General features: G+C 52.0%; 2 protein-coding genes across 9 annotated transcripts; one reads left to right on the top strand and one right to left on the bottom strand.

Moving 5' to 3' along the window:
- The first annotated feature begins 10061 nt into the window (after positions 1 to 10061).
- On the top strand, positions 10062 to 33069 carry LOC143824802 (multidrug and toxin extrusion protein 2-like). 2 transcript variants are annotated; one of them, XM_077312509.1, is made up of 17 exons: positions 10062 to 10357; positions 11491 to 11592; positions 13590 to 13658; positions 15362 to 15510; positions 16868 to 16910; positions 17529 to 17573; positions 18588 to 18685; positions 19838 to 19935; positions 21735 to 21848; positions 22516 to 22583; positions 24569 to 24677; positions 25794 to 25869; positions 27687 to 27756; positions 29084 to 29216; positions 30683 to 30777; positions 31624 to 31708; positions 32498 to 33069. In XM_077312509.1, the coding sequence occupies exons 1-17, from the start codon at positions 10199 to 10201 to the stop codon at positions 32716 to 32718; spliced, it is 1734 nt and encodes a 577-aa protein (XP_077168624.1). In that variant the 5' UTR covers positions 10062 to 10198; the 3' UTR covers positions 32719 to 33069. The 2 variants fall into 2 exon arrangements, with proteins under 2 accessions (XP_077168624.1, XP_077168623.1); XM_077312508.1 differs by lacking the exon at positions 21735 to 21848 and adding an exon at positions 21572 to 21685 and having other exon boundaries at positions 10063 to 10357.
- Positions 33070 to 33071: 2 nt separating this feature from the next.
- LOC143824803 (aldehyde dehydrogenase, dimeric NADP-preferring-like) lies at positions 33072 to 57634 on the bottom strand. 7 transcript variants are annotated; one of them, XM_077312510.1, is made up of 12 exons: positions 57473 to 57634; positions 56723 to 56767; positions 55441 to 55672; positions 54659 to 54744; positions 51019 to 51227; positions 46289 to 46406; positions 45169 to 45310; positions 40984 to 41150; positions 39140 to 39239; positions 37976 to 38211; positions 37642 to 37727; positions 33072 to 34314 (listed from the first exon to the last, which is right to left on the bottom strand). In XM_077312510.1, the coding sequence occupies exons 1-11, from the start codon at positions 57632 to 57634 to the stop codon at positions 37677 to 37679; spliced, it is 1548 nt and encodes a 515-aa protein (XP_077168625.1). In that variant the 3' UTR covers positions 33072 to 34314; positions 37642 to 37676. The 7 variants fall into 7 exon arrangements, with proteins under 7 accessions (XP_077168625.1, XP_077168626.1, XP_077168630.1 ...); XM_077312511.1 differs by having other exon boundaries at positions 37647 to 37727; XM_077312515.1 differs by lacking the exon at positions 37642 to 37727 and adding an exon at positions 36183 to 36302.
- Between the last annotated feature and the right edge of the window lie 1045 nt (positions 57635 to 58679).

The following is a 58679-nucleotide window of genomic DNA, read 5'->3' as shown; positions in this document are numbered from 1 at the left end:
AGTTAGTAAACTGCATCGTGAAGGCATCCAGCCAAGATGCAGAGCCGGCTCAAGAGCCCTACTAGAATAACCAGCGGAGTTTATAAGGGTGGCAGCCTTTTGGGTTCAACTCCGGCTTGCAAAACATAGTAGAGGAGATAAAAATGTCCAGATTCGCAATTTATGGCCAAAGCATTCCCTATTGTAGAACAATTTTAAAAGACCTCTTCCTTGCCTTTAGGTTGTCCGAAGAAGTGTGCATGCACACGAAATCTCACCCCTTGAATAAAACTCTGTTGGTCTTAAAGGTGCCGTTGGATTCAAACTTTGTTCTGCTATTTCAGACCAACATGGCCACCCACCTGAATCACAGCATCTCAAACAGCGTTAGATTCAAGTGGCATTCCACAATGAATGATACGTCTGCCCATAACTCTTGAGAAATCCTGACTTGGAGGTTGGCAACCCTACTCCTGGGGTCGAGTAACTAAGGATGGACTAATAAAATGTGAGAAGGAGATGGGTGTGGAATGCGCCCTGATCCATCGCAAGGGTCTCAGTTTATGGAGTAGAAGAACTGCAATCTGCGGGCAGCAGGAAAGCTCATGGCAAAGGTCAGGGCTGCCAATTGGGGTTTTCCCCCCTTGGGAGCTGTCATTTCCAAATCAGTTGCAAATATTTGCGCATGGGATTGTGCAGCAGATTCAGAACAGATCTTTTCCCCCCTCCCCATACACTTCTGTCTTCCCTCCAAAGGAAGTTTTGCAATTCACATAATGTGTAGTTGTTCCCAGGATGACCTTTTAATCCCATCCTAATTTTTATTCACTATAAGCAAAACAAAATCTCTCAAATCTTTAAAGCAGCATGTCATAATCATACGCAGCTGTTATGGCACAGGCTTGCTTGCCTTGTACTTTCGTCTCACAACACCCCTATGAGGTAGGTTCCATTAGTTTTGGCCAGAACCAAAAGTGACAATATCAGAGAGAGAGAGAGAGAGAGAGATTTCTACCGTTTTCAAAATGCTGACATTCAGACTCAACCAAATGAGCAGATCGGAAGGAGGTTCAAGCATTTTGTTATTTATACTACTAATGTTCCTATAGATTATTAAGATGATTGTTTGAAATAATGAGGTATTGAACTGTTATAATGTTTTGAAAGTTGTTCATATATTCCATGTAAAGTTAGATAATGTTCCAGTGTAAACTGCCCAGAGCTGCAAAGAATGGGCGGTATAAAAATCCAAATAAATAATAAATAATAATAATAAATAATGAAAGGAAAAGAAACACATCTTCACGCAATGAACATGCAGAACTCACTGCCACCAAAGCTGGCCAGAGACATGGAGGATAAGGCTATCTCCAGCTTAGTTATTTATCTATTTAACATACTTATATCCCACTTTTTCCCCCAAAGCAGTTTACAGCACACTCTTCTCCATTGTATCCTTCCATAGAACCTCCACATTCAGAAGTATTCATGGGAATATCAGCCGTTTGCAACAGTGGCCTACAGATACAGTTAGCAGATGGACTTGCACTTATGCCTATAGAGCAGGGGTAGTCAACCTGTGGTCCTCCAGATATTCATGGACTACAAGCCCCATGATCCCCTGCCAGCATTTGCTGGCAGGGGCTCATGGGAATTGTAGTCCATGAACATCTGGAGGACCACAGGTTGACTACCCCTGCTATAGAGCCAAAGGGGTCTCAGCGTGGAAACAAACAAAATTGTTTCAAAAGGAAACCAAATTAAGGTAGGGGTGTGTGTGTGTGTGTGTGTGCTAGAACAACCAATGTGTGAACGAAATAGCGGGCAAAAAATTTTAAGGCACTAAAGTCCTGCCTAGAGATTTTGCAGGGCGGTGGGCTGTCAAATCACAGCCAACAGAAGGCAACCTTGTAAGTGTTTCAAGGCATGAGACATTCAGAGGTGGATTTCGTTGCCGGCCTCTGCATAGCCACCCTGGACTTCCTTTGTGGTCTCCCATCCAAGTACTGACCAAGATTGACTCTCTTCAGTCAGCCTGGGCCATTCAGGTCGGGGCAGAGATGCCTTCCAAAAAGTGAAACGATAGAACAGGGATGGTCAACTGCAGCTCTCCAGACATTCCTGGACGATCCCTGCCAGCAGCACGGACTCATGGGAATTGTAGTCCATGGACATCTGCAGAACCATAGCTTGACCACCCTCGTGCTAGAGATAAAAGAGTTGGCAGCTACCTAAACGTTCACCGTGCAGAGATTTCTGCCAGGGCATGAAAACATTCCTGCAAAGTTCTCCTATGTGTATTTGTTAACGAGACCCTTCCAAATAAAGGATTTGCCGCAAACAGTATTTTGGCCTGCAGAAACGTTATGGACAATTAATCCACATGCCAATTACCACAGGGCTTGACGAATCCAAGTGCCAGGGTGGTGCCGTGCAGATTTATTGCAGCATTTAGTTCTTTCAACACTCGTTTTATTGGAGCATCTCTCAGCCATTCCTAGTGGAATTGAAAAGGACTGGCTCGAACCAGTTTTCCTGCTGGTGGGAAGGGAAGGAGGAGGTCTCCTTTGACCCCAACAAGGCTGTGTTTGGGTTCACGGGAGCTGTGTGGCCCAAAGCCATGTGGAACAGGGAGCTGTAGCAAGGAGGCCAGAAAAGCGGCCTCCATCTATCCTGAAGATTGATTTCTCATTTCACACGAGACCCGCATTCTGCACATATTAGATAATGCACTTTCAATACACTTTAGAAGTAGATGTTCCTGTTCCACACAGGAAAATCCAGCTGTAAAAGCAAACTGAAAATGCATTATCTAACACAGGGGTAGTCAAACTGCGGCCCTCCAGGGGCTGCTGGGAATTGTAGTCCATGGACATCTGGAGGGCCGCAGTTTGACTACCCCTGATCTAACATGTGGCGAACAAACTGGTGAGTCCTAGAGGAGATCAGCCCTGACTGCCCCTTAGAAGGCCAGATCCTGAAGATGAAGCTCAAATACTGTGGCCACCTCATGAGAAGGAAGGACTCCTTGGAGAAGAGCCTAAAGTTGGGAGCAATTGAGGGCAAAAGAAGAAGGGGACGACAGAGAATGAGGTGGCTGGATGGAGTCACTGAAGCAGTCGGTGCAAACTTAGATGGACTCCGGGGAATGATAGAGGACAGGAAGGCCTGGAGGATCATTGTCCATGGGGTCACGATAGGTCAGACACGACTTTGCAACTAACAACAACAACAACAACAACCTTGTGTAGAATGGGGTCTTTATTCTGTAGAATCAGCTCTTTATTCTGACCCCAGCACAATGGCACAAGCAGCAAGAGAAAATAGAACTAGAAAATACCTCCAAGATCCCCAACCTATATACAGTACAACACAACAGATCTTCCCACCAGTCTGTGCTCTTGGTCTGTTTCAGTTTAAATTGACAGGATCCAGCAGTTGGGATCTAGCAGAGCGTTGGCTGATTATGGCGCAGGATTGCGACCCTGCCTTGGACCTCAAGCTCGGTCCTCAGCAGATCTACAGACAGCACAGAGTCAAGGGAAGGTGGGAATTAGGGAATTGTCACAGCAGCCATGTTCTCTCAGAAAACCCAATGTCCAGCATCTGGAGAGCAGTTATATTTTGGGAGGGCTCCAAGCCCCACCTGGAGGCTGGTAGGGTTGTTGCAGCTCTGCATTGGGAAATACCTGGAGATTTTAGGGGTGGCCTTAGGAGTGGGAGAGATTTGGAGCTGAGAGGGACCTCAGTGGAGTAGAATGCTATCAAGTCCACCTTCCACGGCAGCTATTTTTCCCAGGGGGACTTACCTCCGTCACCTGGAGATAAGCTGTAAAACCGGGGGAAGCCCCAAGTCCCACGTGGGACGGGCATCCCTAGTGAAACAGAGAGAGCTCCCAGAGAACTGTGACTGGCCCAAGGTCATCCAGCTGGCTGCATGCAGAGGACAGGAACCCAAAAGTTGACCTGCAAAACAATATTTTTAAACATCAATACAAATATTTATTAAACTAAGTGCACCAATAATATATTAAAAACAAAGTGAAAACAACACGTATCTAACTGCACGTGACAGAACAGACCAAACGCGTTTTGACCCCCAGGGGTCTTCCTCGGTGGTCAACATATTGTGCAAAATGCTCACTTGTATAAGAACAAAATCTAAAGGCTTGCTCGGTGGCAAAGAAAAATCTGTTTGGTGTAGCTTCATCGAGTGTTTCTACAGTATCTGGTTTGGAGCCCACCTTCTAAAATTTGTATGATCTGAAGCCACTGCTCGTAGCTTTTGCCTAATTCTACATCAAGAGGGCATTTCCATGTGTGCCAGAAAAAGCTTTCAACTTTTGGGTTCCTGACTTCTGTTCGGGTTGGGTTTCGGTTCCCTGTTTGGTTTTGCATTGCATGTGGAGGAGGAGTGGGGAATCGAACCCAGTTCTCCAGATTAGAACCCAGTTCTCTGCACTTACCCACTACAGCAAGCTGGACGACTACAACAGGGTATAATCCACCTTTCAAAGGGGCCATTTTGTCCAGGTGAATTGATCTCTGTCGATCAGGTGTAATCCCAGGAGATCTCTAGGCTGGAGACTGGCAACCCTACCACCAACTGAAGGCCCAGAGAAAGGTGTCACCCCCAGAAAGGTGCATTCAAAGGTATACTGCCTCTGAACATGAGGTTCCAGTTAGCCGCCATGGTTAATATCTACCAAGGGCTTTCTCCTTTTTCTTATCTGTCTAATTTCCTTTTAAAGCAACCAAGATAGCAGCTACCGCATCCTGCGGCAGGGAGTTCCCAAAGTAATTTATGAATTAGGTAATTAAAAGTTTGCTTCCATACCACAGGCTTCATTATCATGGGGCTATGGATGCCAGTCCCCAGGTAGGACCTGGAGATCCCCAGGAATTACAGCTCATCTCCAGGCAAAAAAGATCAATTCCCCTGGAGAAAAGGGCTACTCTGGAGGGTGGACTCCATAGCATTATACGGCGAGGTCTCTCCCTGCCCCAAATTGCACACCCTCCTGGCTCTCTACATATCCCCCCCTCCCCCCCCCAGTCCCATAAATCCTGCTTGGGGTGCTTGGAATTATATCTGAGAGACCTGCAGAATGCAAATCTCCCAATGCAAATCCATTTGTTTTGGTTTATTATTTGGTTTCATGACCCCAATTATTGGGTCACGAGACCAGTTATTTGGTTTCGTGACCCCAAGTCCATTTATTTATTATTTATCATACTTCTATATACTTCTATATTTAGACACATTCTTTCAAAAAGGAGAAGCCAAATGCTTCTGGGAAGACGTGCAAGAAGGCAAACGCTACCCCTTTTATCGCCCTACCCATTTATTTTCTTTATTGTGTTTTATTTACTGCAATGAGCCTCTTGTGGAATGAGCCTCTTGTGGCGCAGAGTGGTAAGGCAGCCGTCTGACAGCTTTGCCCATGAGGCTGGGAGTTCAATCCCAGCAGCCGGCTCAAGGTTGACTCAGCCTTCCATCCTTCCGAGGTCGGTAAAATGAGTACCCAGCTTGCTGGGGGGTAAATGGTAATGACTGGGGAAGGCACTGGCAAACCACCCTGTATTGAGTCTGCCAAGAAAACGCTAGAGGGCGTCACCCCAAGGGTCAGACATGACTCGGTGCTTGCACAGGGGATACCTTTACCTTTACCTTTTTATTTACTGCATTCTTACATGGGGATGGCAGCCTCCAGATGAGACCTGGAAAGCCCCCGTAATTGCAGCTCCTCTCCAGGCAACAGAGATCAGTTCCCCTGGAGAAAATGGCCAAGGGGAACTGCATGGCATTATATCCCACAGATGGTCCCTCACCTCCCCAAATCCTGCCCTTGCAGGCTCCACCCCCAAAGTCTCCAGGTTTCCCCCAACCTGGAACTGTCAACCATATATGTACCCTACCTAACTCCTCAATGGGGACCCAAATCGGCTTACATCATTCTCCTCTCCTCCATTTTATCCTCACAACAATCCAGAGAGGTAGGATAAACTGAGATTTTGATCCTGGATGCTTCAGGCTGATCCTGCATTGAGCAGGGGGCTGGACTAGATGGCCTGGATGACCCCTTCCATCTCTATCATGATCCTGTCACTGGCCCAAGGTCACCCAGCGAGCTTCCATGGCAGTTGGGATTCGAACTCGGGTCTCCCACATTAGAGGGAGACAGTAAAAGCACTATACCACACTGGCTTACCATCTGCCGCTTACTTCCTCCGACCATGAAGATTTAATTAACTTTCAGGGCTAACCCAATAGTTAATAAGCGATTTATTTTTAGAGTCCCCACCCCTTCCAGAAACTCACACCAGCTGCCTCCTGGGGCCGGCCACAGTCACGGTGTTGTCCCTTGCGGAGCGGCCTGTGGATGACGTCAATCAGTTGAAAGTTAATGAGGGGGGGACAGGGACGGCAGTGAAAACGTTGGACCAGATTCAGTTATTCAATGGAAGAGCCAGAAGGAGCAATTCCTGGGGAAGGACATTAGTAAAACCAGAACTGAGCAGGCAACCATTGTGCTGAGACGATGCAGCCGGGACGGCAATCTGGAAGGGGGTGGACCAGCGCATTGGTGCTTCAACACCAGTTTAAGGGGAGGAAAAGGACTCCAAGTGCCAGAAGCATCACCTTTGGATGCTATTAAGTGGCCATTCATTAACACATGTGGGTGAAAAGCAAATTAAAGCCAAGCTCGGGCCAATTTCTGTGTCCTGCCGCAACTCCCTCGTCTATCTTCCAGGACGGGGGATCCTTCCCTGCTGTGCTTTAAGCCCAAATTCAAACTTAAAATACCTTCAGTGGTGTTATAAAAACAAGTTGAAGGGCGTGATTCCCCATAAGGCAAATATGATTAATCCATTTTGCAAGAGTAGAAAGCTTTACGTATAAAACCAGCGACAGCGGATGAACCATCCAGCAGATAGCGAAGCTAGCTCATGCCAGGAAGAGAGAGGCATTGGTCTCTGCTAAGAGACAGATGCCATCCTCCAGGCAGGACCTGGGATTTCAGCACCTCTCCACTCTACAGAGTTCCCTTGGTGAAGAGGGGTGCTTTGGAGGGGGTCTTTAGGATATTGTTCCTCCTGGGGTTCCCTGTCCTCCCCAGGCTCCATCTCTAAATCTCCTTTGCGCAGTGTTTTTTCAAAGTCCCTGAGAAGTTGGGAGTCTGAGCTGGAGCCTGGCAAGGGTTTGTAGAAGGCGGGTGAAGCCAGATATGGCTTTGGCTAAACAGGCCTTCTCATGTCAGGGTCCTGCTGTATACCGCATTGGTCAGACTGCCCCTGGAGGACTGTGTGCAGTTCTGGAGGCCTCCCTTCAAAAAGGACGTGGACAGAAACAGAGAGAATTCAGAGGAGAGCAGCGAGGATGATCCGGGGCCTGGGGACCAAGCCCTGTGAGGAAAGGCTGAGGGACTTGGGAATGTTTGGCCTGAGAAGAGGAGGTGGAGAGGGGACAGGAGGGCTCTCTTGAAGTATTTGGAAGGTGGTCACTTGGAGGAGGGCACGGAGCGGTTCCTGCTGTTAGCAGAGGACCCACAGTTATGGGGTCTAAATGTGCAGAATGGTACCGGCAAGATATCTAGAAATATTTTTCACAGTCCAAGTGGTTGAGCAGTAGAATGGGCTGCTGAAGGAGATGGTGAGCTCCCCGTCACTGGCAGTCGTTGAGCAGCAGCTGGACAGAGACGTCTCCTGGGTGCTTGAGGCTGATCCTGCATTGAGTGGGACTAGAGGGCCTGTATGGCTCCTTCCAGCTCCATGATTCTATGATTTTATTGGCCATTGGAGATTTGATTGACTGCACAGATTTTTTAAATGTTGCTTTGGCAGTAATAGTCACCATTGAAGGTGAAGAAGAAGAAGAAGAAGAAGAAGAAGAAGAAGAAGAAGAAGAAGAAGAAGAAGAAGAAGAAGAAGAAGAAGAGTTGGTTCTTATATGCCGCTTTTCTCTAAGCGACTTACAATCGCCTTCCCTTTCCTCTCCCCACAACAGACACCCTGTGGGGTGGGTGAGGCTGGGAGAGCGCTGATATCACTGCTTGGTCAGGACAGCTTTATCATTGCCATGGCGAGCCCAAGGTCACCCAACTGACTGCATGTGGGGGAGAGCAGAATTGAACCGGCTCGCCAGATCAGAAGTCCACACTCCTAACCACTACACCAAACTGAGACTGAAGGTAAGCTGCAGCAGCCATTTGGTGTCTGGCTCCGCCTTCTGAGGCAGCCATTTTGTGTCAGAATTCCAAAGGTGTCCGTCTCATCCATCTGCTCCAATGACCACTCCTGTAACTATGCGCTGGAGCAGATGGAATTCTGACACAAAAATGGCTGCCTCGGAAGGCGGAGCCAGCCACAAAATGGCTGCTGTGGATTATCTATGTTTTGATAGTAGCGCTCCCCCATCATTTTCAGGAAACATGGATATGAACATTGAAAGCTACTGTAGAGAGATGGCCCATCGGTTCAGTTTTCCGCCTCCACCAAGACTGTGGGCCTGCCCTCCCGCCTGAAATTAGGCGTATTCGAACAAGCCGTTTTTCATTTTGCGTGTTGTTGGCTCGAGCCCCGTTTCTCTTGCCAACGTTCCCAATTCTTTTGTTTCTTTTAGGCCGTTGACGCACAAGCAGGCGTGGATCTTTGCAGCAATGTTTCTATCAAATTTCATTAGCCCGCTCATTAAAAAAAAGGTGACCATAGTTTAACCCCAAGCAAGGGCAACCCTGGGAGACTGTGCTTCGCGAATCAAAACAATGTGTCTGTAAAATTCGGTAGCATCCAAGAGATCGTTTTGAGACCGGGAATGAAGTTCTGACTTTCCATGCATGAATTTAACTGAAATAAGGTCTTAGATCATATTTTAGAATTGGATGTGATTATTAATACGTTGTGATCTGCCTTAGTCAGCTGAGACAGGGTGGAATAAAAGGCTGAAGAATCCATAAATCAATCTTGTGCTCTTCCTTTAAGCACTGGTTCTTCGCTGGATGGATTATCAATAAATCAGAATCTGGAAGAATTTGCTTGGGAAATCCGAATCTGCATGAAGGAGCCCTCCTCGTATAGGCTTTGGAATCCTGTTTCCAGAACGTATTTTCTGTCTCTGGTGTGGGATCTCCAGCAGGTAGATCTCCAACCACAACGGAGACAGGTGAGAAAATTGGCGACCATCTAATTTTCCAAGCCCAGCATTCAGGCTTTGGCCAGGGTGTGATCAGTGAAGGGTAGCCAGCTTGCAGGTGGTGGGCAGGGATCTCCCGGGATTACATCTGATCTCCAGCCACAGAGATCAGTCCTCCTTGGAGGAAAAGGTCACTTTGAAAGGTGGGCCCTATTGTTATTATTATACCCCACTTAATTCCCACCTCCAAATGTCCAGGAATTTCCCAGCAGCCTTAGGGATGCCAACCTCCATGTGGGACCTGGGGATCCCCTGAAACTGCAGCTCATTTTGAGATTCCAGTGATCAGTTCCCCTGGGGGGGGGAAAGGATGCTTTGGAGGGTGGATTCCTGTGGAATTGTACCCCACTGGAGTCCCCATCCTTCCCAGGCTCCATCCCCAAATATCCAGCAGCTTCCTGGCCTGAATATGGCCACCCAACCCCCCCCAACCACCGCTAAGACAAACCTATTAACCAGCATTCAAGATTCCACTAAAAAGCTCCCTTGGAAAGAACTCCCTCCAGTTATTCCAGCTGGAAACACCCCAAAGGAATGTTTGGGGAGCAGAGGGGACCAGGGGTGCTTTATTTATTTGGGGGAAACGCACTTATTACAAGGGAACGCAGAGCCTCGAATCATGCCCAGAATTCCTCTCCCAAAACCTCGTCTCCCTGGGCGGAACGGACCGTCAGCCTGGCTCAGCAGGGGACGGTTTCTTCTATCGGGTTCCAACCCCCGCTTGTGTTTTCGGTACCGCTGAGATCTCTCGATCCCGTGACCGTTGGCTGGGATACCTCCCAGGTCTTCTGGGCCAGGTTCCCGCAGCCTCGCTCCGTAACCTTAGACCCTCCAAAGCAGCAGCTCCTCCTCCGGCCTCCGCAGACTTTAACCCCTGCCCTCTTGCCGACATTCGAGGGGCATCATCCGGCCCAGGAGGGGAGGATCAGACGAAGCAGGCTGAAGTCCGTCTCACACCTCTCTGGAGTCCAGGCCGATGAACTTGACCATCTGAGCGCAAAGAAAACCAGGGCCCCTTTGCGCTCGATGGAGCTTGGGCCCCCCGTCCAAGAGAAGCCTCCCTCCAGCGCGGGAGCCGTCGGCCAAGAGGATACGGAGCTCAGCAACTGCAGGAAAAGATGCCTGTGGATTCCGCCCAACTTCTGGGGGGAGGTGAAGAAGATCCTGGTGCTGGCGGGACCCTTGGTAAGAGCCACCGTTTGCCACTCATAGGCCGGGGTGGGTGGGTGGGGGGAACTCCTGGTGGGAAGGACGGTGCAAGGAACCGGGTCTGAACGGCTCTCTGGGTTCCCTCTGGAACCAGTTTTGTTGTTCTTGTTTTACTGCCGGTTTCGTTACTGGTTTTCGAAGCATGCTTCATGCCCGTTCTGCTGAGATAGCACAAAACCTTAATTAAGACCTTTTCCTTCCCCAACCATCAAGCTGGCAGATGGTGGCCCTGCAGGGTTGCCATGGCAAGAGATGTCCAGAGGTGGCTTGCCATTGCTTGCTTCGGCATCACGGCCCTTGTGTGCCTTGGAGGCCTCCCATCCAAATACTAGGTAGGGTCAACCCTGCTGAGGGGCCATTGTTGGACAACATCAGGCTAGCCTGGTCTGCCCAGTGGAGCTATGGATGGGCGCATTTCCTCCCCTCTAAAAGGATGTGCTTTCTGTGAGCAGGATGAAAACAGGAGGCAGCTAGCTTGGCATTGACTAAAGAGGAGGGGGTTGCTGTTGACTGCTAAGCCGTGTTCTGTGTTCGGGTGCCATGACTTGAGGAAGCCCTGCTTGCCCCTGGAGCGTCCAAATTAAGATGCTGGTTGGACCACAATTCCAAACTAGGGTTTGGTGAAGGTTTTGTGCCTTGTTGCGATGACTGACTCCACAAACTACGTCTTGTTGAGCAGCAGGCAAACACATCTCTCTGCAACCCACCAGGCCACTTGGGGCTGCCAACCTCCAGGTGGGGACTTGAGACTTTTTAGTGGAACCCTCTTCCAAATGAGATCAGGCCCCGTGGGACTTTAAGCGGTCCTGCAGGACCCATAAGACAGAGCTGTTTTGCCAGGGCTCTGGTTGGGACCAACAAATGCCATCAAAATTCAGGCCTCCCTATGCAGAGCACCCAACCTACAGGTTAATGTCTATTGCCAATGATGTGGAAATATTTTATGTGCCACTCTCTCTAAAGAGAAAGAGGCAGCTTGTCTGAAATTGGGAGACTTGCTTTGAATGTTAATTGTTTAGACAGGCGACGAGACAGGCTGGGATGGGAGAGGCTGCTTTTTCAGGGGGCGAGAAGTCCTCTGTCTGCTCTGACTCTTCCCTCCTCCCCAGACGATCATCCAGCTCTTGGTGTTTATGATCCATGTCGTCAGCTCCATCTTCTGCGGCCACCTTGGCAAGGTGGAATTGGCTTCTGTCACGCTTGCCATCGCGGTGAGTATCCTGGTTGTCGCTGGGCTTTCGAATCCCCCGTGCAAGGCCTCTTGGGAGGTCACGGGAGGCCAGTGGGTTGCCAACCTCCAGGTGAGGATGACAAGAAGAGTGATTGGTTTTTATACCCTGATTTTTACTACCTGAAGGAGTCTCAAAATGGGTTATGGTCGATCGCCTTCCCTTCCTCTCCCCGTGACAGACACCCTGGGAGGTAGGTGGGAGACTGTGCTTCCCGAATGAAAACAACGTGTCTATGAGATTCGGTAGCGTCCGAGAGATCGTTTTGAGAGCTCTGAGAGAACTGTTCTGTTAGAACAGCTCTGAAAGAACTGTGACTGGCCCAAGTTCACTGTTAAATCCGTGGGTTCAGAGGCCAGGACGTGGGTTGTTCATTGCAGTGCTTTATTGACCCAAGTTAAACACACTGAACTAAGTTCCCCAACCTTACTGAAATCCTGAACAAAAGGATCTCTCCTCCCCATCACCTCATTGGTCCTAAGCGGAGATCTCTCGTGGGATGTTAACTCTGGTTACAGAACAGCAGCAATCCTTGTTTCCCATTGGCTGTTTTTTTATGACCCTAGCTGGAACATCAAGCTCCCGATTAGGTGCTTTATATGATCCCAGCTTGGATCTCAAGCCCTGGTCCTCTGAGGAACTCCATGCACAACAGTCACCCAGCTGGCTGCCTGTGGAGGAGCGGGGAATCAAACCCAGCTCTCCAGGTCAGAATCCGCTCTATTAACCATGACACCAAGCTGGCCTGTGCTCTCCTGAAATTACAATAGATCTCCATGCTGCAGGGATGAGTTCTCCTGGAGGAAGTGGCAGCTTCAAAGGGTGGACTCTATAGTAACACCCACAGGCCCACCCATGGAGCTGTCTCCCTCTGCAGACTCCCCCATCCGCAGGCAATGCCTCCCCCCCCAATCTCCAGGAAACAACCTCAGGTGAGGGGACGGACCCAAAGAAACCAAGACGTAAAAGATGAACTGAGCAATCTTAAATGGGATGGGGAAGTCATTCTGCAGGGACCATGCCGGGGTGTGAGAGGGCTATCCTTTCCAAGACACAGGCCTACCTTGGAATGCCAGTTGTTGGGGGGCAAGAAAAGAAGAAGAGTTGGTTCTTATATGCCGCTTTTCTCTACTCGAAGGAGTCTCAAAGCAGCTTACAGTCACCTTCCCTTTCCTCTCCCCAAAACAGACACCCTGTGAGGTGGGTGAGGCTGAGAGAGCCCTGAGATTACTGAAGAAGAAGAAGAGTTAGTTCTTAGATGCCGCTTGTATCTACCTGAAGGAGGCTCAAAGTGGCTTACAGTCACCTTCCCTTCCTCTCCCTGCAATAGACACCCTGTGAGGTAGGTGAGGCTGAGTCAGAACAGCTCTATCAGGGCTGTGGCCAGCCCAAGGTCACCCAGCTGGCTGCATGTGGACGGGCAGGGGAATCAAACCCGTCTTGCCAGATTAGAAGCCACTACACCATGCTCGCTCTCTGCAGGAGCAGTTTAAGGGTTTGAGGGGCTTGTAGAATCAGAGCCAGTTTAAGGATTTGCAGAGCTCTAGAAGAGTACAATTTTGGTGGGATCAGCCAGACTGGGGGCAGAGGAACATCTCATAGTGGAAAGTGGTATCACTCTGTGTGTCCTTAAAGACAGAAAAGGAAGGAGAAGAGAGCCTATGGTCCTGATCCATGGGGCAAAGGCACTGTGCAGGGCTGGTCCCAGCTCTCTGGTATCCACTGTGAGAACGAGGATGCTGCACCACACGGGCTAGTGGTCTAATACAGTAAGCCTGTTCCTCTTAAAGAAGTTTTGACTGCTTGAAATCTTTGTCTGAATTCTGATCATGCTGCCTTTTTGCCCGTCCTCTCTTCAAGGCGGCTACATTCAGACTGCAGGTAAACCTTCATCCCGGCCGGTAAACCTTCATTCATATACAACCATTCCATGCCTCCCGAATAATTATTCCTCCTCTTGTTCTCCCCACACTTTCTAGGTGATCAATGTAACCGGGATCTCCGTCGGATTCGGTTTGTCTTCGGCCTGCGATACGTTAATCTCACAGGTGAGCAGTGACTGTGCCCGGCAGCTCGTGTCTGAGCCAGAGTAACTGGAAAGGGCCACGATAGCTCTTATTTTTCGTGATTTATTCCGTCCCTGGGAAGGGACAGAGATTTCTGCAGCCACTGACATTCCGTCTGCAAAATACTAGAAACCTAGTTCTCCCTCTGAGATCTAGAAGCCAATGCAGGGATGCAGCCTTCCAAGCGTACCTTTAAGCCGTTGTAGCTAGAACATTGCTTTGTTTAAAAAAACGAGTCTTGAGAAAAATAAAGCATAATTGTCCCTGTCAGGCATGACATCCAGGAGAAAATCAAAGAAAACTGACGATGGCTAAACAGTTTGTTTCCAAGGCAGTGTAGCAATCAGAGCAGACAGCCAAGACGAGTCCCTAGATGGCGATCTCGTTTTCGAAGAACTACTCCGATGACTTCTAAGAACTGATTGAAATGGGTAGCCGTGTTGGTCTGAAGTAGCACAACAAAATCAGAGTCCAGGGGCACCCTGAAGGCCAACAAAGATTGATTCAAGGCAGTAGCTTTCGAGTGCAAGCACTCTTCATCAGACTATGAACAGTGGGAATATAAAGCAAAAATTAATTCTGTTAAATTAATAAACTGTGTCACACATCTAAATACGGCCATATGATCATTCTTAGCCAAAACAGTCCCCTGGAATTCAGTTGTAGTCCACAAAAACATAAGAGAAAACATAGCTAATGGTGGGATGGGAGCCTTTGATCACTGGCATAGACGTTTTTATTTCTCCTATATTTTTGTGAACTACAACTGAATTCCAGGGGACTGATGGGCTGTTTTGGCTAAGAATTATCTTATGGCTGTGTGACACAGTTTACTGATTTAACATAATTAAGTTTTGCTATATATTCCCACTGTCATGCCGATTTCCATACCCCCTACACACTTTCCGGACGCAACTGGATGTCACAATCCCGCCATTACCACTGGGAAACCAGTCTTGCGTCAGTCTTGTTTCTCTCTCAGACCCAACAAATCAAACCCCATGGGCTTTTCTGCTTTGTATTTTCGGGTTTCTCTACACTAGAATCTCCCATGCTATTACTCATTAATTAATCAATCAGTGGAAAAACCATCCCACAGTTAATATCAAAACATTAAAAGGTTGAGATCCCGTCTTCCATTCGAGTTCTGCTCAGCTGTGTTGTCAGCTCAGTCCTTATTGTTTCTGGCATGCAAACGTAATCGCGGTTTTCAGTGGAGGTTTTCTGTTGGGGCGGTGGTGGTTTTATGTTATCATTGGCCCCGGCCAACAGCTTGGTGGAAGAGCTCCATCTGGCCGGCCCTGCGGAGCTCCACCAGTTTTAACAGGACCCAGACCTCCCCTGGGAGGTCATTCCACCAGGGGTCAGGACTAAAAATGTCCTGGCCCTGGTTGAGGACAAATATACTTCCCTGGGGCCAGGGACCACTAGCCGATTGGTACTGGCTTTTTCCTGCAATAGATTCACTGCCCTCTTTGCTTTGTTACGTCAAGGTGTCCTATAAGAAATCCCATTTAAATGGGGGAAAACGGCACAAAGGAAGCCAAGGAAAGTGATCTAAGCAGGCAGAGTAGAAACGCCTGCTACGATGATGTACAATAAAGTAGCAGAATGGAAAAGGGCCACCTGGGGTAATGCTTTAGGCCCAGGTTTGCTTTCATGCGTGACACGCCTTCTTTTCCCAGACCTATGGTGGTAAGAACATGAAGCGTGTGGGCATCATCCTGCAACGAGGGGTCCTCATTCTCCTGCTTTGCTGCTTCCCCTGCTGGGCGATCTTCATCAACACGGAACAGTTCCTCTTGCTCATCCGACAGGACCCAGAAGTCTCCAGGTGAGGGGAAACCGGGTTTGGTGCAATACAGGAGGAGGTCAGGAATTATGCCCGGTGGGGGGGGGTATTGCTGGATGCGGGGAGAAACAGTCACCCAGGGTTAAATTCTTTGCAGGAATATTCAGGGGTAGATAGCTGCCATTTTGTTTGAGAAGCTTGGAAGAGACTGATTCAAGTGTCACCGTAAGATTATCATAGGAGTCGCGTTGGATCAGGCCAATGGCCCATCTGGCCAAAACCCAGGTGCTACCAGGAGGTCCACCAGCAGGGCCAGAACTCCAGAAACCCTCCCATTGTTACCTCCCAAGCATCAAGAAGACAGAGCATCACAACCCCAGACATAAGAACAAAAGAGAAGCCATGCTGGATCAGGCCAATGGCCCATCCAGTCTGGGTCACACAGTGGCCAATACCCAGGTGCCAGCAGAAATCCTCCCATTGTTGTCCCCCAAGCACCAAGAATACAGAGCATCCCTGCCCCAGACATAGGGACATAAGAGAAGCCAGGCCAATGACCCACCTAATCCAACACTTTGTCACACAGTGGCCAAGAATCAGGTAGGGGAGAGACCGCAGCAGGGTATAATACCACAGACTCACCTCTGTTGCCTGGAGATCAGTTCTAATAGCAGGAGCTCTGCAGCCATCACCTGGAAGTTGGTAACCATGCCCCTCTGGTGGTGGTCGCCTTTGAAAAGGGCACTCTAGCTACCTATATCAGTCCAGGAGGGCCAAAGGTAGAAAATTAATCCAGTGGAAGGATTTATGGAATAGCTGTGACATTTAAAGAGATGAGGCAGAAGATTCTGGAGAAGAATGACCCGCCCAAGCAGAAATAGATACAGATAGAAGGCCCTTTTAGTTCTCCTTGGTACAAAGGATTATGAGATTACTGCTATTTCTTCTCTACCTGCCTGAAGCCTGCTTTCTTGTAGGCACCCCTACAAATGACACTTCTGCAGTGTCAGGAAACAAGCTTCTTAGGAGGCTGCTGTAAAGAAATGCCTTCTTCATTCTGCACACCTTGGATAATGCACTCTGCATGTGTTTTTGCAGCTGGGTTTTCCTGTGCAGAACAGGGCCCATTCTGCACACAGGAAAATCCAGCTACAAAAGGACATTGAAATTAAATGATCCTATGTGTGCAGAATCGGCCCTGGAAAATCTTTTTATAAAGTGCATTATCCAACATGTGCAGAATGGGCCTGCTGGGTGAAACAGGAAAATCTTCTTCTAAAGTGCATTGGAAGTGCATTATCTAAGGTGTGCGGAATGATTGCGCTGCTCACTGGAGTTGGGGGAGAGGCTACACTGTTTGTTTTGATTTCCGATTTCTCTCTCCTCTCTTTCTCTACAGACTCACTCAGGTTTACGTTATGATCTTCATTCCGGCACTTCCTGTAAGTCTCACCCTGCTTTCCCCTCAATATGCTGTGTCCCTCAGCTGCCTGGTTACTCTGTTGCTCCATACTGGTAGCCAGCAAGATTCTATAGCACTTGGCAGCCATGTGGCAGGCAGGCATCCAACAGGCAAAGCCCTTAATAACCATTCCTGTATCTCTGACCAGCCCCACATCATCCAGGACTTCACAGATGTGCACATCCCACTCCTAAATCCAAGGATTACAGCTACAACTCCAGAGGTTTCTCCCCACCCCAAATCATGCTCACTCCCAGCTCCACCCCCAAAGTCTCCAGGCATTTTCCAACCCAGAGCTGGCAACCCTCTCTCATTCCAGTTGTGTATCTTTCTTAAATAATTCCCAGCATTAGTTGATATTCCCAGTGTGTTTCTCTTCTTGAGCAAGGTTTGAGTCCAACAAGACTTCCGGGGTGCAAACTTCAGAGAGTTCATGCTCCCCTCTGGGTTCAAGATGGGATCACACAACTGTCAAAGGGACAGCATCCGTTCATTGAGGAAATTCAGGATGAAGGAGGCAGCTTCTTTTTCGACAGGAAGAGGCTGAGGCCGGAGAACCACCTCTCTGATCTGTTGCTGTTTTCTTCTCATTCTGCAGGCAACCTTTATCTATCAGTTAGAGACCAGGTACTTGCAAAACCAGGTAAGCCGCCTCTTCCTCTTGTTTCTTCCACGTGAGGGAGGTCCACTTTGGGAGGTCCTTCCGGAGCCCATGGCAAAATCAGGAAAACAATTTTCACAGAGTAGTTCAGGTGTGGAATGGGCTTCCTAAGGGAGCTGCCTAAGGGGTGGGGAGCTCCCCCTCACTGGCAGTCTTCAAGCAGCGGCTGGACAGAGACTCATCCTGGATGCTTGAGGCTGATCCTGCACTGAGCAGGGGGCTGGACGAGATGGCTGTATGGCCCCTTCCCACTGTAGGATTCTGTGAGTCTAGTTCAGCAGTGGAACGGGCTGCCTAAAGAGGTGGGGAGCTCCCCCTCACTGGTGGCCTTCAAGTAGCTGCTGGACAGAGACTGATCCTGGATGCTTGAGGCTGATCCTGCATTGAGCAGGGGGCCGACCAGATGGCCTGGATGGCCCCTTCCAACTATAGGATTCTGTTCTATAATTCTATGATTGTTATAGGTTCCTCCTGAATGGGTCATGCATCCTAAGGGATGCCTCAGGGCTGGGAAGAAATGACCCCTCCTGGCTGATGGAGGGAGGGAGTAGAGGCACCTTTGCATGGAAAGAGGGAAGTTTGAAATTCTGGGAGGGATGGGGAGAGGAGCAGGCGGACTGAGCTGTGAGCTGGCTGAAATGCTTCAGGGATGCAGGATCTCTTGCTGGAGATCCAGGGAGGGCTAGGGGGTCTGCCTCTCTGTGCTGTCTTGCTTCCACATCTGCACTACTGGCCAGAGGCCTATGGCAAATTACGCACAGGGTGCAAAAACACCACAAGCCTCAAATGCTCTCTCATCATAGGAACTTCTCAACATGCAAGGAAATGCAGGCAGTTCCTACAATCCAACCAGTTGAAATGAAAAGTAAAAACATGTTAAAGCCACCTCCTCTTCGTAAGCTAAACGTTTCCGAGGTTGGCTAGCGCTTGGACGGGTTTCAACTTCATCGCGCTGCTAGGAAATAATCCCAACGTGTTTCTTCCCCCCTGTTGTAGCGGATCATCTGGCCAGAGGTCTTGTGTGGCACTGCGGGCAACATCGTCAACCTCATTGCCAATTACGTGTTCCTCTACGAGCTGGAGATGGGGGTCAGGTGAGGAGCCCCCCCTCCCCCCGAGATGGTTGGAGGGCATCACACGACAGCCTAGTTTTTCTTGCCTTGCGGCTTGGCTGGAAGTTCACAGCTGAGCCTTTTCATTCAGATGTGGACGGGAGAAGTTGAGCAGGAGGGAACGCCCTGGGATCAGCACGCGCCTTTTTAATTCCACCGTTCCAAGTTCAGTTCTCAAAGGCACAAGCGAACAGCCCCAGGAGGACAGAGGAGAGAAGTTTCGCTCAGAAGCTGAAATTGCATTTGGTTTCGGCATTTGGTTGCAGAAGGGGTGTTGTAGCGTCAGAAGTAATGGTAGAGGACAGGAAGGCCTGGAGCAGGGTTAGTCAAACTGTGGCCCTCCAGATGTCCATGGACTACAGTTCCCATGAGCCCCTGCCAGCAAATGCTGGCAGGGGCTCCTGGGAACTGTAGTCCATGGACATCTGGAGGGCCGCAGTTTGAGTACCCCTGGCCTGGAGGATCATTTTCCATGGGGTCGCAATGGGTCGGACACGATGTTACAACTAACAACAACAATGTCGGAAGGGCATTAAAATGCCATCGAAGAATTCACCCCAAGAACGGACTCGGGAAATTGATATATCAAAGGCTGTCAGAATAAGGGGAAGGGACGAGGACAATCCCTCCTCAAGAGTAAAAAAGCCAACAGCTAATTGGACGTGACTGCTAAGATCAAGGCACACAGCAGCTAGTTTCATTCTTTAAAAAATGTTCTCCAATCATTTTTGTAAAGTCTTCAAGGGGTGTGGCCCTCACCCCCTCCTTGTGTTAGAGAGTTATCAGTCCTGCAGCATCTGAGATCAGACTTCCTTCCCCCTGATCAGACTGACAGCTGATCGGCTTCACTAAGTGCTTCTCCCCCCAAGTCCCCTGAGGTTTAGGTCTTCCTAAACCTGGCGGCTTCAAGAAGGGGTGGGACTTGGGGCAGGGAGGGACCTCAGAAGAGGAGTCTAATGTCCCCCCTCCAAAGCAGCCCTTTTCTCCAGGGGAACTGATCTCTGTTGCCTGGAGAGGAGCTGTATAACCGGGGGAGCCCCAGGTGCCCCCTGGAGGCTGCCATCCCTGGTTAAGCGCCTACCATGTCCTCCTGCCCACGTAACCCTCCTTCTTCCTTCTCTCCGTCTCTTCCAGGGGCTCTGCCTGGGCTAACACCATTGCTCAGTATTCGCAAGCCATCGTCCTCTTCCTGTACATCCGATGGAAAAAGCTTCACGTGGAGACCTGGGGAGGTGGGAACGGATTTCCTCCCCCGCTTCCGATCGATCAGCCCGATAAACCTCAGCACTGGGAAAGGAGGAGACCGGTTTGGGGGAGGCAGCCCCATTCCCATTGAACTCGGCTCCCTTGCGAGGAAAGAACCCGATCTCTCTTCCCTCAGTGCAAAAGCAATGCATTTGCGGCTCATCCGTCTTGCTCCCGGCAGTCATGCAGGCTGGCACTTGGTCTCCTTTGGCCTTGCAGGGTGGGCGTCTCTGGGCCCGGGTTCATATCCTACCCAGCAGCAGTCTAGTGGCTGTCGCAGCGGCAAGACAGCCCTCACAGGCCTGGGCGGTCGGGTTGGCCACTCAGGGTTGGGAAATAGCTGGAGATTTTGGGGGTGGAGCCTGAGGTGGGTGGGGCTTGGGGAGAGGAGGGGCTTCAATGGCGTGTAATGTCAAAGAGTCCGCCTTTCAAAGCAGCCATCTTCCCACCGTGAACGGATCTTGTAATTGGGTATGCCAGTCCCCAGGTGGGAGCTGGGGATCCTTGGCTTTACAGTTCCTCTCCAAGCGATAGAAATCAGTTCCCCTGGGGGAAATGGCTGTTTTGGAGGGGGGACTCTGCAGCAAAAGTCCCTCCCCTCCCCAAACCACGCCTCCTAAGCCTCACCCCCACCCCAAATTTCCAGGTATTTCCTAACCCAGGACTGCCAACTCCACCTGGCGGGGTGGCCTTTGCCACAGCCAGAACATGTTCCGTGGGCCCCTTGGTGGTGCCCTCCTCCTCTCTCGCCCTCCTCCGGCCTCACTCAGCCTTGGCTCCTCAGCCTCATCTCATGCGAGCTCCTAATCCCAAGTGACCGGCCTGTCCACAGCATCAGTTTAGCATCAGTGGCATCAAAAGGGTGGGTGCGTGTCCCCGATGCAAAGATGGCTTCACCGAAATGAGAGCGCCAGCGATAAAGCAGTAGCCCACTCCAAACCAGCAATCAAACCCGGGAGTCCAAGACCACAAACGTCCCATCCGATCGTCCTTCACCCCAGGCAGATTTAAAGGGCCAAAGTAAAAATATCTCAGTGCCTGAGTGGGCCTATCTTACTTTGGAAGCAACTTCGCCCCCAGAAGTGCTGGCCGTGTATCTCTTTTCCTTCTGTTTCCAGTGTGGTGTAGGCCTCTGATCTGGAAAACCAAGTTCTATTCCTCGCTCCTCCTCCATCTGTAGTCAGCTGGGTGACTTTGGGTCAGCTGTAGTTCTCTCAGAGCTCTCTCAACCTCACCTAACCTCACAGGGTGTCTCTTGTGGGGAGACAAAGGGAGGGTGATTGTAAGCCACTTTGAGACACGTGAGGCACTGCCGGGTGACCATAGGCCAGTCCCAGTTCCCTCAGGACTCTTGGTCTCACATACCTCACAGAATTCTTGGCCCCACATATCTCAGGACTCTTGGCCCCACATACCTTAGGCAATCGTAAGCCACGTTGAGGCACATGAGGCCAGCTGGGTGACCTTGGCCCAGTCATAGGTCTCTTAGAGCTCTCTCAACTCACCTATCTTACAGGGTGGTTGTTGTGGGGAGAGGAAGGGAAGCAGCTTTGGGACTCTTTCAGGTAGTAAAAAGCGGGGTACAAGAACTGAGCTCTTATTCTTCTTCTTCCTCCGACGTAGGCTGGTCCACTGAATGCCTCCAGGAATGGGACGTCTTCATGTCCTTAGCCGTCCCCAGCATGCTCATGACCTGCATCGAGTGGTGGACCTTTGAAATCGGGAGCTTTCTGATAGGTCAGTGAGAAGGTTGCAGATTCCTCTTTCTTTGTCTTCTCCATCCTAGGCTGGTCCGTTGGGTGCCTCCAGGAATGGGACGATTTCATGGCCTTAGCGCTCCCCGGCATGTTCATGACCTGCCTTGCATGGTGGATGTTTGAGATTGGAAGTTTCCTGATAGGTCAGTAAAGGGCCCAAGGAGCTGCCCCTGTTTGTCCACCTGGTGGTGGAAGCGTCCCTGTGTACAACCAGGAGGCCCGTCTTCACACCTGGGACTCCTCACTGACACTCTCACGGCAGAGCCCCCAGCCAAAGAGCACAAAACGACAGAAGGAGCAAGTTTAGGGGCTGAAAACCTCACTGGCAAAACCTGGCTTGAAGCCCTCCCATTGTGTAAACCAGTGGTTCTCAACCTTCCTAATGCCACAATCTTTTAATGCAGTTCCTCTTGTTGTGGTGACCCCAACCATATAATTATGCAAGTGATCTTTCACAGAAATTAAACAGAAACTGACCAATGGCATGAACATCCATGGTTCATGATTGTATATATATTGTTTTTTCCCCCCTGGAGTTTCTCAGTTCAGTTCTGCCTCTTGTCCCACCATGCCCATCTCACTCTTTTGCGTTGCTCCAGACACACAAACGCTCTATCTCGATCTACCCCGCAAGGCTGTTGTGTGGATGGTGCCCCCCCTGGCCAAGCTGCTTGCCCTGCTGCAATTATAGCTTTATTATAGCTCATCTGGAGAGGGGTGGGATTCAAAACCCTTTCCCGCGGCCCCCGGAGTTGCTTTGCAAGATTCCCGAATTCCATGTGGCTTTCCTTCCCCTCTCCTTTTTTTCAGGCCTGCTCAGCGTAGTAGAATTGTCAGCTCAATCCATCATTTATGAGGTGTCCACGGTTGTTTTCATGGTAAGATTTTTTCACAAACCCCCCCCCCATACATTGCACGGGGTTTTACCTGGGGTCAAGATATTTTGGAGAGATCGCCCCAAGTAGTAGGACTGTTAACAACCCAGTACCTTTAGCTACGTTGCAAAAGATTCTGGGACAGTTGTATAACGGTGCTGCCTAGGTTTACCAACCTTCAGGGGCCTGAAGATGCCCTCAAATTACAGCCATGAGCGATGCCTCCACATGGCCACCCCAGATGTCTAGGAAGGAACCAACTCAGAGCTGGCAACTCCATGTGGGGGCCAAAACCAAACTCTCCAAAATACGAACCTGAGGGGTGCAACCATAGGATCTGGCCCAGATTCTGTGATTGTGTTGCCACATGTAAAAGGGTGGATTCTGGGAGAGATTGGCAGGTGGGGGAGAGAGGGGGGGGAAAAGGGAGTCATTTTTGCACAGAGAAAACCAAATGCACAAAACTTATTTATTTTACAAAGACAACAGAGGTGCCTTGGTCTCTCTTCCCTACAGCCTCAGCAGCATGGAAATGGATATGCTGCAGCTGAGGTCCCCAAGCTTTTTGAGCAGAGGGGTAGCTTTAAGGATGGCAGCCTCCAGGTGGGGCCTGGGGATCCCCTGGAATTATAGCTCATCTCCAGACTAATGAGATCAGCTCCCCTGGAGAAAAGGGCTGCTTTCAAGGGTGGATTCCCATCGTATTATTTGGTAGACGCAGACTCCAAAGCTCTTCGAAAACACAGCTCTTTTACTGAAGTAACGCCAACCAAGACCAACAATACCCAGCCAGGGAAAAGGGGCAAACCACAAACTTATGTACACTTGAGTTAACCCACCAAGAGCCCCGCCTGGCCCTGAGCCAGATGCTCTGATGGGCCTGTAAAGTCTAAGAGGTTATAGTCTCTGATTGTTTGGTCTTTCAAGCCTTGATTTGCATCGTTTTTTACATTCGCACTATTCAGTCCACATGCCTAACTATTATACTCCACTGAGGTCCCTTCTTGTCCCAAATCCCGCCCACTCCAGGCTCCACCCCCAAAGTCTCCAGGGATTTCCCAAGCCCAGAGCTGGCAACCCCAGGTAGCTTTGGAATGGGTGGGTGGGTGGGTGGGTGGAGCCACAAAATGGCTGCCCTGGGAGCCGGAGCCAGTCACAAAATGGCTGCCGCAGCTTTCTTTCAATTTGGGATGCCAGTCCCCAGACGGGACTTCGCTTGGGGCTCCCCTGGAATTACAGCACATCTCCCAACTACAGAGATTAGTTTCCCTTTGGAGGATGGACTTCTATGGCACTGCATCCCACTGAAGTCCCAGTCCTCCCAGGCTCCATCCCCAAATCTCTAGGAGTTTCCCACCCTACCTTCAGCCGCACCGTGAAGATCCTTCAGCTGTGTTGGCAGCAGCTGCTGAAGAAGAAGAAGAGTTAGATTTTATACCCTGCTTTTCACTGCCCAAAAGGAGAGAGCTCTGAGAGAGCTGAAAGTGGCCCAAGATACCTAACAGGCCTCATGTGTCTCAAAGGGATTGACAACCGCCTTTCCTTCCTCTCCCCTCAATAGACACCCTGTGAGGTAGGAGGGGCTGAGAGAGCTCTGAGAGAACTGGGACTGGCCCAAAGTCGCCCAAGTAGGGCATCTGTTCTGGGGAGAAGGAGGGCAGGTGATTGTGAGCCTGCCTTGAGACACCTGAGGCCTGTTGGGTGGCTTTGGCCCGTCACAGATCTCTCAGAGCTCTCTCAGCCCCTCCTACCTCACAGGGTGTCTCTTGTAGGGAGAGGCAGGGTAGATGGTTGTGAGCCTGCCTAGAGACACCTGAGGCCTGTTGAGTGGCCTTGGGCCAGTTACAGTTCTCTCAGAGCTTTCTCAGCCCCTACTACCTCACAGGGTGCGGAACAGTTTGCGATTATAAGCTGCTTTGGGACTTTTTAGTAGTGAAAAGCGGGGTCCAAAACCCAGCTATTCCTACTCCTTTTATTATTTCTCTCAGATTCCATATGGGATTGGCACAGCTGCCAGTGTCTTGGTGGGCAACGCTTTAGGAGCGGGCAACGAGGAGGAGGCCAAGAGGACCTGTGTGGTCACCTATCTGTGCACAGGTAGGTGCCGCTTTGCAGCGTCCAGAAGTAAAACAGCACAGCGTCGCAAACCAGCCCTGACTCAGACCCTTGGTCCAGCAAGATTAGTCGCCTGCTCTGACTGGCAGCACGGAAAACTTTTCTCCGCCTCAGAAATCCCTCATCCTTTCCTCATCTCTTTGGAACGCTCTCTCCTCCTTCCTCTGTTCTTCAGAAATCTGTTTCCTTTCTCAGCTGCCTCCTTTGGCCTCTTCTTCAGATCCGTTTCCTTGAAGAAAGAGTGAGCTTTGGAGGGAGGCCTGTATGGCATTGTATCCCCTGAGGACTCCCCCCCCAAATCTTGCCCTGCCCAGGCTTCACCCCCATAGAGTTCTCTCAGGTCCACCTACCTCCCAGGGTGAAATTCCTAGAGAGGAATCTCCCAACCCAGCTTTGGCAACCCCACCCCAAACTCTATGGCTCAACCATAAAGCCCGGGGTGAATCCTAGAATGTTGCCCCAATGTGATGCTGTAACTTCTGGTTTTGTGGGGGAAGGGATGCCGTGCATTAGGGGGGACACTGAAGGATCCTCCCCTCTTCTCTTACTGGCCTGTCAAGCAGCAGCTAGGGAGAGCCCTGGCGATCCTAGCTGAAAAGTGGGACAGTAGAGCAACATAGGCAGGGAAAGGTAGAGCTCCCTCATTCTGCAGCAGTGAAGCTTGCAGCATGTAGCTACGCTTTGGAAGACGGCGGTCTGATTTACTAAGAATATATTTGGGGATTCTATGGAAATCTTCCTTCCTTCCTTCCTTCCTTCCTTCCTTCCTTCCTTCCTTCCTTCCTTCCTTCCTTCCTTCCTTCCTTCCTTCCTTCCTTCCTTCCTTCCTTCCTTCCTTCCTTCCTTCCTTCCTTCCTTCCTTCCTTCCTTCCTTCCTTCCTGTTATGTGATTTATATCCTGCCACTCCCATTCAATGGCTCATGGCCTGTCTCGGGCCGGGAATCACCAACAAATCGGTACTCACAGAGCATTTAGCTGCTACAATATCTGGGACCCTGCTGGGACTGAGATTCTGAGTAAAACGTGACCAACCAGAAAATATTGCGTTCTGCGGCAGCAAAATCCTGCACTGATCCTGCCTTTTGCTTTCTCCCCAGTGGGTTTTGCCCTCCTGATGAATGTCGTCTTGATAGCGGCAAAAGACGTCTTGGCCTATGTATTTACCAGCGATGAGTGAGTAACACAATCCGTTCCGCCGAATGATAATGAGGATAATGAGGATAGTCCAAGGGTGGCCAAATAGTGGCTCCATGGACTACGGGCAGGGGCTCATGGTAATTGTAGTCCGTGGACATTGGGTCACCGCTTGGCCACTGTAATGGAACCGGCCCGCTTCTGCCTTGCAGGCCCAGTTCTGCCTTGCCCACCCTGTTCTGGCTGGTTGCCAGAACTCCAGGCAGGTGGCAAAAGGGACTCTCTGGGTAATACACTGCCACCACCTGGTTATAGTACAGGGTCACAGCTGCGAGAATCACACGTGAAGCCTCATCTCTGTGGTCTCCCACAATCCCAGCACGTGAGTTATCACGAGGGTTCACCCCTCTGGGTCTTCCCTTTGCGCTGGGCTAATGTGAGACCACACCTGGAGTACTGTGTGCAGTTCTGGAGGCCTCACTTCAAGAAGGACGTGGATAAAATTGAAAGGGTACAGAGGAGAGCGACGAGGATGATCTGGGGCCAAGGGACCAAGCCCCATGAAGATAGGTTGAGGGACTTGGGAATGTTCAGCCTGGAGAAAAGGAGGTTGAGAGGGGACATGATAGCCCTCTTTAAGTATTTGAAAGGTTGTCACTTGGAGGAGGGCAGGATGCTGTTTTCGTTGGCTGCAGAGGAGAGGATATGCAGTAATGGGTTTAAACTACAAGTACAACGATATAGGCTAGATATCAGGGAAAAAATGTTCACAGTCAGAGTAGTTCAGCAGTGGAATAGGCTGCCTAAGGAGGTGGTGAGCTCCCCCTCACTGGCAGTCTTCAAGCAAAGGTTGGAGACACACTTTTCTTTGATGCTTTAGGATGCTTAGGGCTGATCCTGCGTTGAGCAGGGGGTTGGACTAGATGGCCTGTATGGCCCCTTCCAACTCTAGGATTCTGTGATTCCGAGGCAGGGGAACACTACATGGATCAGAGAACCATGGCCCACTTTCAATTTATAAAGGATGTAGTAAAAAAAACAAGGCTTTAAAAAGCAGGTCTTCAGCACAGCACAGAAGTAAGCAAACGAGGCAAAAGAAACAGGATGAAACTCAATCCTTTTCCCCCTCTGCTAAAATGTACCCTATCTAATGTTCAATTCAGGGCAGGCACCGTCGCTTAATTGGTTCCCTACGTTTTATGGCATTGTCCACGTGGCCAAGATGGCCACTCACCTCTTCCCCCAAGACCAGAGTCCTCCAGGGATGGTCAGCAGGCAGGAGAGCCCTTCTTGTTCTGGTCAGCCGTCCCCTTCCCTAGGAATTCTGGGAAGAAGAAACTCCCCTTCCCACTCCAGGTGCTGCTTCCTGGCCAGGCCAATTAACAACTGAGAGGGAAGGTGAGCAAAGAAGTAGCACCCCCCCCCCCACACACACCCCTCTGCCCTGCACAGATGGGGGGGGGAGGTGCCTTTTTGAAATAGCAAAGGGGGCCTTTCTTCACAGCCTGGTCTAAAAAGCTCCCCCCCCCCATTAAGTAACCAGCAGCAGCTTCAGCCTTTCCTCACAGGAAAAGTGCTCCAACCCTGCCAGGGGTAGTCAAACTGCGGCCCTCCAGATGTCCATGGACTACAATTCCCAGGAGCCCCTGCCAGCTGGAGCTCCTGGGAATTGTAGTCCATGGACATCTGGAGGGCTGCAGTTTGACTACCCCTGTTCTAGGCAGAGAGCTGTGCCTTTGGGCTGGAGGGTGTGGCCTCTTACCTACAATTCAGCAAGAGACAACTCTATAAGAACGCCAGTTTGATCCTGCGGCTGGCGGCCTCTTCTATTCATTCTCCTTCTTTCTCCAAACCAGAGAGATCACGTCGCTTGTGGCCTGGGTCATGCCAGTCTACGTGGCCTTCCACCTGTTTGAAGCCCTTTGCGTAAGTCCCTCATCTGCCCAAGGGGGCTGGGATGGGCGTCTCAATCTCACGGGGGGCTGTGGGCAGGATTCAGTTTGGGCCGCTACCGAACGTCCTAATCCCAGGGTCCCGTTTCGATCTCTTGTGCCAACACCCGCCCCCCCCAAACAATGCACATTGTTATTGTTTTAAAGATTCAGCGTTTGGGTAATAGGAAACGGTGCAAAAAGACTAAAAATGGCCAGGTTTATAAATGTCGGACAAGAAGGCTCTGACTGTCTGCACCTGGGGTCCGTCTGCTCCAGGGTTACCCCCATGGCACCGACAGAATGTCAAGCAGGTGTATTAAACCTTGCTTTGTTTGGCTAGCTACGTTACCCTGGATTTGGGGAGCCAGGCTTAGGCACCCTACTAAGACATGCACCCCCCTCCTTGAACACAAAAATGTTAACCCTGACCACGTCCCCGACAAGGGAGCAGAGAACTGTTAAAGCCCAAGTGCTGGCAACAGAGATTTGAAAGAGATATTTCGCTGCCTCCCTGGACCTTCCTTACACAGGCCTGGGAGAGCATCTCAGGCACTTCCTGGATAGACGCCTGTTTCCTGCCTTTCCTTCAAGTCCACTCCTCAGAAGAAAGGGATGTCTGCCATCCATAACCCTCTCAACAGTAGCATGAGGATCCAGGGTGGTACCGTGGTTAGGAGGGGGTGGCCTCTAATCTGGAGAACTGGATTTGATTTCCCTAGCCCTCTTCCACATGCAGCCAGCTGGTAGGACCTTGGCTCAGTCACAGTTCTCTCAGAGCTCTCTCAGCCTCACCTCTCTCATAGGGTGTCTGTTGTGAGAGGAAGGGAAGGGGATTATAAGGTACTTTGAGACACGTGAGGCCTGCTGGGTGACCTTGGGACAATCACAGTTCTCTTTGAAGTCTCTCAGCCTTACCTGCCTCACAAGGGGCCTGTTGTGGGTCAGGTCAGTGTGGTGTTGTGGTTATGAGCAGTGGACTCTAATCTGGAGAACCGGGTTTGGTTCCCCTCTCCTCCACAGGCAGCCTGCTGTGTGAAAGGCCAGTCACAGTTCTCCTAGAGCTCTCTTAGCCTCACAGGGTGTCTGTTGTGGGGAAAGGAAGGGTAGGTGACTGAAAGCTACTTTGAGACTCCCTTGAGTAGTGAAAAGCAGGGTACAGAAAGCCTAGCTCTTTTTCCTTTCATCCCTGAGGAAAGCAGATGGGTCAAGGATTTGGGGGAGCTTTGCTGGACGGGGAGCCACAGCAGACACCCAGCCAATTGCCCCTTGAGGCGAACCCTGCAAGGAATTACTTGAACCCCTTCCTCTCCTTTCCGCAGAGTTCGGGCAGTGGAATTTTGCGTGGCACGGGCAAGCAGAAGCTGGGGGCCATCTTCAACGCCATCGGCTATTACATGGTGGGCTTGCCGATCGTGGTAGTCCTGCTTTTCGTGGCCAAAATGGGGCTGATAGGTAATGGTCCTGGGAGTGCCGGGGGTGTTTTCACATAGGGCCCTTTGCAAGGCAGCAGAAGACCTCTGGCTTGTTCTCGGGCGAAAGCAAAAGACAGCTTGTTTAGAGCAAAGCCGCCAATCGGTCAGGATGTGGCTCAGAGGTAGAACACCTGCCTGGCATGCGGAAAGTCCCAGGTTCAATTCCCAGCATCTTTGGTTAAGGATTAGGTAGGAGGTGATGGGAAAGATGGCTTTTTATTTATTTAAAACATTTTACATCCAAGAGAAAATAGCTACTCTGGAAGGTGGATTTTTATAGCATTATGCTCAGCTGTGGTTCCTGCCCTACCTAGCACAGACCATCCTAGGCCCCACCCCAAAATCTCCAGGTATTTGTGGACCCAGAGTTGGTAAACGGTACACTGCGTCTTGGGAACGACAACTTTGTGCGTTGGGGGCAGAGGCAAGATCCAAAGCCAGCATGCAGAGCTTAGTCCTTCTGTTTGTGTTTTGCTTTTTAACTGGACAGTTTTGTAACTGGACAAAAACCACACTGCTAACGTTACTGTGTTTTGAGAACAACAGGAAAAGGACCTGAGAGAGGGAGGGAAGGGAAAACGGGGCACCAGCCCAGACTCTGGAGCAGGGCCGGCCAAACTGTGGCTCTCCAGATGTCCATGGGCCACAGTGAAAAGGAGCACGGTGCTGGCAGGGGCTCATGGTCATTGTAGTCCGTGGACATCTGGAGAACCCCAGTTTGTGGCCACCCCTACAGCATGAAGCCTGACACAGAGCTGGCCCAGGGGTGGCATTTAATTCCTCTCCTCCACATTAAATAACAAAATGCATCCCCAGGAAAAGTCCTGAAACAATTAATTCAAAAGAAATTCCATCTGAACATCTGGAAGAAGTTCCTGACAGTCAGATCGGTTCCTCAGTGGAACAGGCTTCCTCGGGAGGTGGTGGGTTCTCCATCTTTGGAGATTTTAAAACAGAGGCTGGAGAGCCATCTGACGGAGAAGCTGATTCTGTGAAAGCTTAAGGGGGTGGCAGGTGACAGTGGATGAGTGATTTGGTTGTGAGCGTCCTGCATAGTCGAGGGGGTTGGACTGGATGACCCATGAGAACCCTTCCAACTCTAGGATTCCATGATTCTAAGCATGGTGGGATGTGAGGAAACGGCCAGTGCTTTGATGAGTTGCAACTCTTTCATTTCCTTTCTGATCAGTTTATTGAGCCAGCCTGGGATGATGGAGGTGCTTCATGGGATGAAGCAGCACCGGCCTTTTTGTTGCATTTAATTTCTCTCTCCCCGCTCTGCAAGGCCAATTCATTCACGGGGCCAACTCCAACCCGGTGAGGTTTTCCTCGTCACTCGCCAGCCCCCAAACAGAAACTGGTCCTGCTGGGGGCAAAACGGAGGTGGAGCAAGGGTCTAGGTGAGCAAGCAGCGTCCCCGGCTGAGCAGGCCTCTCTTCCCTTCAGGGCTTTGGCTGGGCATGTTGATCTGTGCCTTCATCCCCTCCACCTGCTGCATCGTCTATGCCGCCCGGATGGACTGGAGGCAAGCAGCCGAGGAGGTAAGCCCGCGGCCGGAGAGCGCCTCTGGGCCGTTTCAATTCGATTCCAACATCTTTCATGATGAGTTTGCCTCTCTCAACCTGACTCATTTTTCCTTGTCGTTTTCTGCTTCTGCAAAGCAAATTCTCCTCTGCAATCGATCTACATCAGGAGTAGTCAAACTGCGGCCCTCCAGATGTCCGTGGACTACAATTCCCAGGAGCCCCTGCCAGCGAATGCTGGCAGGGGCTCCTGGGAATTGTAGTCCACGGACATCTGGAGGGCCACAGTTTGACTACCCCTGATCTACATGTTAACCTTATATTAGCATCAATGGCATTTACGGTTGATCGTACAGCATGCATAGTGCAGCCAGGATTGTCGGGCAAGCAGGCAAGGGATAGTTGGAGGAAATTTGCCATCGCCTGCCACCGTGTCTTAGCATTCCTTGGAGGAACTACCCCTCCCCCAAATCCTTAGGAGTCCCCCCCTCCCCCAAACCGTGGCCGGGTTCAGTCCTGCTCAGCTTCTGAGATGCGGCAGGATCCGGGCCATCCTGATCAGGGTGGCATCAAGAATGCTATCAAAAAAGGGGAATGCCAGCAACGAGAAAGGGAGAAATGAAAAGGGCCAATGCGGTATTTAAAAAGGAACCAGGAGACAGGCAGATGGGCCTGTCCCTGATGTTTGCATTTGAAGCTGGAGACAGAGATGCCCAAGAGCAGGGAGAAATTGCTTCTAAGGCTGGGATTTTTCACTTGGCGTTGTCATGTGGACGTAGCAGCTGAGTTTGTTGGACAGGTGAATTTAAAAGCTAGGCTGCAACGACGGCTCAACTTAAGTGGATTGTCTGGATCTGTCCCTAGGCTCAGCACCGTGCAGGAGTGACTCAGAAGCACCCACAGGAGTTGGACTCTGCTTCCCTTCCGGCCAAGGCAGCTCCCTTCTCAGGTAGGGAATGGCAATTTTGATCAGCAGCTAAGAATCGCTCTGCCCTGGAGAGAGGCTGCTTCCAACCCTCCAGGTTTTGACCCCTCTCACTGGCCTGGCTCTCCTCCCCTCCCCTCCCCAGAGTGATTTGAGGCATGGTCAGACCCAGACTGGTCACTGAGGGTTGACACTTGCTGGCCATTGCTTCATTCCTGGCCCCAGGGAAGCACATCTGGCCTCAACTACGGCCAGGGCCTTTTCAGTCCTGTCCCCTACCTGCTGGGATGAGCTCCCGGAGGAGCTACGGGCCCTGCGGGAGCTTTCGGCATTCCACAGGGCCTGCAAAACTTTCAGCATTCTGCAGGGCCTCTTCCACTAGGTCTATGGTTGAGAAAGATCTGTTGACCCCCCTCCAGGATAGTGTGTGTATGGCCGCTTGGTTTCACCTGCCCCTTCTTCCCACCCACCCTGTTTGAGTTACTGGGAGAAGGGATTTTTATATTTTTTCTGCCGTTCTTCTCATTTAGATTGTTCATTTGAAATGTGATGTTTTTTTATGTCTGGGGTTTTAATGGGGTTTTATTCAGACTAATGTAACCCGCCATGAGTCACTGGGAATGGCGGGCAAGAAATCAAAGTATAATAATAACAAGCCTAGAAACAGGTGAAGCTGTGCCTCTGGAGCAGTCTAGGTGATGGGAAAACATTGTCTCTCCGAGGTTTTTCTTAAGACGTTTTGGTGCGCTTATGCATTGAGTAGCCACCAGCAAAGCTAAGGGCCCCCTCCCTGTCTGTCTTTTTGGGATGCAGCAAAAACAGATCTCAAGAACGGCGCCGTTCTGCTGAGCATCACCAAGACGGACGGACCGAGCTTTAGCATTCGGAGCCCGGAGGAGACGCCCGGCCGCTCCGCTGTTGGCCGCGTCCTGACCACGAAGCAGCTGATTGTGCGTCGGGGACTGGCGGTGGCAGCTGCCGTGGCCGTTCTGGCTGCGGGAGTCGTGATACGGTTCTTCACCATCGCTGATTAAGCGCCTCGGGTTTTGGCGCAGGGAAGAAAGATGAGAGCCCCACCAACAAAGTGGGAAAGGCAGAGAAGCCAGAGTCGGTGCGTTGTCCTTTAAGCCATCCGATCCTGGGCTGAGACTCCAGAAGAATTTGAATCCTGTGCCAACAAGCCCTCGAAACTGGCACTCCTCAGCATCCCTGGGCACCAGGAGCTGTGTGGGGCGTCCCGTGTGGAGTGAAATACCAGAGACCTTTGGGCCAGGCAGGCTCCTTCAGAGCCAAGAGGCGCTCTGGCGAAATGACAAAGCCGCTGAACAACCTCCGCGGCCGAACCAAAAGCCAATCATGGAGACCAATAAAGAGCTTTCAATTCCTCTGGGTTTCACGATGTTTATTTCCAATGCACGCACAAGAGAGATATGTGACGTACGCAAGCTTAATGAGATATTAAATGTTGGGTGGGCATTATTCTTCAACAGAAAGCCTCCTGCTCATTCTTATCTTTGTCGTTCTCTGTCCTTAAAGATTAAAGTACTTTAATTGGATTCTTCCCCCCAAAAAAAGAGAGACCAGAAGCGCTATAAAAAAAAGGACCTCCAAAAAGTGCATCTGCCCAGGCGGGTCAGAGAGAGTCAGCTGCAAGGCAAGAGAGCAAACACATCTGCAGAAATCTTACTGTAACTTCTCCTCCCCGCTGTTCATTTTGTGGGAGACAGGCATGCACCCCAGATCTTCAGGGAACGGTATCCGTGGCCGTTTTTCGAATCTGCTCTGCTTTACAAGCACAGCGTCGCAGCCCAGGTTATTTAGCAAGAGGGGAGGCGGCCCATGTCTTTGGCGCACCCTGCCCCTTGAAAAGAGAAAGGGCCTCTCGTGTAAAGCGGAAGATGCAGCCCCGAGACTAGCGGATCCTACCTAACAGCCCCTGTGCCAAAAAGCCTTCCTGATGCCGTTGCTTCCCCCCCCACTCCCCTTTCGCCCAGTTTCGGGGAGGGAAATGCCTGTGCATGTGTCAGATCCTGCACCAGTGGGGGTCAGGAGCACCGGCATAGCAGCAAAGAGTCACCAAGAAGCAGAAGACAGGCAGGCTTAAGCGCTAGGCCAAAACGGATGTGAACTGAAGATGATGAAGGAAGAGTGTTGCTTTAAGGCCGTCTGGGTGTTTAGAAAGATCCACGGCTAAACCCGTCCCCTTCTTTTACAGCTCCAGCAAGTGTCAGACCGCCGGGGGCCTCTGAAACATCAAGGCTTGGCTCTTTTAAAAAAAAGGGGGGGATAGACGCAACTTGTTCAGTGCAGGCTGCAGGACAGAGAAACTCTCTCCGAAAATACTTTGGAGAAACCCCACCACCATCTCAAGCAAGGCCTGACGTGCTGGTTACTCTGGACCAAGAGGGTGGGGAGGAGGCCCTCCCTGGTTGCTACACTCGCTTTTCAACAGGAAGAGAATCGCAAGGGGGGGAGAGGAGAGGAGGAGAAGCAGTTGTAACTGTCCACTTGTGAGATTAATGAGTCAGTCAGGAAAAAGTAGCAGGTCTCCGAGTGCTGGACACCCCCTCCCCCCATGAGAGCGTCCCCCATCCCGAAGGGCGGTGGCCTCGGTCTCAGAAAAAGCCGATCTGGAAGACAGAAATTGAAACGTCGTCAATGGTCACATCTAAAAAAGACGCAACTCTGCCTGGGTTAGACATGCACTGCCGTGTATGCAAGAGGCCCCCTTGGATGCATTTTGCAAGACTTAGCTAGAGACCTAACTAGGATCCTTCTGCCTGCCAAACAAGGCCGGGCCGCCAGACTGCTTCCGTCTCGTCTCCCCTGGCTGGCCGTGGCTCTCGGGGGCTTTCCGGAAAGGGAAAGGTTCTTCCCAGCACCAGAGATCCCTTGACTGGAGATGCCAAGACTGACTCCAGGACCTTCTGTATGTCAAGCTGATCCTCTGTCACTGAGCCATGGTTTCTTTCGGTCCACTTTTTTCCCCTTGGCTGACAACGGCCTTCCTCCATCCATTTCTATTTGGAGAAATTCGTGCAGGCCTCTGGTTAGAATCTTACCTGTCCCCAATCGCTGTTTCCTCAGCCTCTGCACCATCGCTTTGCACTGTGGAGCTAATGGCCTACAAGTCGCTCCAGCAAACCGTAGCAACCGTAGGCTTGTTCCTCTTACGGAACTGTGGATTTTTAAGGTTTGGACGGGGGCCCCATTCCTCACAGTGGCACCAAAGTGGGTGAGAAATACCCGAAGGGGAATGACTGAGAGCCAGTTTGGTGTGGTGGTTAGGAATGCGGACTTCTAATCTGGCATGCCAGGTTTGATTCTGCGCTCCCCCACATGCAGCCAGCTGGGTGACCTTGGGCTCGCCACGGCACTGATAAAACTGTTCTGACCGGGCAGTAATATCAGGGCTCTCTCAGCCTCACCCACCTCACAGGGTGTCTGTTGTGGGGAGAGGAAGAGAAGGCGAATGTAAGCCGCTTTGAGCCTCCTTCGGGTAGGGAAAAGCGGCATATAAGAACCAACTCTTCTTCTTCTTTTGTAAGCTATGTTCTGCGCTTGGGACGAAATAACGTTTTCAAACATGTTTGATGCTTGGAGAAAGGTTTGCATTTGGAAACTCTATAAAACAAACACAAACAAAACAACAACAACAACCCCCCCTGAAATTGTGATGAGGTCAAGCCACTGCGTGGGCACCAAGCACAAAAATTCAGCTCAAGACGTCTCGCTTCCACCCAAGTTTCTAGTCCCTGTGACTGCAACAGCAAGCGTGGATGGCAAGCACTCTTTTGAATCCCGAGCCCTCCCTTCTCGCACATTAGCACATAGGGTGCCCACGGGGGGGGGGCATCATGCTCGCGCAGGCAACACCAGCTGAGGAGTCAGAAGCCAGAAGGACAGCCAGCGAAACAGTATCTTGGAGGGGTCAGGATGAAGCCCTCCGCACTGGAAGGACTCTGCCTCCCTGCCTTGGTTGGTGAGGCCAAACTCAACCGCACAGCAAAACTCAGCAGCAATGGCAAAATCCTGCAAAGTAAGATGAACTGTGCTGGAGAATCCAGGGCTTGCCAGGCCAGAGCAACAAGCTCCCAGGACTCTGTGTGTGTTCTTGTGCGGGGGGTGGGGGTGGGGGGTCACCACAACCAAATCTGGTCCTAAGAACAAAGAGGCTAGTTAAGATGGACTCTATTTCCAAGGCTCAGGAACTCCGGTCACTTAGCGACTTCCATGCTTTTCGCTGCTTTGCCCGAGGTGGTCAAAATATCTCTTGAACACACAACATTCCACCTGCAGTCACACACACACACACCCCTTCCTGTAGAACTGGGAAGGAAGAGCAACCCCTGGGAAGGAAGAGCAACCCCTCCCAGGTCCTGCAGACCACACCGACAGAGTCCCCGGGAGAGGAACCACAGGCATCCCTGAGTCGCGTGCAAGGCCTACAGGCACCCCGAAAGCAGCAAAAGCTTAGAAGAGAAAAGGTGGGTCCTACCTCCCCATAAAACAGGCAGGCTTCGAATTAGGAATGGCGACAGCCCCTTTCCAGCCCCCACAGCCTCTGCCTGGCCAGGGCCGCAAGCAGGCACCTAAGCCCTAGCACAGAATGCCGGTTCTGGGGAGAATCACAAGGAAGGTGGAATCGTGACCCTGCTTCAACATCTCAACCCCCCCCAATAGAAAATAAAACGCAAAATTGTACAGAAAAGGACGAGGCTTCTCAGGGGACCATCCCCTTTTCTGACAGCCCCTGCTCTGCTGCCTCAAACGGAAGCTGGATAGCCAGACATTGCGGTTATCTCTGGGCCAGAGGTTTTTTTCCAGGCCAAAGCTGCTGTGAAAAGCAGAGGGGTGGGCCTGGGTTTCCACCTGTGACAATGGGCAGCTGCAGTCTCCATGCACAAAATCTCAAAAGCCAGCAGGAAAGGGACGCAGCTGCTGGAAGATGCAGCACCTTCCGGGAGAATCCCCTGCTCTCTCATGTGGCTGTTTGCAGTTTGACTGCGGAAGACAGCTTCCGAGAGGGTGGACAACAGCTCTCCTTCCGGCCTCGGCTCCACCCCTCCCTCTCCTGCCTCTAACCTTCCTTTCAAAGTCTATGGCACGGCACTCTCCTGAGCCTGGGCACGGTGGCTCACGTGGAAAAACAGGGAACGTCACAATCAGAGGTGGCCGAATGGCGGCCCTCCAGAGGTCCGTGGACTACAATTCCCATGAGCCCTTGCCAGCACGAGCTGGCAAGGGCTCTTGGGAATTGTAGTCCATGGGCCTCTGGAGAGCCACTGTTTGGCCACCCCTATCATTACAGTGACATAAATCATTAGAATTAGAAACCATTTAAATCCCAGCTGGAGCATCACACGTTCAGTAGGCTAAAATGAGCACCCTAAGAGAGGAGTCTGCAGTCTAGAGTCATAAACAATTAGTGAGATCGAACTCTTGAACTAAAAGCCCGGCTGAAGAGAAATGGCTTCGCCTGGTACCTGAGAGGAGAGAGGGGGTCCGGGCAAGCCCTCGGGTGGGTGGGGTGGGCGGAGAATGTTCCACATATGAAGAGCCACCACCAGAAAAGTCCTGCCTCTGGTTGCCACCTGCCTCACCTCTGCAGGTGTGGGCCCAGAGAGCAGAGACAGAGATAAAGCTCCTAACCTGTACCGCCAAGTTCGCCAGAGGTGGCCGCCCTTTGGGCCATGGAAGGGCCTTTAAAGTAAGAACCAGCTCTTTGAATTAGGTCCGGAAACTACAGCTTTCAGCACCAGGCTAAGATGATCCCCAAATCCTTCTCCTAGCCCAGCTGCTGCATGTTGGGCTTGCTGGAGTTTCTGGACCGCTTTCAAAGGCAGCCCCTGTGCAGAGGCAGGAGGAAGGGAGGGAGGCAGAAGAGACCAGTTTGCTTGGATGCTGGAGAGGGTGGAGATGGTTCACCGCAGCCCCAGAGGAATACGTGAGACTACCTTACACTGAGTGGGTCCGTCTAGCTCAGAGGCGCTCACTTGGAGGGGCGGCTGCCCTTGAAGCTCTCGGCAGCCTTTCCCAGCACCTGGAAGTGGAGATGCCAAGGGCTGAATCCGGGACTCCGGCGTGCCTGCGGGGGCTTGCCCACTGCCTAAAACCTGATGGCCCCAGCTGTGGAAGGGCACACAGCCCTGCCCCTCACACCAAGCCTGCCGGGCAGCGCAAGGTCTCCCCTGGCCCCTGCTCTCAGAGATCCTTCACCCGGGACCGGTGGACAGCCAGCTCCTCCAGCCCTGACGGCTCCCCCTGCAGAGCCCCGCCCACGGTGTTCACCTTTATGGCAACAGCCAACAGGACTCCCAGAACGGCGAAGACAACAAGCCCGACCTTGCTTTTGCTGCATCGCTTCAGGATGAAGAACTTGGCCCAGTCCAGCTTTTTCTGGCTGCTGGGCGGGTAGCGGATCTTGTTGACCATCTCCATGTTGAGGGACCGGATGAGGCAGGACCGCTGGTGGGAGAAGGTCTGGAAGCTGAACCGGCCGTGGTAGGCCCCCATCCCACTGTTGCCTGGCAAAGGTCAAGAGCATGCTGGGTCAGCAAAGGGCCGTGTTTGCACAGAAGCCAAAGTCAAGGGAGCTGGGAGTAAGAAGGTGAGAAGGGCCCTGCTGGATCTGAGCAGTGAGGGGCCATCTAGTCCAGCCAACAACAGGGGACGGAGGCCGAGGCCTTCATAAGCACATCAGGAGAGCCCTGCGGGAGCAGACCAGGGGTCCATCTAGTCCAGCCTTCTGTCTCACACAGGGGCCAGCCAGTTCCTCTGGAGGGCCAACAACAGGGCTGAGAGGCCGAGGCCTTCATAAGGACGTCAGAAGGGCCCTGCTGGATCAGACCAGTGACGGTCCATCTAGACCAGTATCCTGCCTCACAAAGTGGCCAACCAGCTGGGCCAACAACAGGTCACAGAGGCGAAAGCCTTCTATTGATGTTGCCTCCTGCTCTGGGATTCGGAGGCTGACTGCCTCGGAATGGGGAGGTTCCTCTCAGTCACCAGGGCTAGCAGCCACAGCTAATCCTGCATAAATCTCTCTCACCCCCTTTCAAAGCTGTTTATTCCTGCGGCCATCAGGACACCCTCTGGCAGCGAATTCCTTTCTTAATCACTCTCTGTGCAAAGCAATACTTCCCTTTGGCCCATCCTGAAATGCACCTCCACTAAGTGACTAGTCCTCAAACTTTTTTGACAGTCTGGGAGGCCACCACGTCATCCGTATTCTGGCCACGGCGGGGGTGTTTTATTCCACACGCACAACCACACCTGGAGAGGGGGCTTCTGAAATGCTTTCTGCTCCCTGAAATATCTCAGAAACAATAGCTGGATGGGCAGCAGGAGCGAATCGAATTCCCACTGCCCCAAATGCAGGGCCTGGGGAGGCTGCAGCTGGGCGGGGTGTGGCCACAGCGGGAGAGGCCCCACCCCCCAAAGGACACAACTCACCGACCCCGCCAAATGGCAAGCTGGGAAGAGTAAAATGCATGAGGACGTCATTGGCGGTCACGCCCCCACTGGAAGTTTCGGCAATCATCCGTTTGATGATCTGGACAAGGGAGGGAAGAAGGCAGAATGAGGCGGGGCTGTGAGCGGCGGTCCGTTCCACCACCCGACATATCCCACCGAATCAGGTTCAAGATTTTGATTCTGACTTGGAAGAAGAAGAGTCGGGTTTTCACCTCACTTTTCACTACCTGAAGGAGTCCCAAAGCGGTTTACGACTGCCTTCCTTTCCTCCCCCCTTTTGAGGTAGGTGAGTCTGAGAGAGCTCTTAGAGAACAGCTCTCAACAGGACTGTGACTAGCCTAAGATCATCCAGCCAGCTGCATGTGGAGGAGCGGGGGATCAAACCCCCACTCTCCAAAGAGTGGCCAAGCTGACTCCCCACCTTTGGGACTGACATTTTAAACCTGCCTGACCAATTCTGACCACTCAGGTTTCTTCTCTGGTATGGTAAAAGTAAAGGTAAAGGTATCCCCTGTGCAAGCACCGGGTCATGTCTGACCCTTGGGGTGATGCCCTCTAGCGTTTTCATGGCAGACTCAATACAGGGTGGTTTGCCAGTGCCTTCCCCAGTCATTACCGTTTACCCCCCAGCAAGCTGGGTCCTCATTTTACCGACCTCAGAAGGATGGAAGGCTGAGTCGACCTTGAGCCAGCTGCTGGGATCGAACTCCCAGCCTCATGGGCAAACAGCTTCAGACTGCATGTCTGCTGCCTTACCACTCTGCGCCACAAGAGGCTCTCTGGTATGGTGCTTTCTGCCAATTCTGAATTTTGTAAATTGTACCTTTTCTCTGTTGTGGCCTGCCCTGAGCCTTTGGGGAAGGACGGGCTAAAAATACAATAATAAACAAACATCCTCAGGGACCAATATTTGCCTCCGATCTGCCGTCTGGCTCCAATAGCTGCAAGCAGGAACGAACCAGCGTCTCCTTTTCTTCTTGGGATGAGGGAGAGGTGCTGGTGACGCTGCTCAAGTTCCTTTGGTTTGGCAAATTGGAATTTTGAGCGTGACCCGCCAGCGAACGAGTCAGAAGGCCCAGGATTTAACACTTTAAAAGCCTCCAAAGGGGAAAAAAACTGAATGCTGCTAATAACCTCTCTGGCTCCCTTGACTTTTCAATAAAGTTCTGCTCAATTGAGAGCTGCTGAAATTTGAGGGAGGACACCATTCCAGAGCCTCATGTCGTTAGGGGGTGGAGGAACCGTGGGGTTCCCTGGAATTTGCTGCCATGAGAGGTTTGGCTTGGCAGTCCAAGGGGGAATACTTGCATATGTATTCATGTGTGTGCTTTTTGGGGAGGAGGCAGAATGGCTCCCAGCAGCCCCGGCTGGAACTAAGACTCCCCTCCCCACCCCTGTTTTACTGGGAAAGCGACTTGACCATGGCCACCAAATGAAGAAGAAGAGTTGGTTCTTATATGCCGCTTTTCCCTACCCGAAGGAGGCTCAAAGCGGCTTACAGTCACCTTCCCTTTCCTCTCCCCACAACTGACACCCTGTGAGGTGGGTGAGGCTGAGAGAGCCCTGATATCACTGCTCCATCAGAACAGTTTTCTCAGTGCCGTGGCGAGCCCAAGGTCACCCAGCTGGCTGCATGTGGGGAGCGCAGAATCGAACCCGGCATGCCAGATTAGAAGTCCGCACTCCTAAACACTCCACCAAACTGGCTCTCTGAGTCAGTGGGACGCAATTTGTGCCAAGAGCCAAAGTGATGCCGGTTGGGAGCTAACGAGATTTGCTCTAGCAACTGGTAGTCGCTGGCCGAGCCAGGCCTGCGAACTCACCTTCTTGTCTTTGGCGAAGACGTACAGAGCCAGCGGCTTGTCCCGTTGGTTGATGAACTGGATGGCCTCGTCGAGGTTCTTGACGGTGACGATGGGGAGGATCGGCCCAAAGATCTCCTCCTGCATCACCTTGGAGTTGGGGTTGACGTCGGTGAGGATGGTGGGCGCTAGAAGGGGAGGTCAAGTGAGGAACAAGCGGAGAAACTGGAACCTTTCTACCAGGCTGGGATGAGCCCCTACGGCGCTTGATATCAACTCTCTAAGCCAGGGGTGGACAAACGGTGGTTCTCCAGAAGTCCGTGGACCGCATGTGCTCGCAGGGGCTCATGGGAATTGTAGTCCGTAGGCATCTGGAGAGCCACTGTTTGGCCACCCCTGATCTAGGGAATATACAGTATAAGTTCTCAGACGGTGACCAATTATTTCCCCACACTGCATGTAAGAGAACGCAAGTCCGAGAAGCAGAACTCGACTCAATTTGACACAGCACCGGAGATCAAGGAAGGATTGTGGGGAGGCATTTATCTCCCCAGCCTTGGCCTATTTACTGAAGAGTCTCCAGACTGCGTGGACACGCTCCGCGTAATCCGTCTGGAGTCCGTGAGAAAGACGGACTAGAAGTAATATCCATCCATGAAATAAATAAACAAGTATTAACATCTTGCACTTCTGGGTAGCGAGAGGTGGCAAAGAAGATTTTATTTACAAGGAGGTGTCCAGGAACAGGGCTCCAGATAGACCAGGGTTAGTCAAACTGTGGCCCTCCAGATGTCCATGGACTATAATTCTCACGAGCCCCTGCCAGCGAATGCTGGCAGGGGCTCGTGGGAATTGTAGTCCATGGACATCTGGAGGGCCACAGTTTGACTACCCCTGAGATAGACGAAAGAAGAAGCAGGAGAAGAAGAGCTGGTGTTTTGTACCCTGCTTTTCACTACCCGGAGGAGTCTCCAATCGGCTTATGATCGCATGCCCTTCCTCTCCCCGCGACAATTGCCTACCCTTCCACTCGCTGTGAGGTAGTTGGGAAGGAGAGAGCTCTGAGAGAACTGGGACTGGCCCAAGGCCATCCAGCAGACTGCCTGTGGAGCAGGAGTCAAACCCAGTGCTCCAGCTGGCTGCATGGGGAGGGTTGGGGGGAGCAGGGAAGCAAACCCGGTGCTTCAGATTAGAGGCCACTGCTCTAATGACCACTAGCCCATGCTGGATTTCCCTGGGGAGGGAAGATACCTGGTGGAGGCACCTGAATTTAGAGAACACTTTCAATGTATTACTTCCATGGAGGGTTTCCTGCAGCCCTGGGGTTTCTCAACAGCCCCAGGAAGGTTTAACTGATTGAGAAGTAGTTATATTGATAATTTTTTCTTTAAAAAAACCAATCAGGTGATATGACTATATATGGTTATGCCTCCCTCCCACAATGGCCAATGATGGGCCTGGAGGGGGCAGAAAGGGGAGGGCATCTGGCTGTACAAATCCGTGCCTGTGGTGGCGACTGGAGTCCAGAGAGGTTTTATTTTAACTTAACTGCGTTGGGGGTGGAGAGTGGCAGGGGGAGACGGAGCAGCAGATCCCCTGCCCCAGCCTGACGTTGGGGGTGGTGGAGCAGGGAGTGCCATAGCATGATTTCACATCCAGTGGGAGTGTCTGGGTGATGTCACCTCTGGGAACATGTGACTTCTGGGGGCGTGGCAAGGATGAAAAGGTTTCCGGCATCAACAGCTTTACTCCAATTAGCCACCTGGTTGGATCCTTGCCCGCACACACACCTGAGGATGCTACCTGTGCCAGCCTGCCCTCTCCCTAGAGTCAGACTCAACGGCACCAGGTCTGCTCGTTGCCAGAGACAACCCTTTGCTCCGTCTGCTCTCCTCCTCAGCCAGACCTGCACTTGACTTGCTTTCCCCAAGGCAGAATTTGGCTCCTGTCGAGCATCCCTCCGACACTCCACCCCCTCCCCCTTCTCAAGGAGACTGAATCATAGAATCATAGAGTTGGAGGGGACCTCCTGGGTCATCTAGTACAACCTCCTGCACTATGCAGGACACTCACATCCCAATCGCTCATCCACTGTAACCTGCCCCCCCTTGAACCATCACAGAAATAGAATTGTAGAATCATAAAGTTGGAAGGGGCCATACAGGCCATCTAGTCCAACCCCCTGCTCAACGCAAGATCAGCCCTAAGTATCCTAAAGAATCAGCCTCTCCGTCAGATGGCTCTCCAGAGTCTGCTTTAAAATTTCCAAAGATGGAGAACCCACCACCTCCTGAGGAAGCCTGTTCCACTGAGGAACCGCTCTGACTGTCAGGAACTTCTTCCGGATGTTGAGACAGAATTTCTTTTGCATGAATGTCATCTCATTGGTTCTAGTCTGTCCCTCCGGGGCAATAGAGAACAACTCTGCTCCATCCTTTATATCAGCGGTCCGCAACCTTTTGCCTGCCGCGAACCGCTGCTCCAAAGTGGGGCGAGAGGGCGGTCCGGGGACCCGCGCACGCGCGGCAGCCCCAGCCCAAACGCGCGTGCGTGGACTGCTGCAAACGTGCATGCGCGTGACAGCTGCCGCGGCTCCCCCTCCCGGCCCCTCCGGGCTGCCGGCTCGGCAAGCTTCTCTCCCCCCCCCCCCCCGAAACAAGAAGCTTGCCGAGCCGCAAGCTTCTTGCTTCGGGGAGGGGGAGGGAAGAAGGAGCCGCGGCCCGGCGCCAAGGCCGGGCCGCGGCCCGCGGGTTGGGGACCACTGCTCTATATGGCAGCCTTTTAAATACTTGAAGATGGTTATCAAATCCCCTCTCCAGTGTGGTGTTGTGAAGAGGCGGCCTCTAATATGGCAAACCAGGTTTGATTCCCTGCTCCCACTCCTCATGCAGCCAGCTGGGGCACCTTGGGCAGTCCCAGTTCTCACCGAGCTCTCTCAGCCCCACCTAACTCCCAGGGAAGGAGATGGTGAGCTGTTTTGAGACTCCTTCGGGTTGTGAAAAGCAGGGTATGAAAACCGACTTCTTCTTCCCATAGGCTTAAGCAAGTGGCTGTTTTCCCCTTCAGGGGCGGGACAGCCTTCTGTCAGTCCCAGCTCTGAGGCTAGTCAGACAGGTTGGGACACCCAAACATCGGAACATGTCTCTGCCTGTCTTCTGCCAGCCAACGATGGCTTTCTTGTTTTACTTGGCGTTCTTTCATTATCTCTTTTTGGCCTTCTCTCTGTGTGGGTTTTTTGTATTTATCTTGGCTTCCGTTCTTTGGCTCCCCAGGAGGGACACAAAAGTGCTGATGCAATTTTTAATTGTTACCCTGTTAAAGGTAAAGGTATCCCCTGTGCAAGCACCGGGTCATGTCTGACCCTGGGGGTGACGCCCTCTAGCGTTTTCATGGCAGACTCAATACGGGGTGGTTTGCCAATGCCTTCCCCAGTCATGACCGTTTACCCCCCCAGCAAGCTGGGTACTCATTTTACCGACCTCGGAAGGATGGAAGGCTGAATCGACCTTGAGCCGGCTGCTGGGATCGAACTCCCAGCCTCATGGGCAGAGATTCAGACTGCATGTCTGCTGCCTTACCACTCTGCGCCACAAGAGGCTCGTAACCCTGTTAAACCGTGTCAAAACATTTGAATTTCTGTAGCGTAATGTTTGTACGTATGCGTGTGTGTGCACAATACAAAATATAATGAATTGTGTTTGGTCTTATAAATTTGCATTTCAAGTGGTTTCTAATGTCTCAGGCTGTGTTCATGCTCACCCCCTTGGGGACTCTGAACCAGGCGGGACGGCAACAAAGAACCGTGTTCAATAAATACAGCAAAATCACTTTTGGGCTCCACTCTCGCCACAGCAGGGCGCCTCTCACCGGATTATTCGCCCGACCCTGAAATCCCGAAAGCCCTTTTCACAGACCAACCGATTGTGGCGCCAGATGTTTCTGCCGTTGCCCTTACAAAAGAGCATCACAAGGCAGATTCCAGAACCGGCTATCTGGCAGATTAGCTGTTTGTTAACTCAGCAGGGTTGAAGTTCACTGACGTTGTCCCTCCCCTACCAAGGCCATTCCTGTCCGCCTCTCTTCCGCTTCTCCTCCCTCCACACACATAAAAAGACTATCCCCACGAACACCCCATTGAGAGAGGCACCCGAGCCGGCTTCTTCCAGCCAGCCGGGATGCCGCTCACGACCCGAGGTCCAGCCCTACCTATAAAGCTGGTGGCCTCATCGGCTTCCCCGCCGTAGGCGATCTTCTGCCCCTCCAGCAGCCCCATTATCCTCTTGAAGTGCCGCTTGTTCACGATCCTTTCGTAGTCCACGGACTTCTTGATGTCCTCGCCGTAATATTCCTGCAACGGATCCAAGCGCATGATGAGCCGAGGTTGACAATGGGGGAGGTGGAGCCTTCACAACAACCCTTTGGAGGGGAGGTCAGGATGAGAAAGAGGGGTTCGCCCCAAGAGGGTACAATGAACACCCCACACCTGGCACTTCAGCCCCGTTGCTAAAGGTTTGCTCTTGCTCTGTGGTTGAGCCCCCTTTAGGGAGGGTTTAGGGAGATCAGCATGAGAGTTGTGCGCTCTGGCACACTCCGGCTGCTTTGGCGAGCACCGAAGCCCGAGGTGGCCAGTGCCGCCTCAGGCTTCGGTGCTTGCCGAAGCGACCGAAGTGCACCAGAATGCGCAATCCTAAATTCAGCAAAAGAGCCTCTTGTGGCACAGAGTGGTAAGACGTGCAGTCTGAAAGCTCTACCCATGAGGCTGGGAGTTCGATCCCAGCAGCCGGCTCAAGGTCGACTCAGCCTTCCATCTTTCTGAGGTCGGTAAAATGAGTACCCAGCTTGCTGCTGGGGGATAAACGGTATTGACTGGGGAAGGCACTGGCAAACCACCCTGCATTGAGTCTGCCATGAAAACGCTGGAGGGCGTCACCCCAAGGGTCAGACATGACCCGGTGCTTGCACAGGGGATACCTTTACCTTTACGTTAAATTCAGCATTGTCTTCTTTGACCAGTAGTGGTTCTTGAAGGTGGGGAGACAGCAAAAACCTCCCAAGGTGGGGAGACAGGAAAAACAGCTTTTCTAACTCCTCTTTCCCTGACAGCTTTTCCCCAGAGATGGGGAGGGTTATCCCAGGGCTGTCTGCAGGACAAGCAGCTGCCCCGCCACTGGCCAGGCCCCCCAACCTCTGTCTCTTTGTGTCCCCCCTCCCCACAAAGGGATTTCATCCAAGTTGTGATATTATGGTCCAGACTCAGCATGGGATCCTCCAGAAGGGCACAGATGCCCGCAGGCCCTGGCAAGCAGCCCCCTGAGCGGACACTCACCACCAGGGACTTCTTTACACCCTCCACCACTCGGCCTTCGACGGACGGGTCGCACAGGACGTAGTCGGGAGCAATGCAGGTTTGGCCACAGTTCATGTACTTCCCCCACGTGACCCGTCTGAAAGGGAACACAAGGAAATAGAGAGAGAGAGACAGGGAAAAAAATCCTGTGAGATCAGGCTGGCTAAGGAGACGGCAGCTTGGCTCTCACAGAAAAACTGGCTGAAAGGAAAGACACGTTAAAATCACACATCTGTGGTTTTGACTCATTTATATTATCCAGCCGTATTCTCTGTGCCTGTACATGCAGCTAGATCTTTTTGTCGTTGTTGTTGTCTTCTTCAATCTCTTTTTCCCCTTTGAATCTCTTTAAAGGAGAAAGTGTTTCAGGGTGATTAATTAATTATTAATTCCCTCAATTTTTCTTTTAAACCATTTCCCCGCCCCCCCACTTAACAAACATCTCCATTTTCGAGCATAGAGCATGTACCTCACGATTTATTTTTTATTTTGGTGCCAGATCTGTGGATGGTTCCTAGCATGTATGAACCTCTATTCTGTTCTCACATGCATGTTACCACCGCTGTTGCAATCCGTTTGGAAAGAATGAACTTTTTACCTGGGAGTGGGTAAAATCCCATCAATCTGCAGCTGGCTTCAGGCAACCTGGGCAAGGGGCATTCAAGACAAGGGAGAAGCCAAGGTGGTTGGCCAAGGCCTTCCTCTGCAGTCTTCCTTGGTGGTCCTTGGTGGACTGACCACACTTAGCTTGCAACTGAAGGCAACCTGAGCAAGGTGCGTTCACGCAAGTAAAGAACCGAGGTGGTTGCCCGGTCTACAGTCTTCCTCGGTGATCTGCGGAACATTCAAGTTGCAGCCAACTTCAGGAGACCTCAGGAAGGGGCTCTCAAGGTAAATGAGAAGCAGAGGTGGTTGGCCATGGCCTTCCTCCGCAGAGTCTTTGCTTGTGGTCTGCTTTCCGAATTCTAACCCTGCTTAGCTTCCCAGATCTGACCACATCTGGCTATATGCCGTGACACCCTCCCTCTATATATTTCAATACTAGCAAGAAAGCCCATTGCAACCAGGAATGAAATGGGCACTAGGACCAAGGGGACACTGGGAGGTGCAGCTCTCTCTCTCTCTCTCTCTCTCTCTCTCTCTTTCTGCTTGTCTCTCCCTGTGCCTTGCAGCAAGAGGCATAGCAGGTAATTAGGGCTCATTCTTAGGAGGGAAACAGGGCTGGTGTGCAGTTTGGGGCAGCTCTGTCTGTCTCTCTCTCCCTCCGTCGCAGGAGGGGCGGCTCTCTCTGTGTGTCTCCCTCTGTGGCAGCAGGCAGCATAGCAGGTAATTAGGGCCCCTTCTTAGGAGGGAAGCAGGGCTGGTCAGCAGCTTGGGGCTGCTCTCTCCATGTCTCTCTCTGCCTCCCTCACAGCAGGAGCGGATAGGGAATGAGGGCTCGTGTTCAGTCTGGCAGGCCTCTGTGTCTCTCTCTCTTTCTCTGGCATGGCTGAACATGACTAGCGTCCAGGGAGGGAGGGCGGGAGCTGTTGGGGCAGGGCCAATCATTGGCCCTATTCCAACTTGGACAGCTGGACACCTTCCACCCCCCAGGCTGTTTCACAAATATACAGAGGAACCATACATAAGGATGAATAAGTGAAAAGAACAGTCCAGCTTGGAGCATTGTGGCCAGCCAACATTGGCCTTTTGGGTCAGCGAGGGAACCTGCTCTGCCCTCTGGCCCATTTGGCAGCTTCTCTTCTGGACAGACTTGTGCCTGGGTGCTGAAACACGCTGCCTCTGGCCAGTCACGATGCCTTGGAACGGTTCCCATCTGACTGGTCCTTTCAAAAGCCAGGAGGCTTTTCTTAAAATGCATTTCATTTGCCTCATTCCCTTCTTCTCAAGTGCATTGAGAGCCAGTGTGGTGTCATGCTTCTGAGCAGCGGCCTCTAACTGGGTGCCCTTGGGCCAGTCCCTGTTCTCTCAGGGCTCTCTCAGGGCAGGTGATAGGAAGCCGCCTTGAGACTTCTTCGGGTAGTGAAAACCGGCTCTTCTTCACCCTTTGGTCAACAGACCTGCCGGTAGTCAGCCGGTGCACCCTGACCCCACCACAAGAACTTCCTGATCAAGCCTAGGCAGATGGTGAGTGGGTGGGCAGAAGGGACTGTGTCGCTGCTTGACTCTTGTGGCCCTTTCTCACAGGCCCAGGGAACTGCCGATCGTCGCTTTGAGAACAGGTGGAAAATTTCTTCCAGGCCAGACTGGCCAGGGATTCTGGTTGTGGGGAGGGCATCATCTGGGCATAGAATTGGGGCCACTGTGGGTGGGTGGGTGGGCGCGCAGTTGTGAATTTTCCTGCAATCGGCAGGGGGTTGGACTAGATGACCCTGGAGGTCCCTTCCAACTCTCTGATTTTAGAATTCTAAGTTCCCTTGCCATGCAGTGTGGCCAGGGGAGCCCATCTACTGAAAACCCTTTTGTGCAAGAGCAGGATCTCATCTCAAAGACTTTGCAGGAGTCGGCCCTTGACATGTGGGCCAAAGAACCCAGGTGCCTTTTAGCACAGCAGCGAGAGGCCTGGATCCTGCCCTCCTGGCAGCCTTGGCAGAGACGAATGCTTGCAATCAGGGGAGGTGTTTTCGGCCTGCTGGTTGTCAACTTTGATCGTGGGCGGGTGTCCTCTCGCTCCAGATAAACCACAGATTATAAGAGCAGCTCAGAAACTTAAAAGGGAAGTGTGTGGATCGTGCCCCAGGCAACCGCAGAAGGCCGACACCCACGCTGCACAGGCCCTATTGTGAAGCTCACCAAGGATCAACAGCAGCGCATACATGCCCTGGAACAGTGGTGTCCAACATGGTGCCCATGAGCACCGTACGGCCCTCTCCCTCCCCCAGCACCTTTCTGGGCAAACTTCAAAGAGTTTTTAGAAAGTGCAGGGCCAGTGGGGCTTTTGCTCAGGAAGGCTTCTGATTGGTCACTGGAGACCTGGTTGGCCTGTGCAGAGGTAGGATGGCCCACTAACAAAGCCAACCCCTCCCCACTTGTGGGAGATGCAGGCTACCTTCCACTGGGCGGTCTGGGGCGTCACTTGCAGAGGGGCTGAGGAGCCAACTCCCTTTGCTCGCCCTCTTCAGATCACGGGAGAAGGGAGCAGGGACTCCCAAAATCTCCTGCCCCGCCACAGATTGGGTTAGTCTTTCAGGTGCTTCCGGACTCCGTCTCGTTCCTCCTGCGGCAGGAAGGCTTGATCCCTTTCCTTTGCTCACCCTCAGGACTGCATCCTGGGATTTTTTCGGGACAGCTGGATGGCCAGAGAAGGACTCCCAAGTTCACTCCACGCCGCAACCTCGCGGCTTTGAACAGAGAGGGGATTTAAAGGGGCCGAGATTCCTTTAAATGCCTTGGGCTCACGGGGCTGAAGAAATTTGGCATTCCAGAATACTCGCTGCATTCCAATACTGAACCAGCACTGAGATTCTGGACTACTGGGCTGGGGTGGGGGGTTGGTTCACTCTGCCCCAACCTGAAAAATACTGCTGGGGGACGGGGGGGGGGGGTGTGGCACACCCCTACTGCTAATGCTAACTCTTGGAAGGAGCTTTCCTTCTGGGGCTACAGCGAGACCCCTCCTCCACTTTGGCTGCACCCAGATGAAAATGGGAACCCCTCCGCAACTCGTCTTAGATGGCTTTTAAAGGGCCGGGCGTGGAGGGTGAGTCTATCAATGGACATCATTAATTGTGGCCAGCCTTGTCCGCCTTTAAGGTACCGCCGAACGTTTGTTTTATGTTAGTGTGTCGTAGACTAATGTGGCTGCCCTGCTGCAACTGCATTTTGTGTAGTCTGAGCCTTTTCCATTTTGAAAAACAGATAACTGACATTGAGAAGGTTACGCTGGCTGGAGAAAAAGGACCCTAATAGAATACCAGCAGAAAAACAACAAACCTACCCAAGGCAATATTCTTGTTCTAACAATATATATAGATTCAGTTTTAACACAATTTTTTATATACATGAAGAATCAACTGTAATGGTTTCTAGACAATTCCCAATTTCAAGATCTTCTTCAGGGGTTCAGTCCTCCAATATAAGATTGTTGGAACAATAGTGAAAGATTAGTGTGGAAAAATCCTACAGTATTTCCTTATATATTAGTGTTTTAATTATATCAATAGGCCATCGGCTCAAAGGTATCGGGGAATGTTTGTTGATTCATCCACTGAAGAAGATATTGAATACTGATAGGAATATCGATAGCCTTGGATAGGTGCCTTGTTTTTCTGTTGGAAAAAGGGACCAGCAAGTTTTCCCTTCTCCTCCTAGAACACTAGGGGTGTGTGTGTGTGTGTGTGTGTGTGTGTGTGTGTTACCATTGAAGCTGATGGGCAATGGATTCAAAAGGCCTTCCTTCTTTGCACAAAACACGAGAACTCACGGCCCCCAGATGCAGCGGTGGCCATGGGCATAGACGGCTTTAAAAGAACATGACACAGATAAGGGGGAGAGCCCCCCTGATCACTGTGGGTGACGAGGGTTAAATGGAACCTCCATGTTCAGAGGCAATCTACCTCCGTGCACCAGTTCCCGAGGAGGACGACAGCTTGGATAGGTCTTCGCCTCGTGGCGCTGCAGGTGGGTTTTCTCAAGCCCGCGGCTGACCGCGGCAGGGAACGGGAAGGGGGCCTCTATCAGTCCAATCGAGCCAGACAGACTCTCCTCACCTGCAAGCCATTTCGATGTCGCAGTCCTTGTCGATGTAGCAGGGGCTCTTCCCGCCCAGCTCGAGGGTGACGGGCGTCAGGTGCTTGGCAGCTGCCTCCATGACGATCTTGCCCACGGGGCTGCTGCCCGTATAGATGATGTGGTCAAACTTCTGCTTCAGCACCTCGGTAGTCTCAGGGACCCCTCCGGTGATAACGGGGTACAAGTCCTTTGGGGGAGGGGAGAAAGAGAACAAAGGTCAATGGGCAGCTCAGACCCAGCGGGGAATTCTTGGGATGGCAAAGGGCCCCAAGAAACACAGGAGCCAACTCTGAGAGCCAGCGTGGTGTCGTGGTTAAGAGCAGCGGCTTCGGATCTGGTTGGCCGCTCTTCCTCCACATGCAGCCAGCTGGCCAACCTTGGGCTCGGCACACCCGATAGTGCTGTCCTGACTGAGCAGTTCTCTCAGAGCTCTCTCAGCCTCACCAACCTCGCAGGGTGTCTGTTGTGGGGAGGGGAAGGGAAGGCGCTTGGAGACTCCTTTGGGCAGGGAAAAGCTGGACCCAAGACGTTTGCAATCAGCCATCGGTGCCAAAGGCCCAGAGATGCCGGCTGGGCTGGGCTGGGCTAAGAAGCCACAAAAGCAGAGAAAGGAATATACAGCAGAGCCACATCACAATGACGTTACAAATCTGTTTCAGCTTCAGCAAGCCTCCCTATCCTGGAGCAGTCTGCCTGTGAATTCTAAGCTGCTGGAAAAGCAGGAAGGGCTGCCGCCGTTCGACTAATCCACCAGCAGCGGCGATCTTTCGGGGGGGGGGGCATGGGCAAGACCTCAGTCGCTGGGTAAATGGATGAGAGAGGGTTAATGTCCTTGGTGGAGAGAGAATGCCAGCGAGGGTCTAGTTGCGGAAGCATGATCAACAGCGTGTCTTTCTGGGCTCAGGCTGCAGTTGTGTCATCTCCGCCGAAGCGCGCTCACGCAATCGCCCGCCCCAGCACCCCAGAGCTTAGCTCTAGCAAGGGTGTCCACCGTCTGCTTGCCAAAAGCCGCTCAACAGGCAGAAGCCGAGCCACTGGAGCAGTTTGGATGCTTTTGCTTCTGAGGCCTGGCTACAGAGTGGGCTTTGCCAAGCAGCCTGTGGGTGCCTTTGCTAGATCCAGACTGGCTCCTCTCTGGTCACGCCTAAGCTGCTTGAGCCAACCAAGGGGCCAGGTGACTGGAACGGGGGAATCGCCAAGGAGCTCAAGGTGTGCTCTGCTCCGTTCCGTTCACCTTGTCTTGAGAAGGAAATTGCATGGCTGCTGGAGGACTGCAAAAAGGCAGCCCAGGCCACGCCAGGGCTGGAGGCCCCTCCTCCACCTGCAAAGGCTGAATGCTCAAGAGCTTCTCAGTCTAGGAGAAAATAAGGCCTAAACTGGTGGGGAGGGCAAGGAGGTCAGATAGACTTCAAAACTGGGCACAAATTGGAAAGAGAAATCTTCCCACTTGTCAGCTTTGTGTAGCGGTTAAGAGCGGTGGTTTCTAATCTGGCGAGCCGGCTTTGAGTCCCTGCTCCTCCACAGGCAGCCAGCTGGGTGACCTTGGGCTAGTCACGATCCTAACAGAGCTGCTGTCACAGAGCAGTTCTCTTACAGTTCTCTCCACCTCCCCAACCTCACAGAACATCTACTGTGGGGAGAGGGAGGGTAGGAGATTGTCAGCCCCTTTGAGACTCCTTCTGGTGGTGAAATGCGGTCTATAAACAACCAACTCTTCTTCTAGCCCAGGGGTAGTCAAACTGCGGCCCTCCAGATGTCCATGGACTACAATTCCCAGGAGCCCCTGCCAGCATTCGCCAGCGAATGCTGGCAAGGGCTCCTGGGAATTGTAGTCCATGGACATCTGGAGGGCCGCAGTTTGACTACCCCTGTTCTAGCCCAAAACACTTAGGGGAGGACTTTCAAGAGAGCCAGTGGGCAGCAGATTCCAAAATGGAGAAAAGAAAATACTTCTTCACAATACATCAGACGAAGGTATTGGGGTACAGCAGCATACCTCGAGAGCCCCTCAGATGGGGGATTTCAAGATGACGGCTGAACGGAACGACAGCCATCACTGCAGTGACACTGCAATTGCACTGCATTGCACCACTGCACCGACAGCCACAGCTACAGCAGTGCTGCTTCTTCCGTCATGACTGGGGTAAGTTGGCCGGTGGGTCTTCTGCAGGGCATCGGGGCTGCTTTGAGTGGGGGGAGGATTTTTATTTCATTTTTCTTTGCCTATAGGGCACTGCAGGCCAAGCACGGTGGGGTAAGGTAAGATAGGAGGCTGTTTTTTATGCTTTTTTGCATATGTTCGATTTTTATTGACCTGTGGGGGCGTGGCAGGGGGCGTGGTCAGCTGGCGTCACTTCCATGGCACCTCGAAACCTGAAAAATACCTTGGGTGTACTTCCATGGTCAAAAGGTTGAAAAAGGCCGGCTTAGGTGGCTCACAGGCCACAAACACGCTGGTGCTGGATTGATTGGGACCGAGGGCTGTTAGTGACGATGGCTGAACGGAACCTCCCTGAACACCAGTTGCCGGAGGCTGCAATGGGCAGGGGGAGGCAGCTTTGTGCTTCTTTTGGGACAACTGGTCAGTTGCCAGGGGAAACGGGATGCTCCGCTGACCCTGTGGTGCGTCCCCAGGGCTCTTCACAGTCATGGGGAGTGATGGAAAGGCGGGGTTTGCTGCCAGAGGATGGCGTGATGGCTGCAGGCACGGGAGGCTTTAAAAGGAGACTAGATGGACTCCTGGAGAAGAGGTCAAGCAGCAGCAACTAGCTGGGGTGGCTACAGGGAACCTCCATATTCAGAGGTAACAAACATCTGCAGGCCAGGTGGGAGCAGGGGAAGGCCTTGGCCTTTATGCCTCGTTGTCGGCAGTCCAGAGGGACTGGCTGGCCACTGTGTGAGACAGGAAGCTGGGCAAGAGGGACTGCAGGTCTGATCCCCGACAAATCCCGATCCTTTGGACTCTAAGCCCAAAAATGCTGGTTTCCGTAAGGGGGGAGGGGGGGGAAGCACCTTCACAGGCAGGGCCTTGACATTACAAGAGTGCCGGGATCCAAGTTGCAATCTGTCCTTTTTTATTATTTGTTCTCATAATAGGGCAAAGTCCTGGTGATTTTGAAGAGGAGCCAGAGAAGTTCAGGGCTAAGTTTTCCAGCTGCTCAGGGTGACGCTCCGACACCCCCTCCCCCCAGAACGCCCTATCCCACCCTCGATGCAAAGCAGCATAAAACAGGCGGTGTAAAACATGCAAATTAGGAGGCCCGCCCACCCAGATCTGTGTCTTCTACATTCATTGTGCTTTTCGGTATGAAATGTGGACTGAGAAAGTAAAAGAAGAGAGTGGTTTCTTTTATGCCCCGCTTTTCACCACCCGAAGGAGTCCCTGAGCCGCTTACAAACAGCTTTCCTTTTCCTCTCCCCGCAACAGGCACCTTTTGGAAAGTCGGTGGAGCCGAGAGAGCTCTGAGAGAACTGCACTGTGAAAACAGTCCTAAGAGAACTGTAATTGGGCCAAGGTCATGCAGTTGGCTGCACACAGAGGAAAGGGGAATCAAACCCGGCACACACCACACTGGCTCTCAGCTCTCTTTGCAACATTCCCCCCCCCCGCATACCCACCTTGTCAAGATACTGGGGGATCAACTCCTCGAGGAGCTTGGCGGTGTGTTCGCTGACCTCGGAGGGCTTCAGCACGACAGCATTGCCTGAAAGAGACAAGCAGGTCTTTCAACGTTCCCTTCCCCTGTCCATCCTGCTCTTCCACCAAGGTGTTTAGGGCACCCCCCCCCCCATGCCTGGGAGGGGCCAGTCAGGAGGAGAGAAAGAGAAACACTCCACAAGCTTGATGGCTTTCACAGGATTTGAACCCTGGTCTGCCGTAACTGGCTCTATCACAGGCAGCCTGAAATAAGTGTGGGGGGGGGGATGGAATTGGAGGGGGGCATGCCCTGCCCTTGGGCTAAAGAGAAGTTCCTCTAAATTGCACGTGGGAACAAAATCGTGGCAGCTGCAGATCCGCATGAAGCTTCAGAAGCTTTCCGAAATGCTCGACACCTTGAAGGGGGTCTCTCCCTGTTCCCCAAGTGGGGCCCTGCACAGTGTCGGGTGCGGATTTCAAACTCTGGAGCGTCTTAGCTGAGGATCGTGTTCCCAGTTCTCATGGAGGCATAGAGGGGTCTGAGAGGACGCAGGCCTGCTCAGATCTCAGAAGCCACAAAGGCTTTCCCAGGGGGTGAGGTTTCGCCCTGACTGCTCAGATAACTTTGCATACGTGAAGGCTGAGAAGTCCCCCGCCCCAGCTTTCCTTAATGATTGTATTAAGAGATTTTTGCACATGCACAAACACACACACCCATGTGCTTGCACAGTACTCCAGAGCTCCAGAGAAGGGGCAGGATTACCTGCCGCGATGGCCCCGACCACAGGGTGCATGATGAGGGCAAAGGGATAGTTCCAGGCCGCGATGGTCAGGACCACGCCCAGGGGCTCGTGGTGGATGTAGGCCTCGTCCGTCAGCAACATTAAGTTCTTCTCCACGTGCTGGGGAGCGGCCCATTGGGGGAGCTTGCAGATTGCCTCCTCGATCTCCAGCTGCACCACCATAATCTCGTAGGTGTAGGAGTTGTAGGAGTTCTGGGGAAGAGCCAAGAGGGCAAAGCATTGGGGGCCGGGAAGAGGGGTGTGCGGGCATGTCTGTGGAGGGGGCGGGCCTGACTGGCGAGGAAAGCAGCTCAGTGGGAACCTGACCAACCGGACCAACCTCCCGGCGACAAGAAGGACATTAAGATCATCCAATACCAACGTGACCTTTTTGGTCCTGGCCCCCGCCTGGTGGAACGAGCTCCCAGAAGAGCTACAAGCCCTTTAGGGGCTTGCTCAGTTCCGAAGGGCTCACGAGGGGGAGCTCTTCTGCCAGGCATCTGTTTGGGGCCAAGGAACGAAAGGGGAACATCGAGCTGCCCCCCCCCCAGAATGGATGAAGCACTGACAACAAAGCTCAAAGATGCGAGTACAGAGGAAATGAAAGGCTTTTAAAACCATTTTAACTGTTTTAATTGGGTAATTGTTATGTATTATATACATTTATGTTTTACACAACCTCGGAGACCACCCCGAGCTAGCCTCCCAGTAGAGGAGGTCATACAAATTCAAATCTACAGTATTTGCTGGCGTATAAGACTACTTTTCCCCCCCTGAAAAACATGCCTCCAAGTGGGGGGGTCGTCCTATACGCCGGGTGCACTTCAGTTGGGATAGACAGAGCTGCCCATAGTGGCCCATAGTACTGTAATGTAATGTAACAAACTCTATATTTTGAGTGGAAATGTTGGGGGGTCGTCTTATACGCCCAGTCGTCTTATACGCCGGCAAATACAGTAAATCTAAATAAGTAAATAAGTGTTGGTGGTCCCCAGGCGGAGGGAAACGTGTCTGGCTTCAACCAGGGACAGGGCCTTTTCGGCTGTAGCCCCAGCCTGGTGGAATGTCTTGACAGGACTATCTAAGTTTGGCAGGGCCTGTGAAACGGCGCTCTTCCGCCAGGCGTTTGGTTGAGGCCGGAACAAGCTAGCCGCCAATGAAATGTACGGCGTTCCCTCCACGCATCTGCCATTGTCTCCAAACTAGAACAGTAACGCCCAGATTGACAGTGAAGCAGATTAAGAAATGGGCCGATGGAACTACCAGCAGGTAGGACGGAATGCTGAACTGTTTGGACCAGTATTTTAACTGTGGTTTCATAACGTGGGATGAATTCATGAAGGGGCGGTATATAAAACAAGCCAGCAAGCAAACAAACACACAGAGAAACAAACAAACAGACAGGCAAATAAGAGGCCGGCCAGCGACGCAATGCTTAGCAGCATTCACATGCTCTCCCGTCTCTGTGCTCTTTGACATGCTCTGTCTTCTCTGAGCAACAGACTTGCTTCCCAGGAGGCAGAAGCCCCCTCCTTCCAACCTCCCCCACCCCCCAAATCGTCAATGGTCATTGCTGGCAGGGGGGCGGGGCTTCCCAGAAGCCATTGCAGGGAGTGGGTGATGCCTTCAGGGTTGGGGTCCCCAACCTTTCTGGAGCCTGTGGGTGCTTCGGAGATTCCGACGCGGCTGCTGCAAAATGGTCGCTCCAGGAGGCGGAGCCAGCTGAGGAACGGCGATCGCCGCAGCTTCCCTTCAGTGATGCAGGGCGGAGCCTTGGGTGGCAGCTGCCCTCAAGGCAAAGTTTTTAAAAATCCGACCCACCAAGAGACAACAGGAAGCCTGGCTAGACAAGCGGCCAACTTGGCCCCAACCACTACCTAAAACACTCGGAGGGTGCCTGAAAGGGTGCTCCAGGTTATCATGCCAGGGGACCCTGCCTTAGGGTGGGCTGAGTCCCATTCAGCAGGAGGCAGCCCAGAAATGGGGGGTGGGTGGAGGAAGGGGGCCACCAACCTTCCTGAGATCTGCATGGAGGGCATCGGTGATGTCCCTCTCTCTCTCTTTCATCATCCTCTCTATGGCCTTCAGCTGCTGGATTCGGAACTCCAAGGGGCGCGTTTTGCCGCTATTGAAGGCGCTCCTCGCCCGCTCCACCGTCTGCTTGATCTTCTCCATGGTTTCCCGAAGGCTGCTGGGAAAGAAACACATCGATTCAAGATCACCATGAGAAAGAAAAAAAGACCCAAGAAGCAACAATGCTAAAATCAGTTCAGCTGCGTAATCGCCTTCCCGCCACACATCAGGGAAGTGACATCACCCACTCACACCTTTTCCTCTCCTTTAGCTCCTCCCCCCCGTCTTTACTACTATTACTACGGTAGCTCTGCCTCATGTTTATTATTCATTTATTTAGATTTTTATACCGCCCTTCCCTACTGCTCTGGACGGTTTACATAAAGTATTTTGGAACATTTACCTAGAACAATATCAATATCAATCTAACAATAACAAACCAAGTAGAACAACATTTCGACAGCAATAACTTTGACGCTCTGTCAGGAGGTTCCACCCCTCAGCCGGGGGGGGGGGGACCTGTAGCTGCTTTGGGTCAGTCGACCTCAAGCAAATGTTGGCTTGAAAGAATGGCGGGAGCTGAGAAGGTAACCCAACCAAATCCTCCTCCCCTTTGATTTTTACACCCACAGCGAACCCTCTGAGAAGAGGCTGCCAGTTCCCTAGTCGTCCATTAAGGGAGGAGGAGAAGAACAGCCTTGGAGACCCTCAGGAGCTCCCACAGACCCCCAAGGATCCACACACCCTGGTTGGAAATCCCTGCTCTACACACTCAAGGGATGGTCCCAGCGCACAGAAGAACAAGACCAGCAAGTCGACAAAAGGCAGAAAGAAAAACACACTTCCCAAAGGGGCCGGATTACGAAAGAAGCTGCCCTGAACCGTACAGAACACGGAAGCAAGCTGAGAGGCAGGTCAAAGACAGCAGGAGCAGAGGCAGGGCTAGTTGGTTTGACTTTGGAGCAATGATGGAATCCTGGAAAGGGGGGGGGAGCCTGGTTCTGGGTGCGAGGCACGGCAGAACCCATTAAAATGAAAACTCCAAAGAATCCGACAAGAGTCTCGGATGAAGCAAACGTAAAATAAATATTTGCCGATCCGGGAATATCTGCCCAGTACACAGACCTTCAGCTTTAGCAATGCTGAC

Source organism: Paroedura picta, chromosome 15 (assembly GCF_049243985.1).
Source record: "Paroedura picta isolate Pp20150507F chromosome 15, Ppicta_v3.0, whole genome shotgun sequence".
In the NCBI taxonomy this organism is placed as follows: Eukaryota; Metazoa; Chordata; class Lepidosauria; order Squamata; family Gekkonidae; genus Paroedura; species Paroedura picta.
Note: the sequence above shows the minus strand (reverse complement) of the source record. Positions and strands in the feature narration are given on the sequence as shown.

Coding starts and splice junctions, on each gene's coding strand:
- LOC143824803 (XM_077312515.1), bottom strand. CDS start 57,634: ATGGAGAAGATCAAGCAGACGGTGGAGCGGGCGAGGAGCGCCTTCAAT. Junction 39,240..40,983: donor TCTTCGCCAAAGACAAGAAG/GTGAGTTCGCAG, acceptor TCCCTTGTCCAG/ATCATCAAACGGATGATTGC. Junction 38,212..39,139: donor CTTGCCATTTGGCGGGGTCG/GTGAGTTGTGTC, acceptor GACCTTTGCCAG/GCAACAGTGGGATGGGGGCC.
- LOC143824802 (XM_077312509.1), top strand. CDS start 10,199: ATGGAGCTTGGGCCCCCCGTCCAAGAGAAGCCTCCCTCCAGCGCGGGA. Junction 21,849..22,515: donor GATTGGAAGTTTCCTGATAG/GTCAGTAAAGGG, acceptor CCTTTTTTTCAG/GCCTGCTCAGCGTAGTAGAA. Junction 27,757..29,083: donor ACCTGTTTGAAGCCCTTTGC/GTAAGTCCCTCA, acceptor TCCTTTCCGCAG/AGTTCGGGCAGTGGAATTTT.